Raw genomic sequence first — 72089 nt, 5'->3', positions numbered from 1 at the left:
TTCTCTTTGGGGGGGACATAGTCATTGTGACAATTATACACTTTCTATTTTTTAGATATACCAACCAATTCCTTCTACCAAAACCATCAATACTTTTCGGCAATTCACAATCAATACTAACCAGAAAACATTTTAACCAAGTCTCCATTGAATGACGCGTCGAGCGAACTCCTCACCGATATTTTTTGCGAGTTGGTAAGTTATTAGGACTCGTTATTACTGCTTCTCGTTTTCTACCTTTAAATTTCCGGGAGATGCGGGACACCCCATGACTTTGTCCAGCCTAAGGTCTCCTTCTCCGAATTCGCCCGCTTTCCCTTCGTCACAACGTTGATCATGGATCAGATCACAAACAAAAGCAACACAGCAAAGTCCAGCAAGTTGCTCCCGGAAGCTGCAGCCAGCAATGCCGAGAGAAAGAAGCGGAGATTCGCTGCTTTGGCATATGGATCTCTAAGTTTCTTGGAATCTGATGTTGGCCAGGAATATGTAGAACTTGCTTATCTGTTTGCCATTGCTTACGCTCCATATGTTTTGGCTCCTATTCTGATGATAACTGTGCTTACAATAGTACAACTGGGATTCTTCGACAATCTGGCTCCTCTAGTATGCAAAGACCGCAACGTCATCACCTTCTCGGTAGCCTTCTTAGCAATCTTAGGCACAGCGTTCAAGTTACATACACGCCCATGTTATCTGGTCGATTTTTCTTGCTTCAAGTCACCAGATGAGCGCAAGCTTACAACTGAAGTATGCCACTGGGTGGCAGAAGGCTCGCAAAAATTCTCTAAAAGAAACCTGATGTTTCAGCTCAAGGTTTTGCTGAAATCCGGCCTAAGCGATGAGACTTACGGACCGCCTTTCGTGTTCAAGGAAAATGGCGTGCCTTGTTTGAGTGAAGGTCTAGAAGAGACGCAGCACGTGATGTTCGGTGCCTTGGACGAGCTCTTCTCAAAGACGGCTCTCAAACCCTCCCAGGTAGATGTTCTCATCACTCATAGCAGCGCCTTCTCTCCAGTGCCCTCCTTGTCCTCTCACTTGGTAAATCAATACAAGATGAGAGAGGACGTGAAATCGTACAACCTTTCAGGGATGGGTTGTGCTGCGGGTATGATTGCTGTCGATCTTGCCAAAGATATTCTCCGCGTGTACAAGGATAAGTACGTGGTGATTGTAGGAACCGAAAACATCACCCTCAATTGGTATTTCGGCAACGACCGCTCAATGCTGGTAACCAATTGCTTGTTTCGCTGCGGTTCTTATGCCTTACTGCTGTCCAATGTCAAGGCAGATAAACAGCACTCTAAACTGCAGCTTCTACAATCTTTTCGGACCTGCACAAGTGCACACGACAGGTCCTATAATGTGGTCATGGCTAAAGAAGACGACGAGGGAATACCAGGAATCTTTCTCAACGTCAACCTCCTGGACGTGGCAAGCGAAGCATTGCGGATCAGTATGACGAAGTTGGTTCCCTCAACGATGCCGATAAAGGAGCTACTGAAGACAGCGCTCAGTTTTCTGCGGAGGACGGTCCTGAAGCAGGCGAAGGCCAAACAGTATATGCCTGATTTCAAGAAAGCATTCAACCATTTCTTGATCCATCCAGGAGGAAGGGCGGTGATCGATGGGATCGGCAAACGGTTGGGGTTGACGGATTACGACCTGGAGCCGGCAAGAATGGCGTTACATAGATTTGGCAACACATCCAGCAGCGGGCTGTGGTACGCGCTGGCGTATTCAGAAGCCAAGGAGAGGCTGAAGGAGGGAGACAAAGTGTGGCAAGTGGCGTTGGGGTCGGGGTTCAAGTGCAACAGCGTGGTATGGAAAGTGTTGAAGGAAGTGCCGCCAATGCCAGGCTGCAATCCATGGATGGAATGCATTGATCAATATCCTGTAGAGGTTTCTCAGGCCATTCTTCCGACTCATCCTCAATACAAGCTCTTGAAGCAGCTGGAGAAAGAAGCCAGGGAGGAGGCGGCGGCTGAAGCAGAGGCTATGCTGGAGATGGAGAAGAATCAGAAGAAGGAAGAGTGACACAAGGATCAGCAAGAAGCTGAGAATCATCCCACTGCAGATTTAACTAAAAAAGATCAAACTAAAGAAGACGAGTCCCTTAAAGCTTGCATGGATTACAAATTGGGAGATAGATGGCTAGAAGCATGAAAGTACAATTGACTGACTGTGGACGAGCCCTTACTAACTGGTCGCTTAAAGCTTGCATGGATTTGGGAGAGTAGATAATTGGTAGCTTCTTGAGTGTGGACGAGCTCTTAGTAAGTGGTCGCTTAAAGCTTGCATGGATTTGGGAAAGTAGATTATTGGTGGCTAGAAGCTGTAGTGAAACTTATTGTGTTATAGACATAAAAAATGTACTTCGGCTCGTGGAAGGTGACTCATGTCTCCATTAATACATAGTGTGTATTGACTCATGTCTCCATTAATACATACTTGTACCCTTCTTTTGCTATAAGATTTTGAAGGTAAGAAGAATAATATTATCCATGTTCATTAAAAACCAAAAGATTAGAAATCTAAAAAATTATCAACTTTGTGACATGCCTCAAATGTTTTCTCCATAGGTTTGCATAACTAGACGGTTTTACGTTTAGAGGTTTATCTTGAAAGACCTTAAGAAAAATGCTATTAGGTTTTTATGACTTCCAATAAATTCAGAGGTGCTATGTTCTTGGGGAAAATGTTATCACAACATAATGAAAACCTTATGTAGTATTTAAAATCATAGATGGTATTAAGCAAGGCATGAAATGAGGATTGTTTTCATCATATTCAACTTCAAAACTAGATCATATTTACATCTAACCTAAGGTCCAAATTGCCATAGTTGCTCATGGCATTGAACACCTCATAGAATGTTAGCATACCAAGCATATTCAAAAGGAGAGGCTTTTATATTCAACTAAATTTAATCAGGGATTTGGGAGGGATTTAAAACAGACATTTTAAATCAGTAGTTTAAAACATTTTTTCCCAGCCCGCGAGCATTTTAAATCGATCCAGCATTAGACAATGATTTTTAATGGGGACCAGCTACAGGGCATTACCACGTGGTAAATCCATGTACCATGCGGTAATCTGAAAGAATACCACACAGTAATTCTAATTATCGCATGGCATTTTAATAACTTTGAGTATTTTTAATTACCGCATATGATTAACCCAAATACCTCGCGATATTGTTAATTTGCCATGTGATAAAATTGACATATAAAACTCTATGCCCACATCGTACAGTTTGCATTCATGAGATTCTAGGATTACTTGGAGTCTCAATAAAAATAAAAAAGGATAATAAAAAGGATAAACAAAGCTTCCATACAAATTTGTATGTTTTTTCTATTCTTTTAAAAAGTGTACACTATCGATGGTAGGCTCGCTTAGGCTAGCTGATATCTATACATATTAGATGCAAATTGCATAAATGCAAAGCTCTTAGTTTACAATTTATCATTTAAAATTTGAAAAGGTTCTTATTACAAAAAGAACCAATTTTTAAAAATATACTAGTAGGAGATTTGAAGTTACTTTCATGAAAATATGAAAAAAAACATGTTTTTAGTAGTCATAAACTATATAGAAAAAGTAAATGTTTTTGAAAGAAAATATCTATGTGCTAATGGGGGCTCTGCATATGCTGACCCGTAACTACTCGCACATGGATACAAAATATACATTAGCCTTTGTGGGCCAATTGGGAGGTTCGTTGGTGCCAACCTGTAACAACTTGCACATGAATGTCAAATGCTATATTACATATTATATTTTATAGTTATTACTAATATGAGAGAAATACCTGATGTTAACCGATTATGGCTCACTTTTGTCAGTTGATAACAACCCTTGAAAGTCTAGCCGATTGTAGCCTTACCAGAGGGATGTAGAGTACACCCAGCTTTCCATGTAAGCAGGCTAAAAATAAAACTAGGAGATGATGGCAATCTCATGGGAAATGAAGTCCTAATTGAACTCATTGAACGTGCTACTTTACCACATGAACCCAAGAAAAAATAGATAGACAAGAAAAAAGAACACAACATGTACATATGGCAAAAATGTTTGGTTAAGTGGAATGATAGGCTTGAAGAGAGTTCAACATGGGAAAGGATAAGCAATGTCTAGAGAAAGTTTCCTAATTTCATTTTCGACCATTCTTAACACTAGTTTGGTAGTATAACAAGACATAAAAGTGTCCTTTTGAGGTTTTGGCAAAAAAATCACAACTTGTTGTAGATGTAACTTTTGGTGATTTCCTCTCTTGAACTTAAGGTAGACTCATAGGACTATTTTCTAAAAATATAAGGAGCATAAAAAACTATTACATGTGATTACAAAATGCTCACAAATGTATGGTATCACAGTTGTTCACCCAAACAGTACTTAGATTTGAAACTTTATCTAGTACAAAAATAAAATTGATTTCAAGGAGCTACCATTTTTTACAAAGTGATTATAAGTATGTCAAACACTTAAGAGTGATAAAAATTTGTTTAAAAATCATTTTGGCAAGATTAATTTATCAATTAACAAGAGTGGTCAGCTTAGCAAGTTGCATTATAAGTCGCATTTCATAAATAGAATCTTTTTATACTACACATAATAGCCACAAAGCATCATATCTTAACTATAAAAATATTATATCATAAGGTAAAGTTACCACATCATAATAAAGGCTAAAACTAAAAGATATTAAGTGCTCCTAATATCAACTACCAAAATAGGTTTCGCATTAAATCTCACTTTTATAGTTTTAAATTGCCATGTATATAAGTGTTCTGCATATAACTTTTTAAAATTGGTATCACTCATTTATGATTAGAGGCACTATATAAGTATAATTTTAAGCGTATTAAGGTTCTTATGATATCCTTTAACCCTTCTATCTTGAATTTAGCATGAATTATAGCATAAGGAACAATCAATATACGATTTGAATTTGGTATTCTACATGACATTAGGTCCCCTAAAAACTCACGCTACTCCATAATATCCTATTGAAGACATGTACTAAGTATGGTTGAGTTTGGAACATGTTAGACATGTCAAAGAATTTGTAAAAGATTGATTTTTCCCTTGCCATCAGCATTCACTAAAATTACATTTAAGGCCATAGATCATAATGAATATGATTATCTAGCTCTGAGGAAATATAAACATATGTGAACTATAGTTATCCTTAGACTCTAGGACTTACAAATTCTAAGATAACTCATTCTAAGTAAGAAGTATGGCTGTTTTATCTAGAACTTGAAACGCCACTTGGGCATGGGGGAGGGTTCTGGAGAAACCTCCAACTGCGTAGCACCAAAGAGTTGTGCAATGATTTGTAGACATTAGTATTGGGATTCTTTGAAATCCTTGCAAGGTAGGTAGCCGCTTGTAAATCCAAGATCGACATGAATGGTCTACAATTGCTTATAAATCAAGAAAGATATAGAGTTGTTTATAAACCCACATTCTATGCAGTTTCCTATAAAACCTAAAAAATACAAAAACTAAATATATAAATAAACACATAAAAAACATAAAAGAAGGATTTGGAGCTACCTGTAAATATATGGATGTTTCTTTCCAATGTGTGGTGATGCACATGTGTTTCTTTTTCACTCCTTTTTCAATTGTTCTAGATCCTATTGATGGTATGGAGCTAATTGTAAATTGAGGCATGTGCAACACTACACGAATGGATTGATGTAATGTAGATTGGACCTAGAAAGGGCCTGCAACTCTTTGTGTTACTATGTGTAATTATATTGTTGGTCATCGATACATAGTTTTGGCATGGACTTTTTTATTTCATTCTTCATGGATCAGAGTGTATGTTCCTATGATGGGAGGATGTATGTTTTGAAGGCCCTCCTCATGTTTCTAACACATTGGGAGGATGGAGTAGTGAAGGATCTCCTAGCGCTTCCAATGCATTGGGAGGATGGATCAGTAAAGGCCATCCTTGTGCTTTTGATGCATTGGGAGGATGGAGTAGTGATGGCCCACATTGTACTTACAATGCTTTGGGAGGATGGAGTAGATTTTTCTCTCAGAGCACCCATAGTTCGTGGATGATACCAACCCCTTGGCCATAGTCTTTAGAATGTTGTTCCATTTGTGGTACATTCACATAGAGTTTCATTGACATATACTTGGATGGTGGCCTTTCTCGGCCACCGAGGGTCTCCTTTTTATCACTTCACTTATGGATTCTCAGCCCTAGAGGATAATCCTAAAATGATGTATGCCCCAAGTAGCTCCCTCTAGTTCCCTCTAATTCTTCTCCTTAGACCCTATGATGGTTCTCAGATTTGCATCAAGTCCCTCGGGTGTGCCAAAGTGTTATTGGTCTAACCCACCTAACTTTAATAAGGTATCTCCACATAGGAGTGGTATCTTGGGAGTAGAATCCTAGCATTTATGAGAGTAGCAGACTTTTGCAAGTGATGTTAGAGGAAGGGAAGCAGAATTTGGTGTTGATCATTGGAGGGATTTTGCCTCCTATTTCATTGTATGCATACCCTTTATATGGAGGGCGGAGGAATGAAAGAAAGTTTTGGGGATTGAGTTGAACATGGCTCCTCTCCCCATGTTCACTATGCAAGCTTGTCTCTTTCTCTTCTTCTTGCCTTTTCACTATGTAAGCTTGAATCTGTCTCTTCTTCTTGCCTTCTTCTTCTTCTTGTTCTTCTTGGCTCCTCTCCCCATGTTCACTATGCAAGCTTCTCTCTTTCTCTTCTTCTTGAGCATGGCTCTTCTTCTTGCCCCCACCTTTTCAATATGTTTGGTTAATAGGGAGCGTAACTTAGTTAACAGTTGGGCTTTTCCTTTTCTTAGAGTTGCTAAATTTCTTGATCAACACACCCATTCACACTTGCTCTTAATCCTTTCATTGGATTCATTTGTCTTATCTATTGCTTTTTTTGGAGTCTTCTCCCAGAGTGGGCCCTTTGATTAACTTCTAGAATGCCTACTTTCTCTGGGTTGTCTTTAACATTTTAACTGTAATACATCCAAATCAGTCACAATGCTCATAAAGATTCTTTTGAGTCAGATGCACAAGGCAACTCATGTATTATCACCGCATTAGCTTGTGGAGGCTTTTGTTCTTGCTATATAGCCAGCCTTGTCTTTGTTGGTTGTTGCAACCAAAAAATAGGAATGCACCTCTACAAGTGATGCTTAACCACATAACAGAGAATTTAATCTAGTCTTATGTCCATTTGTACCTAGATAGTAATTACAATATTTAGAACTCGGCTCCCAAGCATTCCTCTACTGATGCCAATTCCCTTGCTAGTTCTAGTTCCTTTGCTAGTTCCAGTTCCTCTATTGTTGTTTGTTGCTACTATTAGCTTCTGCTACATTTACCCCAGTGGCAATATGATTTTCTCCTATTGATGGAGTCCCCTTCACTGATTGGGCTTGATTCATGCATGCATTGGGGGTAACATACCTTAATTGGGTGGTTTTTTTGACAAATTCCACACCACAACCATTAAGGGGAGAATTGGGGTCTCAAAAGGGCCTCATAAGGCATGGATTAGGGAATGCTTAGTGGTCTAATGCAAGGGTCTTGGAGGGTCCCAAGGAGGCCTAACTAGCCAAACCTAGGTGGGTTAAGCCCACAGTTGATCCCACCTCTCCCCTAAAATGTTCTTTACTATCTATTGGGTACCTCTAGATCTCTGAGCCTGCATGCTTCACCTCGAGTGTATGTGTTGTCCTTGTTTCTCCCAAGTGCAAGTTCTGAGGGTGTTGATCACCTGCAGTCGTGTTGTCGCTCATGGTAGCATAGGTGTTCACAAGTGTAGCATAGGTCCTCAAGTCGTATTCCGATGAGAGGTGTAGGCTGAAGCATGTAAAGCAGATCTCATGTGTGCATAAGTGGGAAAGAGGGCTTGAACATAACGATTGATGGAGGCTCTCACCTCCACGGGAGTTCAATGGTTTAGGAGGGGATTTCAGGGTTCGAAAAGGAACAAGGTTGAGAGAGCTATCTAGGAGTTCCAGGGTTCATAGAGGCTTGTAGGGTTTATGAAGAGTACAATTTGAGGAGTGGAGAGCTAGTCTCCTTCGCAGAGTCGAGGGGTAAGGGTTGAGGAGGAGGGACAAGGGAGGAGGGAGGAGGAGGAAGAGGGAGGAGAAGGGAGGGAGGAGGAAGGAGAAGGGAGGAGGAGGAAGGAAGGAGGAGGAGGAGGAAGGAGGAGGAGGGAGGAAGGAGGAGGAAGGAGGAGGAGGAGGAGGGAGTACAAGGGTAGGGAGTGCAAGAGTAAGAGCATGCTAGAACATGATAGTGTAAGAGAGCATGGACACAATGGAGATCAATCACATGAACACTATAGTGAGCTTGAACACTAAACCCCCAAAGTAGGAGCTTCATTTCATTGAGAGATATTTATACATTTTGGTCTCTACACGATCTGTAGGAACCTCCGTGGTGGGACCTCTTTTGTAGGAGACCTTTTGGATAAGAGTCCCTCCACTTTTGGGGGGGATCTTTTGGGTCTCCTGATTTTTCAAGTATGATTGGATCTTTTCTAGAGAGGATTTTTGCTATCCTCATCCTTTAAGATGAATCATACCATCTTTCAAGCTCAAGATATTATAAACGAAGCTTTGTCACTAGTCTACACACACAATGCTCTCATTGTTGTTGTCCTAGACTACACTTCTGGCCCTTGCGGCCATAGGGTTAACAACTCCCCTAGACCAATTTGATTACCCATCCTTGGGTTATGGTTGAGTCTATAGATGATGTTGTGTTGTGCTTGTCTTCACCCAATGAGTATGGTAAAGATGGCGTTGATCATAGATGGAGAGAGCTTGTTGTTGATCTTTTCCTTGTAATCCACGAACACCATAGATTGCTTGCTCAATTTTTGAGAAGCCAACCTCAACCATTTCTTCAAACAACACACAGAGGGCCCTTGAAGAGATATGGCTCTTTGAAAGAGGTGACTTGTTGATTGAGGATCTATCTGTTGATTGGAATTGAAGCTGAGGTTGGGTAAATGGTCATTAATGACCTCCAAGATTACTGCTAAGGCTTCATTATATTTTTCACTTCCCTTGAGTGTTTTGTCATAACCTCCTTGAATTGATGCATGTTTGTCCAAGGCTGTGATGAGTGTTTCTTGGCTTGTCCATTTGATCTTGGAGTTTCTATTGATTAACAGCCAATTGCGAGGAGCATCTACACTATTTGGACCATGATGATTGGCATCCCACCGGTAGTGATGGGATATGGCATCAAATGTGGGATGCATGTGAAAGGAAGATGGAGCTTGTAAGTACTCAAGGAGGTACTTTTCATTGAGTAGCTTTGGTCTATGCCAAGTAGGCTGTGGCTTCAATTTGTTGCTAATGTCTCGAGTGATTTGCATTTGGCAGAGACTCATTGAAATTCTGAAGAGGTTCTATCCTCCTCTTGATTGCATGTCTAGGTATTGCCTCCAAAAATCACCAATGGGATTACCAGGCATGAGAATCCTATCTGTATCCTATTGCAACTCCCTAGAAGGTGTGTGATATGGATTATCCAATTCATGAAGCTCGTTGATGTAATCATTAATGGTGTCTTCCATTGAAAAGTCAAGGGAGATCTGAGGAATATGTGGTCTTGGGGGAGAGGAAGAGGTTATAGGGGAAAAGCTTGAGGTCAAAGCAAGTAGTGCATTTGAGAAGCTAGAAGTAGGGATGTTGGTGGATCGAGGGAGAGCAAGGCAAATAGATTTAGCAACTTGATAGTCCTCAAGGGATGGATTGGCAAGTGTTGGAAAAAATTTAGATGTAACTGGATGATAGGAGTTAGATTCTTGGATTAGGCATACTATTGAGAGGCATGGGCAAAGAGATATGGCAAGGAATATGGGTTAGCATGGATTTCTGGAAAGGTATGGAGGATAGTACTAGAGTTAGGGAGGGATGTGAAAAGATCAGAATAGAGAGTGACAAGATAGGGGAGATTAGATTGAAGGTATACCACATATTTCTTTAGCAAATCTTTGTCACTTCTTGTAGGCATTGATAACTTAAATGTAGGATTTTTCTAGGAGTTATATCCCATGGAAGTTGCTGGTGCTTATTGTAGTAAGGGTAGGAGGCCGCTCGGCTACTACCTAAAGAAGGGGTCTTCCCATCAAGCATTCATATAGTACTATTGCATCAGCCTTTAACCGTATGAGATTTGCATGCACTGAGAGACAGAACACATTCTTCTGTTGAGATATGGTACCATGAGCACATGAACTAGAGGCTAAGGTATGGTATAGGAAAGAATTAAGTAGCCACCCTAGGATTTGGACTACACGATGTGGAGATGTGGATCAAGGATATCCACAAGGAGAGATGTGGATCAGAGGATCCCACAAGTGTTGACTATTCTAAGGGCACTCTTTATATAAGAGGCCTATCATGTATTGTTGAATATAGAGAAATGCACATTCACTCAAGATTCTATTTATGAGTCCAAGTTAATCTATCTTGGAACCTAATTGACTTGAGGTACATGTCATGAGCACTCTCTTCATCATGTTTCCACATAGGTTCCATCCACCTTAGAGCGCTCCATAGATCTTGAGGCACGCATGTTTTCTGATGGTATCAAAGCTTAGGTCTAGTCTCCTAGATTAGTTGTAGGCTTGCCTTAGGAGCACATGTTTTCTCCTAGGTTAGTTTTAGTTTTAGATTGAGAGAATTCCATCCATTGAATGAAAAATTCCATTCATTGCTTTGAGATATTTCTGTCATTCCTGATGAAAGTGAGAAAGAGAGTCTCTTATTGTTTAGTTTGTTGAGAGCCTTGAGAAAAATCTACTACCTTAACCAAGCTACTCCAAAGAGACACAAAGGCTTCCATCTACTGCAAAGCTACTCCAGTCTCAAGTGCCCTTCGAGCAATTTGCCTAGTTGGCCAACCCTCCACACAACTATCAAACTGTGCACCTCTACCCATGATAGCTTCAACTCCATGGCTTCCCAAGAAGTAGAGTAGCAGCACTCAATAGCTTCATCGACCTCGCTAGATCTAAGCCTAGCCCTTCTACACAGCATATGGCACCTAGCTAAAAAACAGCAGCCACTGTTCTCTGCGCCTCTATCAAAGCCACTCTCGTCCCCAAGCAGCTTGTCGCCAAGCTTCAGCAGATGGCAACATTGAAGAACCATACTTCTACAACCCAAGCTTAAAGAGACTACTGCTGTTGGTGAGAAAGAGCAGCCGAAGCCCTGGGTCTCAGCTTCAACGACTTCCGAGGGTGATGAGATGGTCGAACACCACTAATGCTTGCAGCATGGAAAGACGATGCTAGGGCTTATGCGCTCTTCTTTGGACGGGAAGGAGTGAAGCTAGATATTAAAGATGGACGAGGCAACACCACCTTACATCTTGGACGTGACCATAGCATTTTGCAAGAGTTTTTGACAATGAAGAGGCCAGTGATCAGTGAATTGTTGGGAAAATGGAACAACGATGGAAAGACGACTCTTATGCTGGCCATCGATGAGGTGCCGCTGCCAACTACAAATGAGGAGCTCAGCTCTAGCACAACCATCGCCCACAACCTCTCCAACTAGCCTCTCCGCCACGACTCAACAACATACAGCACTCAGACAGCCATCTCCGACTCCTACTACACCATCTATAAGCTCTACCTCCAAAGCAAAAGGCACAACATCACCAACAAACGGACTCCATGGGCAACTAGTCAATATAGCCAAACAAACGCCCACGACAGGCTCCAAAAGTGACGCTCAACAAAAAAACGGCTTGCCATGAGCTTCAATGGCTACAGCAAGCAGAAACTCCATCTCCCATAGATGCAAAGGATCTCAGCATCTCCAATGCCTAGCCTCTACATGGAGCTCCACTGCCATCGATGAATCCATCGACCACAAGCTACAACTGTGATGACGCCGCAACGCCATCGCCATTTCTCTGCTCAGAATCCTTTTTTCACAAAGTCAATCTAAGGTTTCCTTGACAAGACACATGACAAAGATAAGCCCATGGTTAATGTCTTAAACCTTGGTCAAGTCAGTGTAGATAGGGTTAGTCAAGTGAACCCGCAGAGGTAAGGTTAGGTAAGGTCTTGGTCAGTTTTTTGCCATGTGGCAGATCAAAAGATACCGCAGTTAAGTTAACTCACCACACTAAACCATGGCTAAGTTTAGGTTCAAGATTGGTTAACTACCACATCACTAAGTGCCACCTAAGCACAGAGGCCCTTGTTAACCATAGTTTGAATTTCGCATGTGAATCTCTGTGCCACATCACCAAGGCCCCCTCTTCTTCATAGAAACTTCGACAAGCCGTAACTTGCAATCCAGGAGGAATTTGGACACGCTCCAAAAGGGAAAAGTGATTGCTTTTTTGAGCTCTACATGCATGTCAAGTCAAAAACATTGTTAGCAATTAGACACTGCCAATATTGAAAGAAATCAATTGGTAAGACCTTTACAACAAATAGAAAAGTGAAGCATGAATGCACAAAGCAGGCCAAAAGCATAAGTGCATGAGATGACCATAGCGTAGAACATGGCATCCACACATAGAGCATTAAGGCACATGGAAGGACAAAGCATCATGAATCAAGCTACATTAAGCAAAGAAGCGAACGCCATCGACATCAAGCACTGAGAGGCAAAAACCTTGCCAGCTTCAGCCCACACGTTTGTAAATCAAGCGTGACCACCTGAGAGTAGCTATGAAGCACCCAGGGGAGGTATTGACATGTAAAAGCCACACTTGACCATCTTAAGTAGCAATGCATGCACTAAGGGGAGATGATGGAATGTAAACTCACATCTGACTACCTTGCGGTAGCCAATGGATCATGGCACCAAGGGGAGGTGTTGAGATATGGTGCCATGAGCACATGAATTAGCGGCTAAGGTATGGTATAGGAAAGAATTAAAGTAGCCACCCTAGGATGTGGACTACATGATGTGGACATGTGCATCAAGGATATCCACAAGGAGAGATGTGGATCAAAGGATCCCACAAGTGTTGACTATTCCAAGGGCACTCTCTATATAAGAGGCCTATCATGTATTGTTGAACATAGAGAAATGCACATTCACTCAAGATTCCATTTAAGAGTCCAAGCTTATCTATCTTGGAACCTAATTGACTTGAGGTACATGTCATGAGCACTCTCTTCATCATGTTTCCACATAGGTTCCATCCACCTTAGAGCACTCCATAGATCCTAAGGCACGCATGTTTTCTCATCTTCTCATCTTCATCCATCTGTTGGCATAGATCTCGGAGAGTCTTTGTGCTTGTTGGCCTGGTCCAATCAAGACCAAATACTATGTGTAACATCTTGATTTGCAAGTGTTTTCACAGTATGAGTATTCTTCCTTTAAGGTGATCCTCTTGCTAGAGGACTGCAACAAGCTCATCATCATCAGCTTAACCTAGTAGTTGAAGTTCCAATTTGGAAATAATTGGCTTTTGATTTTGCCACTCTATGCAACTTTCTTTATACTTTCCCAGTGTTGCATTGTATGCAAGCTTTAGACTATTGAATTTTTTAGCTGCTTTTGGATGCCCTGGTAATTGATCATTAAGCATGTAGAGTTGGAGTATCTCTTGCTCTTTAGCATCCAATATTGCTTTGGTGTTCACAATTGTCTCCCTTGATGCCATGCATTCCTTCTCTAGTGCTTGAATTTGATGTTTACCTTCTTTGAGGCTATTCTTCAACTCATTGTTTTTGTCTATTGTGGCATGGAGCTGATCCTCTTTAAGTAGCAATCTTTCATTTAAGTGCACCGTTTCCTTATTGAGATCATCACAAGTGACTTGCATTTGGGAGAGGAATAACTCAACCTTTTCCTTTCTGTTCATGGCATCAGATAGCTGTAGGTGTTTTTCTTGGAGAGAAATTGTGGCTTGTAGGGCATCCTTTCTACTTTCTGCTAGAACATTTTGTGCAATGAGCTGTTGCTGCATTTGTTCTACGATGCTTTCCTTGAGCTTATGAATTTCAGTCTCGGCACTTTGCAACTTGGTTTGGAGTGATGGGAACATCTGCCTTTCCATTTCTCTTTCCTACTCATGTGATGCCATGGTAGCAAATAATTGTGACCATTGTTGTAACTGTTGATTGTGATGTTGTATGATCTGGAATGTGCTATGGCCTTGCTTGTATTGGACATAGAATTGACTCCCATGTGCCCATGTGTAATTTTGATCTATTTCTTGAACAACAATCTGTTGTATGGTGCCACTAGAGACATTTGGGGGTTGTGACTCTAGAGTTGTGGAGTCATCAATATTGGTGACTTGTGATTCTTAAAGAGGCATGCTATTTGCCTCACTTGCAAAGTCATTATGTGGCATGGTCTCCTCTTGGATTTTCACACTCGATTCCTTCTATTGGAGTAGCAATACTGAACTGAGTTGCAGGATTCTTTAGCAGAGTTCCGCATTGTCATTCTCCAGAATCTATTTGGATTGCCATCCATCCATGTTATCCGCATTGAGAGTAGGTGGAGGCTCTAATTTGCATTCTGGCAATAATATCAATGTTTCAAAGTCCTCGATATCTTGTGTTGAGAGAGGTGTAGAGTCTTCCTCTTGCTCTATTGCAAACCCAATTATAATGGCCAATAGATGGGCAATGTAGCTTTTGCCATTATGTGTGTATAGTGGATATATAATTGGTTAGCAACAAGGATATGTGTTGAGCTCAGTCTTGTAGTTTTTCTCTATAAGGGAGTGTAAGAGCTTTTATTGACATACAATTTTTCTCACTCCTGTATGATTGAAAATGCCAACCAAAATCTTAGCTACCTCTTTGCATATGGGATCTAGAATCATATAATGGCATATCCCCCCGCACTGTGACTTTGTGTTAGGTGGGAATAAATCCTAAATCTCAGAGAATCTTGCATCCAAATGTTTCTTTGGATATTCTTCTTGTGCCTCTGGGAATGAGAAAGCTTCCTACATAGTGGATCTACTGAGGTAGATCTGTAAGGGCTTTTCATTATATGTTACTGTGCCGTATTTATCTTTCTTTAACTCTCTGCTTTTATATTATGTTATGAATTGAAAAATGTATTCTGTCATAGCAGGTGCTGGTAAGAAGGATTTTAGCTTCTGAAAAAGACTTCCTAGCCCCTTTGACTGCAAGAAGTTGTATGCATCGGGTGACATGGTGAACATTGAGACTCGTGGCCATACAAGCTGTATTATTTCATATGTTGCTAGCTCTTTGTTGGCTTGGCATCAAGAATTGTCTTCACCCTGGCATTTCACACATGAATCAAGTCCCAGTTTGACAATGCCAATATAGTGCCATGGTTAAGAGTGCCTATTTCTTTTGTGTGGCTAATGCATTTTACTCTTTTTGTGATGAGGGTGTCGTGTATGTGGATCAAAAAAGGCAAGTATTCCTCTTATATCCTTAATTTACTAAGGGAATCATAGGGCAGCTAGGACTCATTCATAACCTTTGAGCCTTAGGTTGAAATCGGTTGAAACTAAATATATGTACAAAGTCATACATATGCTAGTGAGTGCTCGTGATACAATCTAGTCCTAAGTATGGAAAACTTAGGGCCCCCAAATCATCATTATTGTTGCGGATGGCTTACATGTTGATGTAGTAGCGCTTCAGTCGACTCCCGTTTATTGTTGTTGTGAACTGGACTCCATCCAGTGTTTCTAGTAGCACAGCTTCGATGGGGTTCATTTTTTTGACTCTATAAGGTCCTTGACTTAGCAATTTGAGTTTGCCCTTGTGGACTTTGGTATTGTACAACAAAACTAAGTCACCTTCCTTGATGTCTTTGTCTTTGAGGTTTCTATCAAACCATGCCTCCTTCGTTTTTTTGATTTCAAGGCATGGTAGGTAGCTAATCTAGTCTCTGTATGCTTCTCTAATTGGTAGTCTTTCTTTCAGGGATGCATGATCTCCCATACATTCTTGTACGGCTATGCATAGGTTGGGTATTAGTGGAACCATAGCTTCAAGGCCATACACCAATTGAAAACGTGTATTTCTTGTACTGACCTTGAGTGTGGTTTGGTATGCCCAATCAGAATGCTTTGGTTCTACTACATTATTGGTGAGGACAATGCATAAGTCATACATATGCTAATGAGTGCTCTTGATACAATCTAGTCCTAACTATGGAAGACTTGGGACCCCCAAATCATCATTATTGTCGTGGCTTGCATGTTGATGTAGTAGCGCTTTGGCTCCTGTTTATTGTTGTTGTGAACTGGACTCCATCCAGTGTTTCTAGCAGCACAGCTCTGATGGGGTATAAGGTCCTTAACTTAGAAATTTGACTTTTCCCTTGTGGACTTTGGCATTGTATAGCAAAACCAAGTCACCTTCCTTGATGTCTTTGTCTTTGAGGTTTCTGTCAAACCATGCCTCCTTCTTCACTTTTCTATTGTCATGGCATGGTAGGCAACTAATCTGATCTCTGTATGCTTCTCTAATTAGTAGAGTCTTTCTTTTTGGGATGCATGATCTCCCATATGTTCTTGTACTGCTATGCATAGGTTGGGTATTACAAATTCTAGTGGAACCATAGCTTCAAGGCCGTACACCACTTGAAAAGGTGTATTTCCTATACTGACCTTGAGTGTGGTTTGGTATGCTCATAAGGCTACATTTAGTCTCTCTACCCAATCAAAACGCTTTGGTCTACTACCTTGATGAGGACAATGCATAATATTTTGTTGGTGGATTCGGCTTGTCCATTCCTTGGGGGTAGTAAGGTGGGCTCTTTCTATGGATTACCATAAACCCATACAAGAGTTCTTGGATGACCTCATTGACAAAATCTGTGCCCCTATCTGACACAATTTCAATGGGACATCCGAATATCACATTCTTGTACAAGAACATTGTTATGCTTCTGGCATCTGCCTTTTTGACTGCTTTAGCTTTAGCCCATTTGGTAAAGTAATCAGTGGCCACAATGATGTAACGTGCGTATGTTCCCTTTGCTGTTGGATGGATGGGACCCACAAAATCAATCCCCCATTTTTCAAATGGTTTTTGTGCAACGACTGTTATTAGGAGCTTGAAGTCCTTGTGTTGTGGTTTAGTAGTCCGTTGGCATACATCATAGCTTTTGACATATTCATAGGCATATAGCCAAAGTGTTGGCCACCTATATCCTACGAGAAGGACTTTTCTTGCTGTTGCTTCCCCTTGGAAATGTCCACTCGCAATGCCTTCATGGGCTTCACTGAGGATTGGAATGATCTCATGTGGCATTACATATCTCCTAAAACCTGGTCCTTGCCCATCTTGTATAGTTGACCTACAATGAGTTGATAGGGTACAACTTTTAGAATTAGTTTTATGGCATCCACTGCTTTCATTTCAGGAGCTAGCCTTCCTACGATTAAGTACCCAATGATGTCTACACACCAGTCAGGCACAACGTCTATTTGAAATAATGTGGCATCTGGTAGGTCTTCTTCTATTCCTTCCGGCTCTTCACCTGTCCTTAATCGTGACATTGGGAAACACCAGATGATTGGGCCTCACACTTCTCTTTTGATACAATAGGTTCTTGTGTTTCTGCTTCCTTTTTAGGAGCAGCTTCTTGTGTGACTGTTGTGGTGTTTGATGCCATCCTTCCTGTCAACATAATAATTCATGGGTATAAGGGGGTCGCCGATGACTTTGCCTTAGTGATATTTCCCCTTGATGGGTGGGCAACATGTTCATGTGGGTCTACCTCCATTGTAGAGACAAGTTTTTGTGGTGCTACTACTGCCTAGCCACTTGAGGGGGCTGAATATTACCTTGTGCTCATGGGGGGGTCCAAGGGAACGTGAAGTAGCTATGTGGTGGGTTGTCGGTACCCAAAGATACCTAGATCAGTTGAATAATATTATAGGGACTAGTATCTTCAATACATCTACTTAGCTGCTCTGCAATAAATTATTGCGTCTTGGTCTCATCGCTCATATCAATCACACTTGTCGAAAAGCCTCTCCTTTTAATGTTACAACCAAGACATTGATCAAGGGCCTCTTACTAAAATTCTTCCATCCATTTGATACGATGGTGCATGATGTTTTCTCAATGCTATCATAAACCAATTGCTGCATCTCCTCTTTCATCCTATTGTAGTATGCATCCAACATGCTGTTGAAATGTTGAGCTCCTTTTCTCACCACGATCTTCAAATTGAATTCTTGTAGCAGTAGAAGCCATCGAGTGATCTGGCCTGTGGTACATGGCCGATTCACAAGATATAATAAGGCTTGATGATCTATGTTAAAGATAAAGTCAATAGCCAATAGATAGTGTCAAAATTTCTTCATGCTATAGATCATTGCCAAGGTTTCTCTTTTAGTTGTGGTGTAATTCACGTCCGCATCATTTAGCTGTCTGCTTGCAAAGTATACTGGGTAGTCTTTGTTGTGTTTCCTAGGTTGACATAACACACTCCCTACTGCATAATTGGAACCGTCAGTATGTACATGAAATTCTATGTCCCAATTGGATGCCATTATAACATGCACTGTGATCAATATCCACTCAAGGGATTTGAATGCTTGCTAGCATTCGTCTATCCAGATGAAGTTGACTAGGAGCTTATATAGGAGTCTTGCAATCATGGCATACCTCAGTATGAACCTTCTATAGTATCCGGCATGGCCCATGAAGACTTGGACTCCCTTGGCATTTAGGGGGGGGGAGTTGCATGATGATCTTTATTTTGTCCATGTCAGTTGCAATTCCATGTCGAGAGACTATGTGTCCCAAGACTACTATGTGTGTGACCAAGAATTGGCATTTTAGAGGATTCAAAGAGATTCCATACTCCCTGCATTTTTTTAGCACTTCTTCAAGGCATTTCAAGTGATCCTTTTTTCCTGAGTATACGCACAAGTCATTGAGGAAGACTTGTATAAACTTTTTGAGAAATTCCTTGAAGGCGGTGTACATGACCCTTTGAAAAGTAGATGGGGCATTGCATAAATCGAATGGCATGACTCTGTATGCAAAAATGCCCCATTCTATGGCAAACACTGTCTTTGCCTGATCTTGAGGTGCAATTTGTAATTGGTTGTACCTATTGAACCCATCCAAGATGCTATACACTTCAGACCCCACTACCCTTTCTAAAATTGTTTCAGTCAATGGTAGGGGATAGTGAACTCTGATTGTTGCTACATTGGCGTTCTTGAGATTCACACATATTTTGAGCTTCGTATTTTTCTTAGGAACAATCACAATTGGTGACACTCAATTGGTATGCTCGATCTCATAAATGAAACCAACATTGAGTAATTTTTATAGTTCTTCATAGACATGGATGCCATACTTGGGATTTGTCCTATAGGGTCTGCATACCTTCAATTTGGATCCTTCCCTTATTGGTATGGTATGTACTACAACTTCAAGGGAAATCCCTTTCATTTCTTTGTAAGACCAATCCATGCAATCTCTATATTCCATCAACAATGCTTTTAATTATTTTCTTCTTCTAGAATGAGTTGTTCACTGATGTATACAGGCTTTTCTTCTTCTCCGTCCAAGGCAAGATTCAATTTCCTTGTCTTGGCTGGTCCTTCATAAACTAGGATATCCTCAATATTCTCTATTTTTGTGAGCTCTGATTCCCTGACTGGCCTAGGCATTGCTATTGTTGCTTCTCCCTTGGTGTAGTTTTTGACATAATCGGGAACTTCCCTTAGGCCTTCATGGCACTTTGAGGTGCTTACTTGGCTGCTAGCTCCACTAAATGTGGTGAAAGATGTTTGATCCAATTCAATTGTGCTTCCTTGGTCTTCTTTTTTGTTCGTATTCACCATTTCACTCTTCATTCTCACATTAGGTTTGAACTTTCTAAGTTTTTTGCTTTGTGAACTAGTGATGGATTTTCAATAGGAGTCTCACTCCCAAGGAGCGGTTCTTTGACCATACATGCACCTTCAAGTCCTTTAGGATCCCATTCAAAATTTGGGGACTTAGGTGCTTTTGTGGGCTTAGTCAAATACAATTCCACCACTCTAGTCTGCATTCTTTCGAATTCATTGAAGTGCTCTATCTTGGCCTTTTGGCATTGCACACCCTCCTTCTTTTTCCTCGACCGATTGCCATTGGCTAGTGTTGGAGGATCTATCTTGGGGTATTCTATGGCCATGAGTGACTGCAGGATTGCCAAGTCATTATTGAATACTTAGCCTTCCAAGGTGGCATTATCAGCTTCTGTTTCTAGATCCCAATCAAAGTCTGCATTGTAACCTTCTATTATGGCCTCTTCAGGGTCATTGTCCCACTTGACGCTTGCCATGAAGACTGGCATTTCCACCATTTCTGATTCATCATCCCTGATTGGTGCTTCTAGTTGGATCATTTGGGCATCCACATCTGGCAACATTGGATGTGTTGTTTTACAATTATCTATTGAGCCAACGGTTGTATCCAATTATTGATGTCACTTTGTGTATCCCCTTCGATGGGTTTTGGTACTAGAGGAAGTGTCTTCAACAAATCTAGGAATAGTGGGTTTGATTTCCCCTGTTTCGAAAATTATACTGACAGTTGTTTCTCTATTTTAGACTGTGATTCTATCAGTGCCCCAATCATGGAGTATCGAAGCTTCCCAAAGCCATGGTCTTCCCAACAATATCTAGTATGCTGTGGCTCCCTTGAGAAGATCCAAGATAGTAAAATGGAGAGTGAACCTGACTCCAACAACTTTTGTTGACGCATTGTCAATGATACCCAATGGCTTCGTTCTAATGTGGTCAACTAGGCGGATATTGAATGTGGCCTTTTGCATCGAAGGTAGGCCCCATTCTTCACATAGATCTCTTGCTAAAATGTTTACTTTGGCTCCGTCGTCCATTATTGCAAGGTATTGGCCAAAGGCTTTATGCTCCAACGGGATGGTTACATTTTTTATGTCATCCCTAGCACCTAATTATACTGAGATAACCTTTTCTTCATCTTCAGGTGGGGGAAAGTATTGTGAAGATTCTATCCATTCCTTGAAACTCTCCCACATTATAGGGCAATTCCTCAGTAAGGTTCCAATTGGCATCGTGACAAGGCAACTTACCAAACTAGCTAGTGCGATACCATCCAATTGGGGATGTTTTGCCTGGTGCTCCATTACCCTTTGGAAGTTGTTGGGATTAATCACTATGTCAATGCTGGGTGCTCTGACCTCTGCTGTTGCCATCATGTGTGTCTCAATTTTCTCATGCTCCTGTTGTACCCATTGCTTCAAAGCTTGATAACGAGCCTTCTCAGTTTCAGTGTTGGGGTATGCTTCCTTGGTTGGTTGAGGCTTTATTCTTAGTGGGCAGTCCATGTAGGCATGCCCAACTCCGTATTCCCTGCACATAGGCTGGAATGTAAGGGGGTTACCCGCATTCTGCTATGTAGTGGTTTTCTCCACGACCGAAACACTTGATGGGTGTTTGATATGTGGTGGGACTTACTTGATTAGCATACGCTAGAATGAGTCCTTCGGCACCATCCATGTAGTACATAGGGTATTCTGTTTCATACTCATAATGAGGTTCCAGCTCTTCAAGTTGGAGTTGTTGCACCGGAACTACTAGAGCAAAATTGGGAGCTTGAGGATATTGCTGAGGATTGGGATTCCTCATTAGTTGAGGCACTTGTGTCCTCACCGGGAGGAGGTTGAGATGTGGCACTTGTGCATTAGCTGCTAGTGCTGGTTGCCTATACACTGGGATTGGAGGTTGGTGGTATTGTTGGGGCCGGGGTTATGCTACCCTCATATTATAAAAACAAGTATTTATATCATGCCCTGCAACATTGCAAATGGGACACCATAACCGTGGGTCTTGAGCCACTTTTGGTGGGTTAGTCTGTTCCTCAGGATTGGGCATTCATTGGCCATATGGTTGGCCATACATTGTGGGCATCAAACATTTTATCTTCGTAGGTACTATGGTGGATGAGAGACGTGCCACTTTTGCTCGATGGCTTGCATCATTTCATCTTTTACTCTAAAGGCCATGGCTTCCACTCTGTCCTCAGTGGTGCGATCCTTGTTGGAAGTGCTTCCCTTCTTCGAAGATTTCTTGTCACGATGACTTGGTTTATAGCCATCACTATCGCTGTCAGAATCGGTCATGCCGTTCTCAATGTCAACTGTAGCTTCACGAGCGTAGCTGAAATGTGCATAACTGCTGACTTTTTTCATGTCCTTGCAAATGGATTTTTTCAACTTAGAGATAAACCATGCTATGAGGTACTTGTCGTTCGGATGGGGAACACACTTTGCTATTAATCTTTTCATTCTTCCTAAGTATGTTCTGACCTTTTCTTTCTTGCGCATTGCTATATTGCCCAGTTGTAATGCGGGGTCATCGTGCAGCCTTTCAGTTTGGAACCTTCTTCTCTACTGCTCAAATAGTAGTGCCCATGTGGCTCTCTCTTCTACGAGGAGGTCGAGGTACCATTCCGAGGCCTCATCGATTAGGTCCATTAGAAGCCAAGCGGCTTTGGTTTCATTTGACTAATCGCATCCAGCACAACATGCTACGTCGAAGAGTTGAAGGAACCTGATGGGATCCCCTCGTCCATTGTACTTTGGCATTTTCCAATTTGCCAAAGTGTCTTCTTCCATTGTTGTTGTTGTTGCTCTATGCCCTCTATAACAACAATTACCTGATCATGCTCCTTTTGTATTGAACCGTCTCCATTATTAGTCAAACACATAGTAGCAAACTAGGGTTTATAAATAGCAAGAAGAGCTAAAAAATAGCAAAGGGAAAGGCGTTTCGAATGGTAGGTTTCAGACAATAGAGAAGCTTTAGAAACCCAGGTTTAGGGATAGCAAAAGAAGCTTGCTGACAAGGGATTTTGGACAGGAAAAGAACAAGTCATAGCAAGAAGAGCTAAAAAATAGCAAAGGGAAAGGCGTTTTAAAACATAGGTTTAAGACAGTACAGAAGCTATAAAAACCCAGGATTAGGGATAGCAAAAGAAGGTTGTTGACAAGGGATTTTGGAAAGGAAAAGAACAAGTCATACAAAGCTTATAAACAAGTCATGTAACAGGAGGTATGTATAAATCATTGAAGCAAGTGACCCAAAACCTACAGGCAACAAAACTCATAGCAAGATTTAGGCGCAGCAAGGCACATACTCATCACAGGAAACCCCCCCAAAACACCCACCCACTCACACTCCCTGTGGGGAGAAGCACAGGAGGCATCAGTAAGTATTGAAGGCTCAAGAGGCTACACAAAATAGTTGGAGACCCAAAGGGGGGGTGCAGGAAGCTAGGAACTTTGGCTATCTATGCTATTTGCAAGGATGGATGCATAGTATGGTTTAGATACGCCACAAAGCTGAATTTCATGGTATAATATGCAAAGCGTCCTCTCTCACATGAGTTTGGGGCCAATTTTCGTAGGATCGTAAAGGCTTTATGTGCTAATGCTCAACTAAACTCAACTAAAGTATGCATTAATTGGCCCTGTTTCTATCTACTAGCTAGATCCATAAGGCAAGGCTTTCCAATTGCTCAAACCTTGGTGATCTTTTGCATTTTTCCACTTTTAAAAAACTTACCTTACCATTTATGGAATCTCTCTCTCTCTCTCTCTCTCTCTCTCTCTCTCTCTCTCTCTCTCTCTCTCTCTCTCTCTCGCACATGTGTGTGTGTGTGCGTGCCTCCTCTCTCTCTCTCTCTCTCTCGCACATGTGTGTGTGTGTGCGTGCCTCTCTCTCTCTCTCGCACGTGTGTGTGTGTGCGCGTGCGTGCGTACATGTTTGCTTGCATGTGTGTGTGCGTGCGCGCATGTGTATGTAGAGTTCCCCTTCTACGAGAATCTACCCACCCCTTTGTCGTCTCTGTGGCTATTTACAAATCCCAATGCGTCATCAAGGACGTTATCCTACTTTTTGATTTTCCAAAACGTAGGCTAGATTTTTACGGAATTGGAATGCCATTGCCAAGCTAAGGGTGTCACACATTGCCCTCATGCTTGCCCATCTACTTGAGGGATGGGTGGGTGTGCTTTAATTCACATAGAGGATGGATTGGGAAAGATTTAAGATAAATATGTCAGGGGTCCCACATCTATCAACAATTTTAACTCTTATTTGTGGACCATGGTTCCAAACTTGGGTGGGGGATGGCGGGGAGTTTGGCTTCCCAAGGTTTTGTCCACCCCCTTTAAAGGATCCAATCATTTTTTGTCCCATGCCCCTACTCGCCCAATGTAGTGTGAACTCCCTAAGGCCAGCTTTAGACGGGGGCAATGACACCTAGTGTGTAAACTCCCTAAGGCTAGCCTTAGATGGGGGCAATGAAATCAAAACAAAATTTGGAGGATGTTTTTTTTTTGGGTGACAAAGTATAAAAATTTGGAGGATCGTTGCCATTGTGTGATGTTCACACACTATAACACTCTAATAAAGCACTTTATTGCCAAGGTTATTTCATAGTCTTGTTGTGGGCCCTCTTGGTCACGTGATAACGTTTAGTGGTTCAAATCTTAGTCGCGGGAATGCGCCAACAGTTTTTATTAAGTGGAGGGAGGATGGGCCCCTCTTGGGCAGAGGTAATGTCGGACAGACCTTATGGGCGGGTTAAGACCACCCACTTGCCATGGAAATTGGAGGATGGAATAGCTAGTTCACTTGCTAAGTTTTTATCACCAGCGAGAACGGGCCAATCATGTAGTGGCTGGAGGAGTTGGCCATGGAGTGGGCGGCCTTCATGGGCTAGGGGACACAAATATTTTGTGTCGGTGTTGGGGCCCGACCTTGCTCCGATTGGGCCAACGAGGATAGCGGCCCTTTGTTGGAGGATGGCGGTCGGGTGGTGCGAATCCAGCCAATGTCATTTCTACCAGCTAGTTATCGTGTCCGTCGTCTCTGATTCTCCGACGCGGCTGCGGCCGCCGGCGTGAGAACCGATTAGGGATGTGTGCCACGTGGGGACAACAAGAGAGGAGAGTAAACTAGGGCAAAGGTATAAGTGGAAAGGCTAGTGTGAAGTACAAGTTCTTTTGAACGCGGGAAGCTTCAGAGCTCCCTCCTCCTCTGTTCTTCTTGCATCAACCCTATCTTCTTCATCCTCCAATTGACTGCTCCCCCATCCTGCAGCTCAGGTATTTGCCCTCTCCCTTCCCCTCCCCTTTCTCATTTCTTGCTCGCTTGCTTCTTTTGGATGATCTTTCGAGCCTCTTTTGCTTCATTGCTTGTCGGCCTTTCCTTTTTGATCTGGAATCGAAAGGGGAACTTCTTGGAGCGAGAGCATTTTCCCAATCGACCTCCTTCCCGCGTAGGTCCTCCATTGAATAAATGTTATAGGTCCTTCTCAGCGTAGGGCCTTCCAAAATTCGGCCTCCTGGATCGTGGCAAGTACTGAGCGTGTTTTTTTCTTGACGCCTCCTGTTCATTCAAAAGTCAAAATTTGCTTGTGCTCACAGGTTCTAATGTTTCCTTCCTTTCGTGTCAACTTTACTATTCAAGGCTTCCTACATTTTTTCAGAGTTCATGCTCTCACACTCTTTTTGGTACCAGGTGTGTCCTCGAAGTAAGATTGAGATCACGTACTCTGCCAGCGTGCGTTATGATGCAGCCGGCAGCTGGAGTTCCCCCCCTTGTCCAGCAGGCCACTGACCAACAACAGTGGACGATGATGCAACAACCAATGCAGCAAGTGACGTCCCAGCAGGAACAACACGGATCAATGCAGTATCAAATGCCACAGACGTATGAAGAAGTAAGAACTTTGTGGGTGGGAGACCTGCAGTTTTGGATGGATGAGAACTATCTTCGAGGATGTTTTAGTATTACCGGAGAGGTATGGTTTACTGTTCTGATCGCTCTTTCGTTGCAAGTATCGTCTTCTTTGTTTTAGTGTGTTTTCCGAAGTGAACGTCAGTTGTTCTTGCCGATATCTTGTTGAGGGAACAAACTCCATCCTTTCATTCATGCTCATCTTTAGTTATGTTAACTTTTCTACCTGCAGTTTTTCATCTTTGTGGGGCACAGCTTGCATTTGTATTTTCTTGTAGTTTTTGCCAGGATATATGCTTAAACGATGCAGATGGGTCTTCAGACAACTGGTTGTAGCAATAAATACACGTTCTTTGGTTAGTTTTGGTGTAGTTTCCAAATTATTGAGGGAATGTTGGTCTGGCACCAATGTGTTGATACTGTGATGGACATATCTGTATGCAGCATGCACATGTATCTACTTTTCAGTGCTGCTGATGTGATTAAGACGGAACAACATGCAGTCCAAACCACACAATAACAGAGTTGATGGCTTGAAGCTTTTTCAGTTGCAACGCCATCACTATCCTGGCATATATCTCGTGTGTGCAAAATGAAGTATCAACAATCATTTACAATGCACCAAGCTATGCAGAAAGAACTACCATCGTTTGATTAAACTGATGACCAGAAGATTACCACACGAAGTGCTTGAAGGGTGGCTGGATGGCTATGATAGTGTACATCTGTATGAGGGGGAGATGGGTCGTTCTGCTTTATTCAGTGTGTTAACCAGATATGGTTGTCTCCCTGGCATAAGAGGATTATGACTGGGTGGTGCTGCCACCTAACCAGTGCCACGTTGCAGTTATGGTCGAGTAATGCATTTCACATGGTGGGACCCATGCATCTGCTAATGGTCATGCTGTTGTTCTGGGTGTAAATCTCAGCTTTGCTTGAACAAATATCCACCTTACTGTCCTCAGATATTTGTGATGTGAAATTCGAGCTGGTCAAATCAATGTGGTTAGTAGTCAGGGTTGGTCACTTGTTCCTCTAGAATTGTCTTAGTGATATGAATGGATGTGGGGAAAATTTTACTTGTGATTAATTTCAGTACTTATAATTGCGTTTGAAAGTGTGTAAATTTTGAAGAGAGTTATATTTCAAGGCAAGGTTGACGTATAGAGTGGCTCGGTTCATATACATTATCAAACTTTATACAGATGGCAATTTTCTAATTCAAAATTTCTTAGTGGTATTATGCCGAGGGAGCAGAAGTGCTTGAGTCCTGAATGGTGAATAATGGTGCTCAACGGTCTGTCAGTATTACATTGTCAAGGCTTCGACGCTTCGTTAATAGCATTATTCTTATATCATCAAGTAGTGGGAGAACTTGTATGTATAAGTGAAACTACTGTTTTCTCTTTAACAAGTGATCGTTAGTTTTCCGGATATGCACTTGATTTCTAGGTGACAGGATCAATATTAATATGTAATGCCCAAAACCTTATTGAATGTCATCACCTTCAGAGTTATATGTGTTGTTTAGGGTCTAGCAATGTTATCGGCTGTTAGTGGTTGTTAATCATCCTAACATTTTGGTTAATACTTGCAGCAAGTTATCTCGGCCAAGGTTATACGGAACAAGCAAACCATGGCATCGGAAGGCTACGGATTTGTGGAGTTCATGTCCCATGCTGTTGCTGAGAGGGTATTGCAGACTTACAATGGTACTCTGATGCCACAAACAGATCAGGCCTTCAGGCTGAACTGGGCTTCCTTCGGCCTTGGGGAAAGGCGGGTCGATGGAGGTGGTTCAGATCACTCTATATTTGTGGGAGATCTTGCCCCTGATGTCACAGACTATGTGCTACAAGAGACATTTCGGTCCCGCTATCCCTCTGTGAAAGGTGCTAAGGTGGTTATGGATCCCAACACAGGGCGTTCAAAGGGTTATGGCTTTGTAAGGTTTGGTGATGAGAATGAAAGGACTCGAGCTATGACAGAAATGAATGGTGTCTATTGCTCAAGCAGGCCAATGCGCATAAGTACTGCAACTCCGAAAAAAGGCCTTACTCAGCAGTACAATAAAGGTAAGTGTCAAGGCAGTGGCTTATGGGAGCCATTTTTGCTGAAACCATAACAGATATGAATGATAACTTGCACCTATTGACTCATGCTAGACTTGGGAATTAATTAAAATGACGTTTCTAACTTCTGAGGGTGAAAGAATGATGAAATTCTCGCATTTGGAAAGTCTTTTTCTGGGATTCTAGTTTTGCCGTGTCCAAATCTGCATCTTTGGAACCTGGAGATCTGCTCGTGTTTGGGTGCTGACTAGAACTTAAGCTTTCCTTCCGTTTTTTATGGAATGCACAATTAATTTGCATACAATGGAATGCATAACTTATCATGTGTGGTGAACTATAGTCTCTTCCTTTTTGGCCCACCAAGCGAGAACAATGTATCATTGGGTATTAGGAAAGCGGACAGTTGTAATTTCTTTGAAGTGTGTGGAGCTGATTTGCTGCTTCCCCTATAATCCAACGCCTTTCCTGCTTATTGTTTGAATTGGCTGCCTAATATTGTTTGAATATGGGCTTATGTGCAGCTGCATCTGGATACCAAACCCCTCAACCCTATGGATCTCAACAAACTCAAAGTTTTGCAAGTGACAATGATCCAAATAACTCTACGGTATGTGTACTTCAACAAGTTTCTGACCTCTCTTTCAAGTTTTACTAGAGACGTTCTTGGTAGGTGAGATGAAACTTGATTTGAATGTGATCCTATAGCAGGCTGCAAGTTGTGACGTTTGAAAATTGGTGGTTGGTTTATTAAAAAACAGAATTGGACACCTTTTGATGTTTCTGAAGCCATCCATACAACATTTTTAGCGCGTTTGAACAGCAAATATATAAGTATGCTGTGTAGGTCTCTTGAATAGTCTTTGGGTGGTTTGACTCGCAGATCTTTGTTGGGGGATTGGATCCAAATGTGACAGATGAAGATTTGAGGCAGGTTTTTGGTCAGTTTGGTGATCTAGTCTACGTTAAGATTCCACTCGGGAAACATTGTGGTTTTGTCCAATTCACACATAGGTAAACATATCATTGAGTTTTATTTGTTTTAATTCACGTAAAAGACCTGCTTTGAAGTTATTTGAAGGTTGTGAAATCTTTGGACTATGTGTGCACACGCTTGCTTGCAACAAGAACTAACTATTCAGCTTGTAAGGTCAGAGTAAGACATTTTATATCATGACTAAAACTGGTTAAGTTGGTGGAAATGACAGCAGAGTATTCTTAGTTCACTTCTCCTTTAGTGCTAGCCTTTGTCATGGCTGAGTCTGCCCTTCACCTCCGCAGTGCTGACAGAAACTCAGTACGAAGACTTTGTATAAATGGATGCTCAAGTATGTGTGGGTGTGTGGATCTGTATGTGTGAGAGCATATTTTTATACTATGGTCTACACCCACTGTTGGGTGCTGATGACATCAGTGGGGATGTCATAGTAGCTAGTCCCTGCTATGCATGATGGAGTTTATGGTTTTCAACCTTGTGAGTGACTATCATGAGATTGAAACTGCACCATGTTGTGTTTTTAGAGGATGAGTTTGGGAATGTTCCTGGATTCATCTAGGTATATTAGTTCACTTCTCAATTAGTTATTTATGCATCTTAGCAAATATTGTTTTTATACTGCTGACAGCAGGAGAGTTACTACCATAGCAGCATCGATATAACTCACTCGACATCCTTTTCTTAGTAAATGGAATATCAAATGAACATGTAGAACAGTATAGCTGCTTATGCTTGGGCACTGTCTGCAGCTATTTTTCAAACTCAAGCATGGACTGATCTGAGTTTTCAGCAAAACCACATTTCTACTGACAAACATCCTTTGTGTCAGGATTGTAGAGGCCAGCGTTGGCCATGTGGGATTGAGTCAAGGATTTAATCTTACAGTTAACAATTACTTAAAATCCTTAATTAAGGATTTGGGTGCGGAACGAATCAGAGGCTTACACCGGTTGAGGGGCCAAGGTGAGGGCCCCTGCCTAGAAGGGCTATATTATTGCAGCCAAACCTACTGTGGTGCAATGCACAAACAAGACCGTGGGAATCAAGACACATATTGGCCTCGACATGGGTGAGCCATGCCCGTTATAGTAGGTTTCACCTCAGAAACATATGTGAAGGAGTTTGAAGACTCGAAAGACAATAACATGTTGGTCAATGTTCTCTAAGAATATGCCCAAGAATTCTCTGATTTTTGCTGATACAGTTACAGCAATGTGAACTGAGAACTTTCGGAGGACTCCTGTGGTCAAACCAGATCACTGGTTGCAGCACCAGTAGGGACTCCAAAACAGCCAAGAGGTGATGAGAGCATTTATAACTCGGAGCAGCAAATCTCTGGTTTGATTGGCCTTCAATCGGACAATTATGCGGCCAGAAAGGTACCTCGAACTTCAGAATAGTGTCCACAGATGTGCTCAATTCCTTGGATCCATGGGTACATGTTCTCGAGTAGAGCAGCAATGAGAATTCTAAGTCCAGCACATGCTCAGAAATATTCTCACAAAGCGAAGTTGCTTTCTTCTCTGCTCAGTCCAGCAACAATTTTACATGCTGTGGAGTTTGATTAACAAGGAAACCACCCTTGTATATTGATAAACCAAAGGACAACACATGCAAAGGTACTCATGAACTGTTGTAATTGAAAAATCTGCTTCAGGAATGCACCAAATGAGTCACCATGTCGAAGGATTAGGTTGAGGCAGGTGTCTTCAGCAAAGTACAGTGATGGTAGATGATAGAATGAGTAGAGCTGGGACTGGAAAGTGTCCTATGGGTGCATCTTCAAATGTGTGGGAACGAAAACGGCAGGAAACAGAGGAATTTGGAGAGATAAAGGGGATAAAGGGGCTTGAGAAGTGGTAGAAAGCATGTGTGATAGAGGGGGAAGTAGGAGCTAAGCAAGGCAGGTGATGGTGAAAGGCAGAAATGGCTGCTGGTATCTGGATGAGCAGACAGGGGTCACGGAGATGCAGAACAGAGCTGATGGAAGGCTGGAAGAGCAGGCGATCTCAGAGGAAAGCTGCTGGGAGATCAGTCAGGGGCTAGTGTGGAGCATGAGGGAGCTGCTGGGAAGAGAAGTTAAACGTGAGCAAGAATGGAGGAGGAAGGAGGCAGCCCATGGAGCTTGTAGTAGGAGCAGAGGGGGGTTGAGGCCAACCACTTGTGCCCCATGTACATGAATGCAGGACATGCGTCTCACATCCATGTACATGAATGTCCTTGAACGACATGTACTCCATGTACATGAATGCAGGACATGTGTCTCGCACACTAAGTACCCCATGTACATGAATGTCCTTGAACCACATGTACTCCATGTACATGAATGCAGGACATGTGTCTCACACACTAAGTGCCCCATGTACATGAATGTAGGACATGTGTCTTCCAAAATTTACCAAACTCTCAGAGGTGACCCACCTTTCCATAGGAGCTCTTTGTGCTTTTTAGGGGGGCTTGAGTGTCCCACCTTTAATTACATGAAAACACATGAAATGTTCAACTCATTGAGCATTACGCTATGGCTCCCTTAGATTTAGAAAGCTCCAACTTCATTCCATTACTCCTCTTACTAAAAATAGTAATAGGGGTTTTAGTACTAGAAAGATCCTATTACTTTTTCAGGCACGTGTGTGACATTACCTTTTCATGTGTGACTCTTCATTCTCTATATAAGAGAGGCCCAATTGTATGGATGACACACTACAGATACTACAGACACTCAAGCAATACAAATATTCATTGTTCTCTGCTATTTTAGTCTCCTTTTTGTTGCTTAGCATATTTTCTAAATATAGTAAATCTAGGATTTCTTACAGTGGTATCAGAGCAAATTTCGCTCCTGCTTGTAGGAAATGCCCCCCACCTTCTAGCGCCTATTTGATACATCTCTTTCCGCTAGAAGGATATCCATGCACATTGTGCATGGAAGAGATGGAGAGAATGAGCGTAAAAATTTTTAGCACCAACCCTGCCTAAAGTCATCAATGGTCTCTCCATCTCCCACACATCACGAGTTGATGTGAATGGACACGACAAAAATTGTGTCTTTTCATGTGCTTGGGCTGTCCCAAAACCTAGGGACGCACCTTTTCCACCATCGGACACACCTTTTGATGAAGAGTTTTGACTCCTCACCCAAGGGACACACCCCATCGTGGAAAAAAGGACACCTTTTCGTGTGGGGACACCCCTTAACAGGGTCACACCCCTTCATGAAAAGGTACTCCTATTCCAAGGGTCACACCCCTTAGAATAGGCACACCTTTTGGCACCAAGCACCTTATAAAAGGGTACCTAGAGGGGCTAAAAAGGAAAAACCAGCCCCAGGCCTAACCCTAGACTACCCAAGGGTTAATTAAACCGACGTTTTAATTTTTGGCAACCACTAAACCTAGGCAGCCAAACAAAAAATGACGATTCCCGTTTGACGCTCGTACTTAATTTCGTCACGCAGGTTCACCTCTCTTCCACGCCATACGCAGCTCTCCATCAGCCGATTTGCTGCCCTGGTTTCCAGCCAGTCTTTCCAGCGCCATATCATCAGCCCATGCTGCCGCAAATCAGCCTTGGAAGCAAGCAGCAAGCAGCGCCAGATGCAAGCAGGCTGCACCCTTTGTCGCAATCGCCACCATACCTACCTGTGCCCAGCAGCCTTTCTGCCCCTCTATCGCGATTCAGACCAGCCTGAATCCTGCTGGCTCATCTCGCCACCTTAGCCTGTGAACAGCGGCTTTTTGCTGCCTTCCAATTCTGACCAGCCAGTTTCAGATCTGCTCCTCGCACCCCACAGGCACTTTGCCTCTGAATTCAACGCAGGAAAAGCGTGTTTGGTTCCACGCAATCTGCCCTTTTTCTGCACGCCTCTGCCAATGCCCCTATCTGCCTCGAAAGTCTCGCCAGGCACCTTTTTCTTGCTCACACTTCAACGTGAACCTGCAAAGATAGTAAATGGACCTCCGGACAGAGATTTTCAGGCCATTCTATGCAACTAATTGGCAGATCTAATCTATGCCAGGTGGATTCTTTCCATTCTATTTCTAAGGATTCTCTTTCATATTGTTATTTGACGCTTATTATCAAATTACAGCAAATGAAAGCCGCCTCCTTAGAGCATGGAAACCCCTGGTAATTCCCCAGTTCCTTCAAGGACACCTTAGGCATCATCTACCACACAATATCGTGTTCAGATTGCACAACCAGCCCATTTCGGAGCTTTTGCATCGTGGGTCTTTTGTGTCACGTGCCCTTCCTGTGATTTGGACCACAGCCTATACCTTCTGCGTGAGACACCTCAATTACATTACTTCCTCAGCACAGTCGAGGTTGTGTTCCACGAGACACGTAGATACCTATAACCCGATATTCCTCACGAGTTTGTCCATCTTTGGAGAGACTTTTACCCCTCAACTTCAGCATCTCTAGGGTACTCTCCACCTCCTTCAGCTCCCAGATATCCTCCCATACAGGTTGTACCTTCCCCAAGACAGTATTTACACTCTGAAGGCACTCCTTCTCCTGGATATCCTCCACTCCCGACAGCAGCTCCTTATCCTTTCTCAGATCCGTGGACTCTGCAACCTACTCCTGTACTCTCACGAGCGGTAACACCCATTTCGGCATCACCAGTGTTACCTCAGACAGGACCTCCTTTACCGGTTCCATCTTGCCTCGCCTGCCTCCTCCAACATGAGCAACCTCAGGGAGCATCTCGAATCTTCTTCCAGGAATGGTACAAACTAGAGCGCAGGTTCGTGCTTTTCTCACGGAGATCTCAGATATGTGGCAACGCTCGCGTGCAGCCTCTCAAGAGATCAAAGACTCAAGTCCAAAAAAGACCCCTGAAGTCAATATACAAGGCGAAACATTACTGCAACTTTAAATTTCCCAGCTTCAGGACATCATCTCCGACTTGGTCCAGAAAGTCCAACAACTTCAAGATTCTCGCAGTACCACACATACAAAGGATGACGTGACGCAACCAGACGACTATGTGGACTCATTCCCACCAGAGGTAAAAAACACTGAACTCCGTGCAATCTACCGTTTACTCCAAGCTTCTAAAACTAAAAGACTTGACATCATACTTCCGGAAGCCTACATTGGTCAACGCAATCGCCGAACAGTTGACCAATGGCTCGCGAAATTGCGCATGTACTTTGATACTGTTGACCTCACTGAAGGCAAAAAGATTGCCTTGGCAGCCTCCCTCCTCAAGGATACAGCTTTTCTATGGTGGCAAAGACGCTTAAAGGATGGTAAAAGTGTGTTAACATGGGAACGTTTTGAACACGTGCTCCGTAAGCAGTTCATACCTGCCAATACGGACTTCCAAGCACGTTCAAAACTCCGACAGTTGGAGCAAACCAGCTCCCTGTCTTCCTACATCTCGCAGTTCATCACATTGGCGTTGGAGATTGATGGTTTAACTGAGGATGATCGCCTTCATGCTTTCATCTCAGGCCTAAATGCCTCGTTACGCATTGATGTCCTTAAAGCAAACATCACGACCACAGCTGGCGCTATTGCTTACGCAGGGCGCATAACAGATTTTCAAAACACAGGGAAGCAGAGTGCTAATCGAACACAGAACTCTACTATGGTCAAAGGTGCTCGCCCACAAGATAACCCCAGGTTTAGAAAAAACTCGGGTAATCAAGGTCAGCGATAGTCTCAAGATCCCCCAAAGTCTCAGAAATCGTATGCTGGATTCCAACAGAAGCACTCCTCCAAGAATCGCGTCTCTTCTTCTTCACAAAGTCATTACCGTCATCCCCAACATAAAGGTGCGGCCACTGACAAGAAGAACAACTCCAGCACAAAAGGACTTTGTATCATCTGTATAGGCGACCATAGATGGTTCGATTGTCCCAAGCGCCCAAAGCAAAATTCCAATATGGAACGTAGCACTTCCCAAATAGAAGATGCTACCCCAGCACAAGACAAGAGAGGCAAAGCTGTTCGAATTGCAAATACCATCCACCTGAGCCTTGCTAGCAGCCCCGAACCTTCCCTGGCCACTCAAGTACTCTGTGTTCAAGGATCGATTTGTGGAACAATGGTCACTATCCTCATCGACAACAATGGCTGCTCTCATAACTTCCTAGCTAGTTCTATGGTCGACAAGCTTCGGTTGACCCACCAGTCCTAGTCTCATGGACTATTAGATTGAACTCGCAAATGGAACTACCTTCTTGTGCAACACCAGGATCAAAAACTTATCTTTTCGCATCCAATATTATACGGACAAGTTGAACTTCGACATCATGTCTCTTTCTCGATACGATGTCATACTTGGACAACAGTGGCTCTACGACTATGATCCATCAATCAGTTTTTGCAGCCATACTATCCAGTTTGTCCACCAGGGAAAACTTATTGTGCTAACTGGTTCTAGAGACTCTCCTTCAACCCCAGTTGTCTCTGTCCTACAAGTAAAGAAGTGGGTTCGTAAATGCCTCTTTCTCGGTACGATGTCATACTTGGATAACAGTGGCTCTACGACTATGATCCATCAATCAATTTTCGCAGCCATACTATCCAGTTTGTCCACCAGGTAAAACTTATTAAGCTAACTAGTTCTAGGGACTCTCCTTCAACCCCAGTTGCCTCTGTTCTACAAGTAAAGAAGTGGGTTCGTAAACACCAAGTAAAGACTTCACTTTTGTTGGTTACGGTAGTAGAGGAGACACCAACGAAGGATCCTCCTGAATACCTCAACCAACCTTTTTTTAGCCCTATTTGGATATTTTTTCACAGGAATTGCCAAAGCAGTTACCACCTCGACGACCAGTGAATCACCCAATTGAACTTATTCATGGCAGTAATCAACCGTCGAAACCTCCTTATCGGGTTTCTTACACTCAAAATGATGAAATCCAAAGACAGGTGACTGAACTACTCAACAAAGGTCACATTCGGCCCAGTTGCAGTCCTTTCGGATGTCCTGTACTACTTGTGGAAAAAAAGAATAAGTCAATGCGCCTCTGCATCGACTACCGAGCCCTCAACAAGCTCACTATAAAAAACAAGTATCCATTGCCTCGCATCGATGATCTCTTCGATCAACTTCTACACGCAACACAATTCTCAAAGATTGATCTTCGTTCGGGTTATCATCAAATTCGCATACGAGAAGGCGATGAGTACAAGATAGCTTTTCGAACAAAGTATGGACACTATGAATGTTTGGTCATGCCTTTTGGGTTAAACAATGTCCCGGTCACATTCATGACACTAATGAACGACATCCTCAGGCCTTTCCTTGATAAGTTCGTCATCGTTTACCTCGATGACATCCTCGTTTTCAGCAGATTCCCTACATGAGCACAAATAACATCTTCACCAAGTTTTTGAAGTTCTCCGCGCAAATTCTCTCTACATCAACATTGAGAAGAGTGAGTTCTTCAAGACCCAACTCGAATATTTGGGACATGTTATTTCGGCTCAAGGCATCTCTGTGGATCCCAAGAAGGTCGAGGTAATCCAAAACTGGCCAATTCCTAAGAATGTTCATGATGTCCGCTCTTTTCTCGGATTGGCAAACTTCTACCATACAAAGACCTATCGGTTTTTCGAAATCGCAGCTCCTATGTCCGAATTATTGAAAAGCACAGCAATTTTTCAATGGCTTCCCGAAACAGAGTATAGTTTCGAACAACTCAAGCAAGCACTCACTACAACACCAGTTATGGCTATTGTTGACCCAAACCTTGCATTTGAGGTCATGATCGACGCTTCCGACATCGCTACAGGAGCAGTCTTGATGCAAGAAGGCAGAGTTATTGCTTTTGACAGCCATAAACATTTTGATATATCCAAACCCGATACCCGGTTTATGATGGCTCTTGGAAACATTATCTCATGGAAGCCGACTCGGTGGTCAAGACAGACCATCACTCTTTAAAGTATATCTTTACTCAGCCAGTCATGAACGCTCGACAAGCACGTTGGGTTGAGTTTCTGCTAACTTTCACATGACCATTGAGTACATTCTAGGACTACGCAATGTAGATGCAGATGCTCTCAGCAGGTTAACTCTAGCATCAGCTATGGTAATCTCTACATTATATGTGGATGTTCCGAATTTATTCAAAGGGAAGTATTTCAATGATAAAGACTTCGGCTCAACGGTACAAGTTCTTTTCAAAGATCAACCTTCGACTTTCGAACAAAAGATTTTCTCATCCTATTCTTATACGGACGACCTTCTGTATTATCAAGATCGCGTCCGTGTACCATATGACAAGGATGTTCGATGTCTTTTGTTAAAAGAGCATCATGTGGTTCCTTATGTTGCCCATCCAGGCATCAACAAGACTTATAGGCTACTCAGTGCAACATACTACAAGCCTCAGATGAAAAGTGACGTCATCAAAATGGTTACATCTTGCTTATCTTGTCAACAAATGAAAGCAAGCCGACGACTTCCAACAGGACTTCTTCAGCCTCTTCCAGTTCCAACTGAAAGGTGGGAAAGTATTTCCATGGATTTTATTACAATACTACCACAATCCTCCAGAGGTAACACTTAGATTATGGTAATTGTTGATCGACTGTCCAAAATGACACACTTTCTTGCTTGCAAAAGCAATGCACAGGCTCCGGACATAGCCAAACTCTTCATACAACACATCTTCTGACACCATGGATTACCCAAGAATATCGGATCCGACAGAGATCCTAAGTTTACCAGTCACTTTTGGATTTCACTGTTCGAATCTTTGGGTACAACTCTAACGTTTAGTTTGTGAGGGAAAGAGGGGAGTGGAAGGATAGGGGACAGAGACACAAGGAGTGTGGGTGTGTGAGAATGTCTTGAGCCACACCACAAACTCAAAGGTTTTATTAGGATTAGGTATTCACCCTATGACTGTTTTAAGACAGTCATAGTGGTCGTAACATTTTAAAGGGTGGTAATGTACCTTTACCCCAACCTCCTCCCACCTAAAGGCCAATGTGCCTCAAGGGGAGAAAAGAATAAAAATACAGCAATATACAGTCACTGTATACAAGACCATAAAATAAGAATGGTCTCAACCTAATCCCATGATGCGGCGACAATGTGCAAACCGCTCCGTAGGCAAGCTCTTAGTGAGCAAATTTGCAGGATTATCATCAGTGTGCACCTTCACAAGCTCAAGCTGCTTGTCCTCGAGTACCACTTGATAAAATGATATTTCTCTATGTGCTTGGTCTTCTGATGAAAGACCGGATTCTTTGCCAACATGATAGCACTCTGACTATCACAATGCAAAACTGGTATATCTCCTGTAATGCCCAAATCTCCCACCAGCCGAGTAAGCCATATTGCTTCCTTGCAAGCCTCAGTGGCTGCAATATATTCAGCTTCAGTGGTTGACAGTGCAATGCATTTCTGCAAACGAGACACCCATGATATAGGACCTCCTACAAATGTGAAAATATAATCGGTAGTAGACTTCCGGTTATCTGCATTCCCTGCATAGTCTGAATCTATAAGACCATGCACCAATGCATCCTGCCTACCATAGCATATTCACGAGTCTTTGGTACCCTTGAGATACCTCAAGACGCCTTTCATTGCTTCCTAGTGCCGCTTGCCTGGATTTGCCATATACCTGTTGATGACTCCCACCGCTAAAGCAATATCCGGACGAGTGGCAACCATGGCATACATCAAAGAACCAACTGCAGATGCATACGGAACCTTGGCCATCTCAGCCTTATCATCATCTGATCTGGGGCTGTCCTTACTGCTGAGTTTTAAATGAGGAGGCAACGGGGTACTAATAGACTTCCCCCCCTCCATGTTAAACCTCTGCAGTACCTTGACTTATGTAGTTGCTTCTTCAAAGTAATAATCTCCTGCTGAGATTCGCTGGCAATCAGCATGTCATCCACATATAGAATGAGTAGCATCAAATTGCCATCCTTTGCCCGTTTGGTGTATAAGCAGTGATCGGTCTCACACCTATGATACCCTTGGGACTGCATGAAGGCATCAAACTTCTTGTACCATTCTCTTGGCGCCTGCTTGAGTCCATACAAGCTCCTCTTGAGCTTACACACAAGCTGCTCTTTGCCTTTAACAGCATATCCCTCTGGCTGACTCATGTAGATCTCATCATGGAGATCTCCGTGAAGAAAAGCAGTCTTCACATCCATCTGACATAAATCCATGTCCTCATGAGCAACAAGAGCTAACACTGCTCTCAAAGTAGTCATCTTGACTACAGGGGAAAAGATCTCATCAAAGTCAATGCCCTTCTCTTGCTTAAATCCCTTGGCAACCAATCTGGCCTTATACCTCGGTAAAGCATTTGAATCCATTTTGACTTTGTAAACCCACTTGCATGGCAAAACCTTTCTGCCTGCAGGTAGCTGCACCAAGTCCCATGTATCATTATGAAGTAAGGAGTCCATTTCTGACTGCATGGCTTTCTCCCACTTCCTTTTCTCTGTTCTTCCCATAGCTTCCCTGAAGCTGGAAGGCTCACCACAATCTGTCAGCATGATAAAATCAGCCACATTATTGGCTCCTGGAACAAACCTGTCAGGAGGCCGTTGTACACGGGTGCTCCTCCTAACAAAATGTTCCGTATTAGGCTGCTGTCTAGCCTGTTTGTCATGCATGACGGGTGGATGTACCACCATATTTGGCTGTCCTACAGTGCCATTTGCTGGCATATCCAGTGGTGCATCATTGGCAAAATTGTCTGGTTGATTTTCAGCCTGTATACCCTCTTGAACAGGGTTATTTACAGCAGCCTGCTGCTGCATATTAATGGGCATTCTTTGCTGTCCGACATCATCATAAACAACCCTCCTGTATTCCACAGGTTGCATGGGTTCTTTGTGTACACTATCCTCTTTAAAGATGACGTCATTGCTGCGTATAATCTTCCGTTTGACAGGATCCCATAACTTGTACCCCATTTCACCTTCGTCACCGTAACCCATGAAGATGCATCTGAAAGACTTTGGCTCCAGTTTGGTGCGCAGTTCTTTGCGTACATGAGCAAAGCACTCGCAGCCAAACACACGTAAGTGCTTGTATGAAGGTGGCTTGCCAGACCACACCTCCTCTGGCACTTTCAGCTCCAAAGCCTTGTTCGGCGACCTGTTAATTAGGTGAACTGCTGTTTGCACGGCTTCTGCCCAAAAGCCATGGGGCAATGCAGCATAAGACAACATACATCGAACTTTCTCCTGAATAGTTTGATTCATCCGCTCACTCACACCATTTTGAGATGCATTATGAGGGGCTGTGAGTTCCTGTTTAATGCCCTTAGCTTCGCATAACTGTACAAAAGCATGTGACACATACTCACCCCCATTATTGGATTTGAGGCATTTCAGCTTGCATCCTGTCCGATTCTCAACCTGAGCGACAAACTTCTTGAAAGCATCTAAGGCATCGCTCTTATGCTTCAAGAAATAGACCCACACTTTGCGTGTGGCATCATCAATAAAAGTAATGAAATACTTTGCACCCCCTAGTGATAGCTGTGGCATCTCACACAAATCAGTGTGCACTAGATCAAGCGGTGCTCTATTCTGGGGAGTTCTCCTCTTATGAGGAGTCATAGAATGTTTTCTAAAAATGCAATGATCACAAGTAGGCAAATCTGAAAATGAAAGAGACGGCATATAACCCAAACGTGACAGTTCTTGCATTCCTTTAACGGACATGTGTCCCAACCGGCTATGCCACAATGAAACCTTCGGCAGCTCGGTTATGGCAACAACATGATTACCTACACTGGAAACATAAAGAGGGTACAAGGTATCACTCTTATAACCCTCAGTCACTACAACCTGGCCATCAATAATCACCCATTTGGAATCCCCAAATGTGGTGTGGTAACCACTGTCGTCCAACAAGCCAGTGCTAATCAGATTTTTCTTGATTTTCGGCACATGGCGAACACCATCAAGCATAAATATGCGTCCGTCAGGGAATACTATCTGTATACTGCCAATCCCTGCAATCTGACATGCATAGTTGTTCCCAAGGTGAACAACTCCATGAGTACCTGTGTAGGAAGTAAACCACTCCCTATGAGGCGTAATATGAAAAGAAGCACGTGAATCCAAGAGCCAGGTGTGCATGTCATGGCCATCAACAACCAATGTATGTGCAATTACAGCAGAAGAACATAATACATCATGTCTGTCACTGTCACTGTCCTCTGTTGCAACATTCACTGCATCAGTGTCATCTCCCTTGGCCTTGCCTTTGCCTTTGCTTCCACTGGCTGCATCCTTTGCCTCAGCCTTCTTGGCTTTTTGATCCCGTATAAACTTGAAGCACTTAGACTTCACGTGTCCCTTCTTGCCACAGTAAAAGCATTCAATATCCTTTTTGCCACGGGAATGACTGCGGGATTTGGACTTGCCAGCAGATCTCCCCTTCTGCTGAGTCCTACCTCTTTCCTGTACCTGCAAAGCATTGGAAGACTTGCTGCCCGCATTATTCTTCTTGCTCATCTCCTCCGTGAGAAGAGAGCTCTCCACATCAGCATACATAAGAGTGACATTTGAATTAGACAGGGTTGTCTTAAAAGTGTCCCAACTCTCAGGGAGGGTACACAGCAAAAATGCAGCCTTGCTCCTCGTCCAAGTTCAAACCTTGTGCAATAAGCTGAGTAAAGATGGCATTAGCTTCTTCAACCAATAAACCTTACTGGCTGAACTCTTTTGGGCATACAACTCTTCTAGCCTCTGCCATAGGCCATAAGAGGTCTTTTTTGCCTGAACATTGAACACAAGAGAATCAGTGAGAGTAAGCATGATAGCCGCCCTTGCGGACAAATCAAGCTCCTCCCACTCATCATCTGCCATCCCAGATGGCTTGACACCCTTCACCCTTATGGGCTTAGAAATCTTCTTTAGCAGAAGTACATTCAAACACTGTTCTGCCCATAATGCATAATTGTGTGCCCCTTCCAATTTCTTTATGTTCAGTATTGAGGATTCACTTCCCCCTGATTCCATATCAGACAAGGAAAGTGCCTGACTCCCTGTAAGTCAAAAAATGACTAAATAAAATTCTGATTTCTCAGAAAACCTGCTCTATCAAGAGCCAGGAGCACTCACAATAGTGCTGTTTTTTACTGTCAAAAAACCTGCAGCAAAACAGAAAAATTTCCCTCCAGTTACTATACCTTCTGAGACACTGTACCGTGCTCAAATAGGCATAAAACAGTAACTTCAGAATGCTGCAGCTGTTCCACAAGTGTTTTATCAGTGCATCATCATTTGACGAAGCAGAAAACACTGCTGTCCTGGACACTTCTCCCACCTCAGATGAGGTATTGCACTGATTTTATATGCATAAACCACTTGTCATACACTGTTTTGTCCACTGAAAAAAGCTCCAAACACCTCAGCCTGTCACAAACCTGCAACAAAGTTCGGGACAAATCCCAACCAATCACCCTTCTACCAAGGGGATAAAAGGCATCTGAAGTTCTCAAACAGTAACTCAAGTGCTCACAAGCAAGATCTGGGCAAAAGCTCCTTGATTTGACACCTGTACCAAGTGAAAAACACCCTCAACAATGAGGTAGCATACAAAATTTAGCGCTCTCCTGGCACTTTCACCTGACAATGTAATGCATAAACTGCCTGTGTGCACAGTAGCAACACAGATCCCAACTTACAAACACCGAAAAGAAAATCTTTTGAGCACTGTCAACGATGGACAGTTAGGGACCGAGTAAACTCGATGCGCCCTGGCCAAGCGTGGCTCAACTGAGATTTTCTAAGTGCCGTACACAAAATGTGACCTGCAAAGAAATGTCACTGATACACTGCGGAAAACGAGACCAATGTGGGCACCCTGGCTCCACACTGCCTCAAGGCATACACTGCATACACTTCCAGGCAAAAGCCCTATGAAATTGTCACCCGAAAAACTGAGATTTGCACTCAGCAAAAGCATAAAAGCCCTCTGCAAAATCAAGGCATATGATCTCCCGTCAAAAACTGTGCAAACAACCACACACTGTGGCCCCGGTCACCTCCTAGCAAGAGGGACAATGAGAGTACTTGTTGTACCTTAAAAAAAAAAGTTTTCCTCGGAAAATGTATAGACAGCCTTGTTGTACTTTGTACCTGCGCGTACTTGCATGTACCACGCAAAAGAGTAGAGTGCTCTTCACTCTTTTCCTTCTTCCCCAAAAAAAAATTTCTGTGCATGCTGTACCTGCAAGTACCTGCTGTACCTGCACTGAGTACCTGCTGTACCTTGTACTTGCGAGGGCATGGATCCCCAAAAAAAACTGTCGAAATTCTCAAAAAAAAATTTGCACTCGAACCTTGGCTGAGGGTACAGCCGGTACGGCTGTACCTGTACGTGCACGAGCCCGCTGATGGAGGTCGGCTGCCTGTGTGCAGCCAGCTGCTGCTGGTCACACGACCCGGCAGCTAACAGCTGCACGGCCGGCTTGGTCGCTGCCTGTGCAGCCTGGCTGCGCGCGGCCGGTGCTGCACGCTGCACGCGCTGGCTGCGCCCGCCTTGGAGCTGCGGCCGCCGGTTGCTGGTAGCAGCTAGCAGCAGCTAGCTGCTGCTGCAGCTATGGCTGCTCGCGCACCTGCTGCGCGCGGCGGGTCGTGCACCTGCTGCGCGCGGCTGCGCCCTGGCTTGCTGCTGCCCTGCTGCGCCTTGCTCGCGCATCTGCTGACAGAGGGCATGAGGCCCGAGGGGAGAGGGAGGGGTAGACCGGAGTGAGAGGGAGAGGAAGGCTCTGATACCACTTGTGAGGGAGTGGAACGATAGGGGACAGAGACACAAGGAGTGTGGGTTTGTGAGAATGTCTTGAGCCACACCACAAACTCAAAGGTTTTATTAGGATTAGGTATTCACCCTATGACTGTCTTAAGACAGTCATAGTGGTCGTAACATTGTAAAGGGTGGCAATGTGCCTTTACCCCAACATAGTTCAGCCTACCACCTAGAATCAGATGGCGAGACTGAAAGAGTCAACCAAGTTCTGGAAGAAATGCTTCGACATTATATTCAGTCACGGCTAGAAGCTTGGGAAGAGTATCTACCACTCCTTGAGTTTGCTTATAATAACTCTTTCCATAGTGCCATCAGCATGACTCCATTTCAAGCAGCTTATGGACACACTCCGATTGTACGAACGAATTTTGTACTTCAACATTGAGTGGCCCTAGCTGATCAACTGGTTCAAGAAATGCAAGACATTCTACTCCAAGTTAGGGATCATATGCGAAAAGCGCAAGAGCGGTATCAACGGTCTGCCAATAAACATAGACGTCACATGGAATTTGACATTGGTGACATGGTGCTATTATTTGTAGCCCCACATCGCTATAAGATGGTTAAGTCTGTGTTTCCTAAGTTGCGATCAAGATACTATGGACCTTTCCGGATTATCAAAAAAAATTCACCTTTAATTTACAAATTGAAATTACCACCATCATGGGGTAAAATCCATCCGATATTTCATATTTCTTGGCTAAAGATGTACATTCTAGGCGATGAAGCAGTTCCTCCTGCAGGTGATTATGTCCCAGAAATCGAAGACGATTATGTTCTCCTTATTCCTGAGCATATTTAGGACCATCGACAAAAAGAGACTCGACATCGACTTATCACGGAATTCCTTGTTCTTTGGCGAGATCTGGACGACTCCGACGCTACTTGGCAATCTGATGAAGACTTACAGCAGTACTCTGATATTTTACAGCAGTATTTTCAGAATTTACCGCGATATTTTTTGCATTAGTTCATTATCTCCACAAGGATCTTATTTTGAGTGGGAGGGGATGTCACGATCTGTGACGTATTCCTTTCTCTATACCTTAGATTTATTGATGGTTTGATGAATGGACACTTGTGGAAGGGTATGCCCTTTCGATGGGACACTTCCTATAAGGCACAACCCTTCACAAGAGACATTCTATTGAAGAGACACTCTTATTGTAATGTACCCTCTCATCAAGGGTCACACCCCGCACAAGGGGTACACACCTCTTCATGCACATACACTTTGGAGTACATACCTTTTCATGTGTGACTCTTCACTCTCTATATAAGAGAGGCCCAATTGTATGGATGACACACTACAGATACTACAGACACTCAAGCAATACAAATATTCATTGTTCTCTGCTATTTCAGTCTCCTTTTTGTTCCTTAGCACATTTTCTAAATATAGTAAATCTAGGATTTCTTACAGTATTAGCGGACATGCAAATTTCACCTTGTGAAGTTTTCGTCCAAGTTGTGGCTTGCTGGTATTACGATAATCCTTTCTATCTTAAATGGTGCGTTGTCCTATCAGTTAGATTTAGATTTAAATGCTCGTTTGGGAGAGACTAAAATGAAATCGTTTAGACTTCACAAGCAGTTGTAGCTTGAATGAAGAGATTTGGACTACTTTTTGATTAGCCTTCTCCCTTAGTGCTAGCTTTCGTCATGGCTGAGTTTGCCCTTCACTTTTGGAGTGCCGACAGAAACTCAACACGAAGACTTTGTATAAATGGTCGCTCAAGTATGTGTGGGTGTGTGGATTTGTATGTTTGAGAGCATACTTTTATACTATGGTCTACACCCACTGTTGGGCACTGATGACGTCAGTGGGGATGTCATAGTAGCTAGTCCTTGCTATGCGTGATGGAGTTTATGGTTTTTAATCTTATGAGTGACTATCGTGAGATTGAATTTGCACGATGTTGTGTTTTTAGAGGATGAGTTTGGGAACGTTCCTGGATTCATCTAGGTATACACCTTGGTCATGTTGAGGTGCCCAACTCAATCAATACTTGGGAAAAAATGAACGGCATGAAGGAATTTTAGAGTCCTCTTTCCAAAATTTGATCTCCCTTGGAAAGCATTGTCCAAAAATAGTCAGGTTGAGAAGCTTTACTGTTTTGGATGATATTTACCACAAAGTTAATAACAGTAAGTCAACACTATAGTTGACTTAGTTTGCTGTCCGTGGCACAAATGTGGTAGTTGAATCCCATCAAGATCACAGAAAAATAGTAAGTGGATTTTTTGTACATCGCATGCTTGCATTGGATATCACCACGTAGCTCAGGCAATAACTCAACCCATTTTTGAGACTATCTATGGATTTAATATGGCCTAAGTAGATCAAGGGCTTCACAATACGCATCAAGTTGACTTTAAATAACTTCAATTATATGATTGGATATATTCTAGTCTTACAAAAGTGAGCGTGTGTGTTTGCGTGCGTGTGTATCTGTTTGTGTGTGTGTGTGTGTGCATTTCTGCGTGTCTCTGTGTGTCTATGTGTTTAAATACACATATCTTCAATTATACATTGGTAAGGAATTATACATGGGTAAGGAGAGCTAATGTAGGAGACATATCAAAATGGATAATCTTTTGGTATCCATCTTCCTATAAATGCTTGACCTAGCATTAACATGAATGCTCAAGACACATCGTATGCTCAAAGGGGTGCATAGAACGGAGGAGGTTTTTGGTGAGGTTGTTTCCCTAGACGCACAATCCGATAACCTCTTAGTCTTAGATTGTATTGCTTTGATCTGTCAATTCCAAGGTACTGGCACACTCCCCAAAACTCTAGCATGGCATAAGTTCGCCTCTTTCATCGCAATCATGGTACAAAGTGCTAGTAGTGACCATTTGATTAATCCTTTTCAGGGTCCCGAACTACACACTTCTCATCCTCAAAGGTGACATTATAACCTCTTTTCTCAAATGAGGTATATAAAGTACATCGGGAATCAGTTCCATCAACTACGGACAGCATTACATTCCCAACTTCAGGATAATAAATTGTTGGCACATGACACATTCTTGCCAACTGGAGCAGGCTTCAACTGAAAATAATTCCCTTTGAGAGGTAATGTATTTGGATGCACCACTATGAAAGTACCAAACTTCATCTAAAGTTCTAGTTACATTGAGTGATGCAACTTCTTATTTGGCATCATAAGTATGCATAAGAAAAGCCCATTCTTTAGCCATAAAGTTGGTTGAAGCGTCATCGTTATTTGCATTAGAATGGTTGGGATTTGTAACTAGAATGATTGAAGCATCATCGTTATTTGCATTAGAATGGCCAAACTCTCTTGGCTCTCCAATGCAATTTGTTTCATGCATTCATTGATGAAGTGCCTCGAATTTTTACAGTAATGGCATTTGCCCTTCTTCTAGGGCTTGCTTGCATCAGCCTTTGCTTTATTTGACTGCTGTCTTGAATTAGCCATTGATTGAAAAGCACTTGAAATTTTGTCTTTGCCCTTGTCATGTCTAGCGAATGCTTGATCATTGTTATGCATTGAGGAAGATTTATTATTACTTGTTTGCGTTATCCCTTCTTTATTCCTCTTGCAATAACAAGCTCACTACCTTATTTAACTTAAGGGCTGAGCACTACCCCTCACTGACAAAGTAAGAGAAGTGTGTCACGGGGACGTAAATTTCATGTGCATCTAAACCCGTGGCTACTCCCTTGGATATTTTGGCCGCGAGGGATTGGCCTAGAGGAAGTGTCCACTTCCTAGAATTCCCTACTAGCCGTGGGGATTGGCCTAGAGGAATCGTCAACTGTCTACTTCCTAGAAGTCCCTAAAGAGCACCAACTAGGCCCAAGTCCTGGGTCAAGGCAAGGCTAAGAGGGGTCTAAAGTTAGGCCCAAGGAAAATTAATGTTTCATTGGTTGGAGAGGGTTAGAGCTTTAATGTGGGGGCAAACCAATGTTGTCATTGGTTTTGGGGGTTAGACTTTAATGAGGAGCCACGTGGCAATCTCTCATGCAAGCCTACCTACCCTTCCTTTCATCCCAACCTAAGGTACGGATTTTGACGTCTCTTTTGGGCTGCTCTCAATTTCATGAATTTCGAGGTGATTGTACAGCTGATTTTTGCTGCATCTTTTTGTTCTGGCACGTTATACAAGGCTGCTAAGATTGCTCCATCGGTTTCGTACTGGCTGTACAGAGACTTTAACGCGGTTGTATGGGAGCAGTATGGGCAGGTTCCCCTTCTTCCCCAAGCTGTACGGTTGTTTCTACCATTGGCATGCATGCTGAGGAGCTATTGCTGTTGTACGGTCCCCTCTTGCTGTACGGACTGGATCTGCTGCTGTTCGGGCTGTTTTGGAGCTGGCGTGCACTTCAAGGTAGGCATATGGAGCTGCTCGGGACTTCCTGCTTCCATTTTGGGCTTCCCTCCTTTGCAGAACAGCTTCTCTCTACTGTTTTCTGGTTTCTACACCCGTGAGCCTTGCTCTTCCTTCTCTTTTCAGCTCTCAGAATCTTTTTCCTCACTTTCTCTCATTTTCCCCTTGATTGGGGGCCATTTCTACACCCTTGAGAGCTTTGACAGAGGAACATAAAAGAACAGCAGATAATCACCGATGTGAATGGTCTTTAAAGATGATGATTGGGTGTTGATGCGTCCTTAGAAAGCAAGACTTAGGTGAATGAAAGGCAAGGATAAGGTGTACACCAAACTTAAATGCGATACTATAGACCTTTTCAAGTCTTGCCAAAGATAAATGATGTAGTTTATAGGCTGAAGCTACCTCACCCTTGAACAATTTACAAAGCCTTTCAAATGAGTTTGTTGAAGCCTTTACAGGGACTTGTGCCAGAAGACATGCTTGATGAGAAACAGCGTGAAGTGGAGGAATTGGATGAGATTTTGGTTTCGAAACAGATTCTAGCACACCGTGAAAGGAAAATCAGAGACAAGAGTTTCTAGAAGATATCTGGTTAAGTTTTAGAACTACTCAGCACTAGCTGTCAAGTGGATGGAGGAGGTTGAATTGACGGATTCACCTAGGGTCATGCCCCTGGTTCCACTCTTGTTACACCCTCTATAACTGGTGTGTTCATTCACAGCTTGAATGGCCAAGAGGGGGCTTCCAACAACAAAAGAGCAATAATAAACTTCAAAAAGGACAAATGAACTCCAAAAAGAAGTTAGAATGTATACCCGTTGTCCATGGCAGAGGGGCAAGATCAGCCTTGCATCTATCCTTTGTCAAGGCTCTTAGGGGTGTAGAAATGGCTTCCAATCAAGGGGAAAATGAGAGAGTGAGAGTGAGGATAAAGATTTTGAGAGCTGAAAAGAGAAGGAAGAGCAAGGCTCACAGGTGTAGAAGCCAGAAAACAGTAGAGAGAAGCTATTGTGCAAAGGAGGGAACCCCAAAATGGAAGTAGGAAGTCTCGAGCAGCTTTGAATGTCTTCCTTGAAGTGCATGCCAGCTCCAAAAAGCCTTGAGGCTGTTCGAGCATTTGTTTTGGACTTGTGGAATGCATTGCCACTCTTGGTTGGACACAATTGTGAGAAATGCCTTAGCCTTGCTTGGCAGTTGGATGCTAGTGGGTGCATTGGAATTGGATGCATTTTGAAGCCAAGTGCTGGCTGGTGCAGTGGACTGCTAGTGTAGCAGAGTGCAAGGGTGACTCCTTGGTGTAAGAGCACTAATTTTCCATTGCCAAAGAAATTAAATAAATATTGAAAGGGACGCCAATGTATTTGGGGCCAGTGTGGTGGCTTGTGTTTGGTTTCATTGAGCAAGGGCACGCTAGTCTCCATCAAATTTGTTTCTAAGTGGTTTTGTGCTTAATGAAGTGGTTGAAAGATATGCAATGTGGCTTTGAGATTGTGGATGCCCCTCCCACGAGCAAAAAGGCAACCAAGAAGAAGTGCAGAAAGCAAAGGCTTATGCATAATGATGCACCTTGAGTGGATTGCTAGTGTAGTAGAGTGCAAGGGTGAGTCCTTGGTGTAAGAGCACTATTTTTCCATTGCCAAAGAAATTAAATAAATACCGAAAGGGACGCCAATGTATTTGGGGCCAGTGTGGTGGCTCGTGTTTGGTTTCATTGAGCAAGGGCACTCTAGTCTCCATCCATTTTCTTTTTCAATTTTGTTTCTAAGTGGTCGAAAGATATGCAATGTGGCTCTGAGATAGTGGATGCCCCTCCCACGAGCAAAAAGGCAACCAAGAAGAAGTGCAGAGAGCAAAGGCTTATGTATAATGATGCACCTCCAAGTGGACAGCCACCGGTGACTCCAACTGTAATGCCCTCAGTTGCTCCTAGTACGGGGAATGCCCTATAGGGCAACAATTTTCATTCAATGAATTATGGACAGAAACCCTTTCCCCCCAATGATGCACCCATAATATTTCGGAGGAGGGTCGGTCCTCCAAGCAATGGTGGGTCAGCCCACAGAAGGGCTTAGAATTCTTGGCACATGGGAAGTCTTCAGCCAAGAATGCAAAATTTTCAGCAACAAATGAGGGGGGGGATGCCGGCTGCAAATGCCAACATGATGTATGCAAACATAGGGTATTCAAGTTTCAGCTGTCAGCATTGAAGGAAGAGAGAGAGAGAGAGCAAGAGAGAGTGAGAGAGTCGAAAGCTTGGAAGCTGTAGTTGCACAATAGAGTGTGTAAAAGAGTACAACACAAAGTAGTGTAGATAAGGTTTTGTCATAGTGACAAAACCTTAGTAGTCACTAACCATAGTTAGTGAACTAACTGCAGTTAGGGGGAAAAACCTCTAAAAGAGGGAAAAGTGCCCCTAACTAACTTATTATATTACATTGGTCACTGCTGAATTATAGATATAATTCCAACACCCCCCTGCAGTGCCAATGTCATGTACAAGGCTGATCAATCACCAAACGGATATAAGTTCAGGGCACTGCGAAATGCCTCGAACTTCTCACGTGGTAGTGCTTTGGTGAAGATATCTGCAACGTTGTCATGTGTGGACACAAAGATCATACTGATCTCTCCTGCATGTAACTTCTCTCTGACGTAGTGATAGTGAACCTCAATGTGCTTCGTGCGAGCATGAAACACTGGATTCTTTGCCACTGCAATGGCACTCTGACTATCAGTGAGAATTGGAGAAGGACCCTCCAAAGACAGATGAAGATCAGCAAATAAACGTCTCAGCCAGACACATTCCACTGTTGCTGTGAAAGCTGCCCTGTACTCAGCTTCACATGATGAGGTAGCCACTGTAGATTGTTTCTTGCTTAGCCATGAAATGCAAGATTTTCCCAAAAAGAAACAATTGCCACTAGTGGACTGCCTAGTGTCATAATCACCAGCCCAATCTGAATCACTGTAGGCATGCATCTGCAAGTCACCCCCCCTGGGAAATAGTAAGCCAAAAGACTTGGTGCCTTGCAAATAACGGAAGATGCGCTTAACTGCCTGCCAATGCATAGTTTTAGGGCTGTGCATATACCTGCTCACCTGAGATACTGCAAACTGAATATCAGGCCTAGTATTGCAGAGATATATGAGGCATCCAACAGCTTGACTGTAAAGTGTGGCATCAATTGATTCTCCTGCATCATGCATTGTGAGTTTCAGCCCCGGTTCCATAGGAGTAGATATGGGCTTACACTCTTGCATGTTAAATCTGTCCAAAAGTTTCTGAACATACTTGGACTGAGACATAACAGTGCCACGTTTCTCATGAGAGAACTGGATCCCCAAATAAAAATGAAGCAGCCCCAAATCTGACATATCAAAGTGGGTCTGCAAATCAGTTTTGAAATCTGCAATTTTGTCGTCATTGGACCCTGTGAGCAGTAAGTCATCAACATAAAGAAGGATGACTAATATTTCCCCCCCATCCATCTTGATGTAGAGGGTGCTCTCAGTAGGACTATTGTGCAGCCCCTTGCTGGTCAAAAAGGCATGTATTTTGGCATACCATGCACGAGGGGCCTGTTTCAGCCCATATAAAGCTTTATTAAGCTTGCAGACTTGAAGTGCATTTGCTGTAATTCCAAAACCCGGAGGTGGTTTGACATACACCTCTTCCAGCAAGTCCCCATTTAAGAAGGCTGTTTTGATGTCCAACTGATGAACATTCCACTCAAAATGTGCAGCCATTGCAATTACTGATCGGATGGTGGTCATTCGGGATGTAGGAGCAAAAGTCTCCTCATAATCTATGCCCTTTTTCTGAGCATAGCCTTTAGCAACCAGCCTGGCTTTATATCTGTCAATGGAGCCATCTGGCTTCCGTTTGACTTTAAATACCCATCGTGTGCCAATAGCATGTTTACCCTGTGGCAAGTCCACAACATCCCAAGTCTGATTTTTGGCAATGGACTGCAACTCATCGTGCATGGCATTCATCCAATGCACATTACCTTGTGCCTCTTCAAATGTGGCAGGCTCCTCTTCATCAAGGAGAGTACCTGCATATGCTGATTCCACTGAATTAGCACCTTCCATGTGCCTTGCTGCACTGCGAGTCCTGCCAGGTAACGGGGCATCAAGTTTACTCTCCCGGAGAGTCTGTAACAGCTAGTTTGGGACTGTTTTTGCTGCATGTATGTCTGCAATTTCTTGCTGTACCACTTGTTCCACTTCCTGTGGAGGAGGCATGACATCCCGTGGCGGAACTGAAGCATTTGAAGGTTGCTGTAAATTCTGATTTGGATCAGAAAAATCAGCAGGGGAACCCAAAGCAATGGGTAGCAACCCTTGAAATACATCTTCTGAAGGTGAAGGCATTTGAAAATCAGCCTGAGTGTAAGCTGAATTTTCAGAAAATATCACATCTCTACTTACAATGATTTTGCGTGTAGCAGGATTGTAGAGACGATACCCCTTGCTTTCTGCACTGTATCCAACAAATATGCATTTGATGGCTTTATCTGACAATTTGTGCCTAAATTCAACTGGCACATGTGCATAGGCAAGGCATCCAAAGACTCGGAAGTGATCCACTGAAGGCTTCCTGTCATTCCAGACCTCAAAAGGAGTTTTTGTTTTTAAAGCCTTAGTGGGAGCCCTGTTCAAAATGTAATTGGCACACATCAAACCCTCTAACCAGAATTTATGAGGCATGTGTTTGCTTTTCAGCATACATCTGTCCATCTCCATGAGGGTTCTATTTTTCCTCTCAGCTTTGCCATTTTGCTGAGGGGTCAGCTTGACTGTGAGCTGATGCACAATACCTTTTTGTTTGAGGAAAGCATCAAATTCTGCAGATAGGTATTCCCCACCTCTATCCGTGCATAATGTCTGTATCTTGAGCCCGGTTTCATTTTCAACCATGGCTGAAAAGTGTTTAAACACTGTGAACACTTCAGATTTCTTTTTCAGCCCATAAACCCAAGTAAAATTGGAGTAGTCATCAATAAATGTGACAAAGTAGAGATGACCACCCAATGAAGGAGTCCTCATGGGACCACAGACATCACTGTGTATAAGCTGCAATTTGCGAACAGCTTTAACTGAACCATCCTTCTTGAAGGGAAATCTATGCATTTTACCTAAAATGCACCCTTCACAGGCATGTGGAGGAGGTATCTCAAGAGGTGGCAATGCATCAACCATTGAAAATTTCTGAAGTGTCATCAAGCTGTTGTAATGCATGTGGCCATATCTGGCATGCCATAATTCTGCATTTTGCATGGCAACTGTAGGGGAAGAAATTGCCAAAGCATGAGCTGCTCTTTTCTGAAAAATATCAAGCTGAAAAAGCCCACGCAGCAGAGTACCAGATAACATTAAGGCATAGTTAGCTTCCCTGTCCCGGACAGCACATTTGTCATCCTCAAAGATGACCTGAAATCCATCTTTGTTAAGAGTGGACACTGAAAGGAGATTTTTGGTTATGCCAGGCACATATAAAACATCAGAAAGTCTGAAAATTGAGCCATCAATTGCAGTGAGCTCAACTTCTCCTGTGCCACGTACTGAATATGAGGAGTTGTTGGCACAAGTGACTTTCTTACCAACAGGGGGTGGATTCAAAGAAGTAAAGAGACACTTCCTCGAAGTGATGTGCTTGGATGCACCGCTGTCAAAATACCATGTGTTCAGTGTTTCATCAACACTGAAAGCAGATGCATCTGAAGGAGAGTCAAAACTGCAAGTCAAAAATGCATATGTATCATCACTGCAAGAAGTTGTACTATCCCGATCATCTGGAACAGCCAACCTAGAATCAGAAATGCAAGATAAAAAGGCATAATCTTGACCAACAAAGTTGGCTGCAGCATCCCCACTGTCAGATGCACAAGGGGCTGAATCTGAAACAGCCATTCCTGAGCTGTTTTTCTTTTCCTTGGCAATCCTTTTCCTGCATTCTGCTATGTGATGACCTGGCTTTTTGCAGTAGTGACAGAAACCCTTCTTTTTGGGCTTGCTTGCATCACTTTTAGCCTTTTGTGAAGGCTGTCCTGACCCACTGGAAGGCTGATTTGCTGCTGTTTTTGCCTGTCCCTTTGTTTTTGATTTGAATTTTGAGAGCATGGCTTGTTCACCTGCACGTGAAGCTAAATTTTTCCTGGTCTGCTCTTCCTGAAGCAGAAGTCCTATCAGCTCATGAAAAGAAAGAGGATTTGCACCCCCCCTCAATGATAAATTCAGCGAAGTATGAAAGCTGAGATAAGACTCAGGAAGAGAATTCAGAGTGGTTGTAATCATCTCTGAATCAGGAATAATTTCATCTATATTTAACAACTGCTCTCTGAGATCCTGTAGCTTAGTGAGGTGGGCTGACATGGAGTCACCCTCCTCCATATGTGTATTGCTCAACTCTCTTTTTAAAAAAGATACCCTGGCATCATTCCGTGCTGCATACATGCTTTCCAAAATATCCCACGCTGCCCTGGAGGTCTTACACGACCGGATATGCGGAATGATTGATCTTTTCACTGAAAGAGAGATGCAAGACAAGGCTAAGGCATCCCGTGAATCCCATCTCTTTTGCTCAGGAGTATTAACTGTAGCTGCACCAACAACTTGTCCTGCAGCTGCACCTTGTGCACGACCTCTTCCACCTCCTTGGTGAGGAGGGGTAGCAGGTGCAATATCTGCTGGTCGGATTTCATCCCCATTGACATAATCCCATAAATTGCGAGAAATCAGAATATTACGTACCATGAAACTCCAGAGGGAGTAGTTGGTACCATCCAATTTGTCTTCCTGAGAAAGACCACCGAACTGAAAATCATTCTGATTTTGATGGGCCATATCTGAAAAAGGAATTGAAGCAGATACAAAGCTGAATTCCCTTACTGGGAATAAAATGCACAACTCCCAAAAACCACACCCAAGCACGGGCTGTATATGCAACTTAGATTTCTGCACTTGAGCTGTCAAAAATCTGTCCAAGCATAAAACTCTCTCCAAAATCTGCCAAAAGTGTTCCAAACACTCCAAGAAAGGCAGTATGTGCAGAATACTCCAAAAAATGCTCTCCAAACACAAAAGCCCCAATTTGTGGCTAGAAATTGCAGCCAGAAAGAGGTAAAAATGCCAAAAGCCCCAAATCTGCAATTTTAATACAAAAGCCCCAAATTTCAGACAAATCTGCAATTTTGCTCTTGTGATAGCTTCAAACTTGCCCAATGATTGCAATGGCTTCAATCTGTAAAATGCCCCAAATGTTCTTGCAGAATACTTAGCCAAACAATGGCTGTCTGCAAACTTAGCCTGCCTTGCCAAATCAAAGATGACCTGCCAAAAATCACCTGCCAAATCTCTTGTTTAAAACCGAGAAGATACCTGCTGCTGTACTGAAGCAGATTCAGTACAGATTTACTGTACTGAATACTGTACGGAGATGCCGTACAGTTTGTACGGCACCGTACGGGATGTACAGTGTCGACAGGTACGGTGACCACGACGGCGTACGGTATCTGTCCACGGTGTACGGCGCTGTACGGTGTACGGCGCTGTACGATGTACGGCGCGCAGATGACGAGACTTTTCGTAGGTACGGCGAAGTACGGCGCTGTACGATGTACGGTGTACGGCGAAGTACAGTGCTGCAAATGGCGAAACCTGTGTAAGGCTTCCGTACAGTCGTACGGACTGTACAGACGGATTTGCGTAGGTTGAAGGTCGAGGCAATGGTTGAAACTTGAGGGAGCAAGGAGCACCAGACTCTTGGACCTGCTCTGATACCAAATGAAGGAAGAGAGAGAGAGAGAGCAAGAGAGAGTGAGAGTCGAAAGCTTGGAAGCTGTAGTTGCACAATAGAGTGTGTAAAAGAGTACAACACAAAGTAGTGTAGATAAGGTTTTGTCATAGTGACAAAACCTTAGTAGTCACTAACCATAGTTAGTGAACTAACTGCAGTTAGGGGGAAAAACCTCTAAAAGAGGGAAAAGTGCCCCTAACTAACTTATTATATTACATTGGTCACTGCTGAATTATAGATATAATTCCAACAAGCATTGCATACCACAATGAACTTGATACCATGAAGGATCAGTATGCTAATGATGATGATTTTTGCAAGGATTTATGATTAGCTGATTGAGGGCAATTGGCATGAGCACTATATGCTTAAGGATGGATTCCTGATGATGCATGGCAGACTTTGTGTCACAAAGCAGTTGAGGCCAAAGGTTTTGATGGAAAGTCATGCCCACCATATGCAGGATATCGAGTCATTGAAGCCACAGTCAAAGGTGTGGAGCCCTTCTTCTACTAGCCAACTTTGAGGAGGGATGTCGAGGCTTATGTCCAGACATGCATCACTTGTTAGAAGGTAAAGTATGACATGCAAAAGACGGCTGGGTTGCTACAGCCATTGCCTATTCTGGATAGACCTTGGTAAAGCATTGCCATGGACTTCATCTTTGATCTGCCTCATAAGGAGATGATGGAATTTGGACCATAATTTGCAAAATCAGCAAGCAGGCCCACTTTATTCCAATGCGGAAGAAAATTACAGCAGATCAGATGGTGAGATTATTTATGTCTCAGATTTTCAAGCACCAGGGGATGCCTCAATCCATTGTCAGTGATCGAGATCCCCGTGTGACCAGCCTTTTTTGGAGAGATTTGTTTGAGAACATGGGCACTATGCTGAATTTCTCATCTTCTTTCCACCCCCAGTCAGATGGACAGTCAGAAGAGGCAAATTCTACTGCCCTCGATCTTCTTAAATGCTATGTTTCAAACCAGCAAACAAAATTCAAAATTTCGAGAGACGGAAGAAAAGCTACTTCCTATTTTGTACACCAAAGAGAAGATCTTTGAAGTAGACATATTTGTGGAAAGCTTAGATGCAGCCTATAAGAGGGTAAAAACAGCCCTCCAGAAAAGCATGAGAAGCATAAAAGAGCAGCAGATAAGCATTGACATGAATTGGTCTTTAAAGACGATGATTGGGTGTTGCTGCGTTTCAGAAGCAAGACTTAGACGAATGAGAGGCAAGGTTAAGATGTACACCAAACTGAAAATACGGTACTATGGACCTTTTCAAGTCTTGCCAAAGATTAATGATGTAGCTTATAGGCTGAAGCTACCACGCCCTTGTACAATTCACAATGCCTCTCATGTGAGTTTGTTGAAGCCTTTCCAGGGAGATGTGCCAGAAGACATGCTTGATGAGAAACAGCCTGACTCGTTGTTGATAGTATTTCTGCCACAAGGTCTCTATGCTGAGTGTACTAGTCACTTCACACAAGTGATGCATTGATGTATGGATGGAATTGCGCGCTTACTGGACCATATCATCATTGCTGGTTGTATCATACAGATCATGTATTTTCTGGTATGGGCTATTCATGCCTTTTCCACTGTTTATTCATTGTAATTTGCATGAGCAAGTGAGATTGTTTGCTGTCTCAATAGGGGGGTATGTCACGGGAACGTGAATTTCATGTGCATCTAGACCTGTGGCTACTCACGTGGATATTTTTGGTCGCTAGGGATTGGCATAGAGGAAGTGTCTACATCCTAGAATTCCCTACTGGCTGCAGCGACTGGCCTAGAGGAAGTGTCTACTATCTACTTCCTAGAAGTCCCTAGTTCGATTTTTAGAGCACCCACTAGGCCCAAGTGCTGGGTCAAGGCAAGGCTAAGAGGGGTCTAAAAGTTGGGCCCAAGGAAAACCAATGTTTCATTGGTTGGAGAGGGCTAGAGATTTAATGTGGGGGCAAACCAATGTTGTCATTGGTTTTGGGGGTTAGACTTTAATGAGGAGCCACGTGGCAGTCCCTCATGCAAGCCTACCTACCCTTCCTCTCATCCCAACCTAAGGTACGGGTTTGACGTCTCTTTTGGGCTGCTCTCAATTTCGTGCATTCCGAGGTGGTTGTACAGCTGATTTTTGCTGCATTTTGACCTGAATTTGTTGCTGGCACATTATCCAAGGCGCACATTATCCAAGGCTGCTAAGGTTGCTCCCTAGGTTTTGTACGGGCTGTACGGAGACTTTAAGGCGGCTGTGCGGGAGCAGTACAAGCAGGTTCCCATGTCTTCTCCAAGCTGTACGGTTGTTTCTACCATTGGTGTGCACCCCGAGGAGTTATTGCTGTTGTACGAACCTTTCTTGCTGTACGGACTGGATCTGCTGCTGTTTGGGCTGTTTTGCATCGGGCACGCACTACAAGGACGGCATTCGGAGCTGCTTGGGAGAGCCTTGCTCTACCTTCTCTCTTCGGCTCTCAGAATCTTTATCCTCACTTTTTCTCTCATTTTACCCTTGATGGGAAGCCATTACAACATCTTTGAGGGCCTTGAAAGAGGATAGGTGCAAGGTCTTGAAACCCAGTATAGCTGCTTATGCTTGGGCACTGATGACGACATAAGTGTTGCTTTGCTTGCGAAGTATGTCTTCCTTTTGTTTTTCATAAAAGTTTTTGTTTACCTCTTTTTTCTTCTCTTTCATTTTCTCTTTTATATTCTTTGTAGATTTTTGATCTTTAGAACAACAAAAATTCTAAATTTGTATGATTGGACTTATTCTAGTCTTACAAAGGTATATATAGGTGCAAGGCTGAACTTGCCCCTCTGCCATGGACACGGGTATGGATATTCTGACTTCCTTTTGGAGTTCATTTGTCCTTTTTGAACTTGCAGAACTTCGAAATTTTGCACGCACTTGTATATCTCAACTTGTTTGGCTGCAAAAAATCAGATTTGAGGCAAAAGTCTCAAATTTACAGACAAATATTTTTGAAATTGACAAAGTTCCAATTTAGACTCAATTTGCAAATCTATTTGAAATATGTAGAAGCCCTGAAATCTACAATGCCAGTAAAGCTCAATATTGCGAATGTCCTGTATTGTCAAATTTGTTTGCAAATACAAAAGCAGAGGCCCAGCACGTACAATGAAAAGGTTGTGGGTTGTAGTGTACGCAAGATTCGTATGACAGTGAATATATATATAAGCTATAAGGCGCTTGTACAGAGGAGCTGCGTGGCGACTGAGGTATGGCATCGAAGCAAGTTGCACTTAAAGTTGGGCAACAACAGGTCCTGAGAATGAACGGAGCAACAAAAAATAAGGTCATAAATATTACTGAGACGGCAGTTGTATGGAGCACTTGGCAGGAGGTAGCGTATTGAGATGGCAGGGTTGCACAGAGCAGACGGTGCAGGGGTCGTGAGGACAAACAGAGTGGCTCTTAGACGTCCAACGGAGGTCATGCAGCTCACAAACTGAGGCACATGGTGGGTTTGAGAGTCAGACGATGATTCTATCAACAACCAGAAGCCAGTCCCACCTTACTGCATCACGCATTGGCTCGGTGTCTGTCTTCACCCTTGAAGAACTTTTTCATTAAAGGGAAGATGCACCGTCTCTTGGAGTAGCTAATAGAGAGTAGGGCTCTGCTACCAAATGTTGGGAATGGGGTTGAGAGGAGGACACCAAAACGTGGAGATGTATTGAGAATGCAAGAGTTGTGTTACAGAGAATGACCAAAATGCGAAATGCATTCTCTACAAGGGAAGCTAATCCTAAATACTGGCTCATTGAGGAGGACATAGCCATTCGAAGTGCCAGGCAAAATTTTGGAGCAGACATATGTCTTTCCACCAAGCATCCAAGGTAGCAGCAGTCTGCAGGTTTTTCGAACTTTGTTGGAGCTCGTGTGCAGGAGATTTCGACTTTCTTTGACAAATATGCTTTCAATATTTGTGACTGTTGATTACTGTCTATTACTCCAGAGATGAGTGCTCTATTGAAAGAGTCTTGTGCTTATGTTTCACATCCAGCTAGTTCTACTTGTACTATCCATTGGCTCAAGTCTTTTCTTTCATTTGCAATTCTTCAATCGTGAAGGATGAAGCGAGACTGTCTATTAGCAATCCTCTCAGGGTTCTATTATTCCAACATTTAGAGATCCGTTCTGCTGTTTGGAAGTCTGTGTTACATCCTTTGTCAACAGTGGAGTTACTTTTCGAGTTGGCCCTTATTTTTCTGTTGTGTTTTCTTTCTTTTTGCTTGTTTTTTGGAGGGGTCTTGAAAAATAAAGCTAGGAGGCATGCAGTATTGGTGTAAAATAGGATGGTGAGGGTCAGGGTCAAGAGAGCATAATTGCCTTCCATATCAAGCTAACCTGGTGCTCACGATGGAGTGCCAGGGTTGAATGCCTGGTCTCAATATGTCTCGTACTTTGCAGGTCTTGTGCAGAGGAAGCACTTCAAAAGCTACACGGGACAGTAATTGGTCAGCAAGCTGTTAGATTGTCATGGGGCAGAAGTCCTGCAAATAAACAGGTATGTGCAGTTTCTGGGTAAATGTAAATTATGCAATTTTGATATAAGGTTTGACGTTTGCGCCTCTAATGTAATTTTAAAACCTTGTAAAACAAATAAGGTTTGTCCATTAGATAAAATCTGTGCATCTGAGACTTTTTAACGAGAACTTTTATGCTGTCCTTGATTTGGCATTTCAGTTTGTTCTGTGTTCCCTTTAAATGTCTTGTACTTTTGTTTTCTTGAAAGTTTGACCTTTTATGAACTGCACTTTATTGCCAGTGGCAGCCTGCTGGCTGGGGGCATGGTCAGGTTGATCCCAACCAGTGGAATGGGGGTTATTATGGTTATGCCCAAGGTTATGAAGGTTATGGTTATGCTCCACAGCAGCAGGATGCTCAAGCTTATGCCTACAGCTATCCTGGATATGGAAACTATCCCCAACAACCGGTAAGCTAGATTGTTAATCCAAGCATTAGCTTGGTATGTAAAACGCCTGAACAGATTTCAGAGTTAATGTGATAATAATTGTGTGGTGATGGGGATGGAGATCCTCTTTTCACAATTCTGTATATTCTGTTTTGGGGGTGACCCAACCTTACCGATTTGTGAGGCTTCTTTGGCAAAGCATATGATTGTTGGATTGAATGTGGATAAAGTAGACTTCGGTTTGGTCCTCGGAAAATACACTCTTGTTTTTTTGTACTGTTTTCAACTTCGAGGTAGTTTTGTAGGACATGGTTAACTTGTACGAGGGCATGTGTGTTTGAGAAGCTGGTGCATCCATTCTGTTGTTTTCCTAAATGCTGTCATGGTTCGTGTATGTATCCTCTTGTATGATTTTGTTTCACAGCACTCCCTTTTGTTTCACAGCACTCCCTTTTCCTTGCTAGTGCTAGAGCTCTCATGCTTCCATGCTGTATTCAATTTCTTTTGGTGCTGTAAACATTCTTCAATTACAAGAATACAGGGAGGAATGATTTTTGTGGGTGCTGAGGTCGAGTCACTAGGACATGTGTTTTAAGTTTTGTGTCATTGTTGAGCTTTGGTCTTGGCGGGCTGAATGCTGAATGCTTGAAAATAATAGCCTTTAGGAAGAGTTATTACGAAAGGTGAATCATATTATCTACATTGTAGAAGAATGGAGATTCTAGCTTTGAAAAAATATTGGGGATGGTTAGTGGAGAGGAAGGATGATGGTGTGCTACGCAAGTGCCCACTGAGTTTGAATTGTGGGTAGCATAAGGCTAAAATGACTGGTATATAAAATTTTAAAAACTGAAGCAATGTTGTGGTCAAGTTATCCTACTCCTTTTTCGAAGGGGGCTTGTGTTGAAGGAGCTGGTCAAGAGAAGGGAACATTGCAGACAAGTAGCTAAATGTACTGAGGAAATTATAAATGTGTATAGGCGTAGCATTGCTTACTGAGTTATTTTGTTTTTAAATTTTCTCATTTACTCATAATTTTGTTTGAAATCCCTCACCTATTCCTTTGTTTCCTTGGTTCTCTACCCTTTTTAAAAATTTTAATTTGTGAGATTCGATTTATTCTAGTCTTATGATGGTTTATCTTTAAGGTGAGGATCAAGTTTTTGGGCATTACCCTGCTCAATTGCTGCTACCCTTATGGTGTTAATATCCCATACAAGTTTTTTTAAAGGTGCTTTTTGAAGTAAAGCAAATTCGTGGAGAGTAAGCGGTTTAGTGAAGACAATGGAAACTTGTCTTGCGCTGGACAATGAAGTAGGGTCTGTTTTCTTACTTTGAAATGATGCAATAATGCATCTCAACATGTTGCATCTTTGCATGGGCAATGAATTTTGAGAGTTAAATATTACTTACGTTGTTTAGAGTAGAGCAAACTACATTCTCATGAAGGTATTCTGATTTGTTGTAGAACTCTTCTTCTTAACCATATTTCTTTGCACGAGGCATTTGTACCTTTGTGTTTGTCTTTAGTCTACATGAAGTTGAATTTGTTGTTTAGTTGTTCCATGTAAGGCTTTGAGTACGAATCTTCACATCTTTGTAGCGATTGTGCCAAGTAATCTTGTGTATTTTTTGTCATATCCGAGTCCTATCACCCTTTCTAGTTGCGTGAAGATGTGGCTTTTGAAAGGTTGATTGAGAGCATTGAATTATATTATAAATTAGCCCTTGTAACAATTAAGTAACTGGTACATTTATGAAACTCTCATTAGATAGTTATATTGATAAGGATTTCAGTTCAATGTTTTGTCATGTTTTTCATCATTTAGGATTCAATCCCAATATTAGCCTTTGTAACAATTATATAACTGAAACATTTATGAAACTCTCATTAGATAGTTATATTGATAAGGATTTCAGTTCAATGTTTTGTCATATTTTTCATCATTTAGGATTCAATCCCAATATTAGCCTTTGTAAAAATTAAATAAGTGAAACATTTATGAAACTCTCATTAGATAGTTATATTGTTAAGGATTTCAGTTCAATGTTGTCATATTTTTCGTCATTTAAGATTCAATCCCACATATTTAGAGTGGTTTTCTATCATGCGGAATAAAATTGGTTTAACACTTTCTTGGTGTGCTTTTCTTGTGTAAGCCTATATGTGTTTTCGTTTCTATATTGTTGTGCAAAGAAATCAATGGAGTTCTCCAATGTGTTTCTTGTTAAATCTAATGTAGAGAGAGGCGTTTGGATTTGATAGTTAAAAATGAAATTGATATTTCATGCTCTTGATGCTTGTGCAGAACATTCATTTTAAAAAGAATTTTTTATTATCTATTTTTGGAGGTGAATGTTTTATTATTACAACAATTTGATGAATGTTACTTTTGCAATTGGCTTAAAACTTTCTTTGGAGTTTGTTACAAATTCTTCGGTTGGCTAGCCAGTTGCACCCACCCAATAGTTGAAGTTGGCTCTTACTTCGACGAGGAGGAATAACTCTCGTCTCTATTCTCATTCTTGGGAATCTGGGAGCGTGGGCTCACTCCCCTTCATGAAACTCTCATATCTGTTAAATCGTGTTGGGGGAGTGTTGGCTTTCACTCCCTCTGGTCTCTGGTATGTCAATGCTATACGTTGGGTGATCTCTCCTCCGGTTGAAATGGAAGGTTCCATTGAAGTAGCAAATCCCATGCAAATAGTGAGGGCTTATTTGATTGTGATTTCATCTCACACAATGGATGTCTGGGGAGTGAATCAAGAGATATGTTCTTTGTTGGGAAAGTGCGTAGCGCTTTTATGGCCAAGTTTTGAAATAATAGGGGAGCCTTGACGAGGCTACTGAGGAAGTCTCTCTCTCTCTCTCTCTCTCTCTCTCTCTCTCTCTCTCTCTCATCTAAAACATTAAAAACTTAATGGACACCCCTTACACTTATGTGCCGCTTCTTATAAAGATGCAAAACTACATTCCTAACTTAGAAAGCACAAGCAAACTCAATCAAACCCTTTTTTGAAATTGAAAGATAAACGGGCTATTTACCTTCTTCCTTTTTGTTTTCAGCTTATGTTCATTCTAAACATGCCCAAGGTTGATACCTTATAGATAAAAGACTTCATATTTAAGATTGTGTACACTTGTTTCATTATTTTTCTTGGATTATACCTCGAGTATTAGTAAAGTGATCAAATTACTACATTGAGTGAAGAAAGATTTCTTAGTTGTACAAAGTCGGGAAAATCTATGTGATTGGGAAGAAATGACTTCATATTTTGTCAAATTAGAAATGTTGAGTCAATGTGAGACATTTTTTAATGTGTAAACCATTGTATTTAGGTTGTTCGTGTTCATGTATATAAACCTCTAATCCTACGGAAGATTGAGAAAGTCTAAGATCTAAGAAAGCACAAGAATTCGCTCTTATAGTGTAGTTCAGTTCACAAGGGTCGTGAGGATAGATTCCTTGTCCAAAAGGACAAGGGTCTTTGTACATAAAGTCTTGAAATTGAGGAACATATGGTACAAATAAATCATGTTTGAAACGCTTAGCTTGGCTAAGCTTATGTGAAGGATAGGGCAGGTATTGATAGAAATAAGATGACGTATAAACTCATTTATAAGTGAAAAGATAAAAGTTTGCTAAAAGGACATTACAATTCGTGTCCATGGGAATTCTTATAATTTGTTGAATCAACGAATCAACTATTGTGATGTAAAGATTATCTCAAAGAAAATCAATCCAAGAGCAAACATCTTTAACACTTACTACCTTTGTGTATCTTTTCTTTTTAGAATCGATGTCATGATCTTTATTATTTAGCCACAAAAAGTCAAAACATAAAGCTATGTTCTCAACTTCTAGTGCTTTGCATCTATCTTTGTCAAATCTCAGCTTGAGAACTTCAGCCACTAGCTTTTTGATTCTAAACTTCAGATCTTCCAGCTTGATCTTTGTGTAAAGCGTAGTAAAATCATAGGTTTGAAGAAGAATGGGACTCTTTTTCTTGAATGCTTTGAGAGTAATTAAAAATTTTACAATAAGAATCACTTCTATAGAGTCATTTAAAACCCATCTTGAGTGCGAGGGGACATTTGCCTCCTTTAATAAGTCTCTCCAAAGTTCATGGGTGCTAGGCAATATGGCGTTGAAGTAGTAGCTCAGCCATTTAGAGACATCCGTCCAAGTAGCCTCACAAGCAACTGGCTATTTTGGAGTTTGGTAAAACTTCCAAGTACCACAGAGAAAAGGGATACTTGGATTGCAAACAAACCCAGAAGACTTGTAAAAATTATGGTGTTTTGAGATCAAATCCTTTTGAGAAACTAAGGTAGGGGCATAAATTTTGGCAGACGAGTTCACTTGTCTCAAAAGACATTGTAAGTAAAACTTTTTGCTTAGTCACCTTCTTTCTTTTTTCTTTATTTCTTGTTTTCTTTCTCTTTTGTTTATCTGGCGTATTTTAGTAAAGCACTGGGTTTGCCCAAGAGACTCTACGGGTTTTTAGAAACCCAGTATACCTACTTATGCTTGGGCACTTATGACGACATTAAGTGTTGCTTTGCTTGCTAAGTATGTCTTCCTTTTGCTTTTTAAAAAGTTTTTGTTACCTCTTCTTTCTTCTCTTTCGTTTTCATTGTATGATTGGAAATATTCTAGTCTTACAAAGGTATATTATTAAAAACCTAAGCATACGTGTAGTTTTGGTTTTCCAGTCACTTGTAAGTGTGTTTATTTTTTAATCTTTTTTTCAAAAGCAAACATGATTGGGCTTGGCAACCTTGTAAAACTCATATGTTCTTCTCTTTAAGAAAATAGTTTTCTTATCTTGAGTGAGCTCTTAAATCGTGCTTACTTATCCCACTGATTTTTTGAGCTCAATCTTTTACTTGGATTTGACATTGATTCAGGGTTGTGCACATTGAGGCATGTGAAGGATCCCACCTCATTTGATTCAACTCTTTCCTTTCTTAGCAATAAGCTGTGTTAATTTTGCTCAATTGGGTAGCAAGAGGACCTATAGTTGCAATAATTTAACAAGCAATGGGTCTTTTGAATGTAAATTTGGTTATTGCAACTTTTGAGGTCACAAAAGTAGGGCTTGCAATTTTTTTGTTTCTGGCTTTGATTAATGCATATTTGAGAGCTAGGTTGATACATGCTTGAGTGCCAAGCCTTGGTTTTCTAAGTTCATAGCATTAGAAGGTTTTTGTTGCTTAGAAAATTGTATCTTAGGTTGGCATTTTAGATTGAAGTTGCATTCAAGATCTAAGTTTTGTGCATGGGTGAGTGTGCAGGTGTGCACACGCGCGTGCGTGCACACACACACACACACACCCCTACCACATGTACACAAACATGCACATTGTTCTCTAAACCTTTTTTAACTCATAGTATTTAAACAACCTTCTCTATTTTGTATTTAATTTTTTTACTTCTATTTCTTAATTTACATTTTTTTTAAAATCTTTTACTTTCTCTCTTCTAATTTTCTTTTTTTTCTATCCTCTAAACGTACTATCTTCTTTATTGTTTATGTTCATTCGCTTATTCTTTCCTATTTTAATTTTCCATATTTACTCTTTCGCTCTTATTTTTCCCAAATTATATTTGTTTTCCTAAACCTTTCCTTATTTTTCTAAAATTTCCTTACTAAATAGTATTATTTTCGTATGCAATTGATTAACTATTGGTTTCCCTAACCTAACTCTACTAAACACACCTAACCACTCTCTTGGCAATCGCCTAATGTATTTATCCTATCTTAAAAAAAAGACCCACCTTTCTATACACGCCCGCCATTACACGCCCATCCTACACTTCCCGTCGACATGCATCTACATGCTTTAATCCACCTAGACGACCCGACTTCCCAAACCTTCATCTATAGTATCCCGACTCTCCTGACTAACCAAGATCCCCCCTATTTAAAGGACCTGTGCTGATCGCCCCCCGCATTAAAAGCTCCTATAGTCTAGCCCCTACTCCAGAATACGTTTCCTTCCATAGCCGACTGCTTCTTCCAGAGACCGGACCGGATCTCGCATAGCACAGTGCAGACAGCAGGACTGCTACCACACTGTGTCTTTGCGTCCTTGCACAGTACAAGTCTCTGTGGTCGGCGGCTCACACCTGTGGTGTTTGACTCTGCAGTTCTAGGTGACCCGGCCATTGCCATCATATACCTCGACCCAAGGAAAAGCTTTGCTAGTACCTTTCAACCGGTGACTCTCTTTTAGGATCATGGACTCATAGGTCCTTCATTATTTCACTATCCCCACTTACATCATTTCTAGTAAAAAAACCCCTCCCCCCCTTCCCCTTTTCCTTTTTGATTTTCATTTATTTTCTTTTTTATTTTTGTTTATTTCCTTTTCCTCTTTAAAATACCCCTCTGTCTCCTTTTTACTTCATTAAAAATCCCCTTTACATATACATTCTTTCACTTTAATCTCCCCTACCCCCTCCCCCTCATTTTTTATTTAAGCTTTCCTTATAATTTTTTTTTCACTTGATTTTCCCTGTCCTCTCCCCCTCTTTTTTGCTTCAAATTCTCCCTCTATTTTTTATCCATCTAATTCAAGCTCCCCCTCTAGTTCCAAATTTTGTTAAAATTTCTTTACCTCCTCAATCCTATTTTTTTTGCAAATTCCCCCTCTATTCACTTTATATAACACTTTCTACCTAATTATTCCTAAGCTTTCTGTTTCCCTTACTCCCCCCAAAAAAAACCCCTGCCCACTATTTTTTTACTCTACAAACTATATCCTTGCAAATCCTCCCCCCTCTTTTTTCTTTCTAACTACTTCAAATCCCCCCTATTACTTATTACCTTTCTCACCTATCACATTAACTTGTCACCCCCCCACCATTCACTATCCTTCCCACCTCTTCAAAGTTCTCTTAAACCCGCCTTCCAATTTCCACCTCTCCCTCTTGTTTATTAAATTTTTCCCCTTACTCTTTATACAAAATTTCCCTCCCCCTTCTCATAATTTTTTATTTTTCTTGCTTGCTTTTTTCCTCCCTCTTCCCTCTATTATATAATTCCCCCTTTCCCCTTTTTTTCCTTCCTCTCATCTAATCTAATCTCCCTTTATAATTCCCCCTGAATAATCCCTTTTCATATCCCCATTTAATTTTTTCCCTTTGATAAATCCCCCAAGTAATTTTTCCGACCTTTCGTATTCTTGTTTGTCTATAACCAATTTTTTTAAAACCATTTCCACACCTAACCACTCTACCTAATCCACACTTGAATAACCCATGTTTTTTGCTTAGTATTTTTACATCTTGCTGGTTAAGTCTATGACTAAGCTTCTAATTTATTGTGACCTCGATAACAAGGGAGGAGTGTTTATGACACCTGTCTTCCCAAACTAAAGTTAAGCTGGTTCTTACCATGTTTTTTTGTTGGATGGTGGCAGGTATGCAGATTCTCCTCTTCAGTAAATGAGATGCTTGTTAGGACTTCATCCGCTTTACTTTTTGAAAATATTTTTTTTGCTTAAACATTATTGGCATTCCTTGCCAAATAAACTCTTACATACTTTTTTCATACATTCTCGTAAGTGGACCCTGACCTCGGAGCTTTTACTATCTGACGGATTTGACACTTTTGTACCAAATTTTGTTTTATAAACACCCATGTAATAAATAAATTTTTATCCACCCTTATTTGAGCTTCATGTGTTGTGTTGTTAAAAGGTTTTTTATTTTGAACACACACACACACACACACATACACACACACACACACACACACACACACACACAATATAGAACACTCATTCTCTAGACACACACACATATCCCACCTACCACATGTACACAAACATGCATATTGTTCTCTATGCATTAACCCCCTAGCTCTCGAACCCCCCCAAAGTTGATTTATTATTTGGTGCATTCTTTAATTAGTTGTTTACTTTCCTACCTTGTGCTCTTACACACACACACACACAAAAAAAAAAAAACATGTACCATTTCTCATTTCTCTTACTTACATGCACTCATGATGTGTGTAGACAACTCCTCACCTTTACCGCCTCGGTGGCCCCCCTCATATATGTATATCTTAGGCCTTTTACTTCTTTAATTTATTGAGTAATTGTGCACCTTTTTCTCTAATTTAATTGATATATCTATACAACCATATTTAAAGCTTATTTTTAATTTTATTCTATGCTCCTACCCCCTTCTCCCCTTAGGGTTTAACTCCCTTCATTTTTTCCTTGATTGGTTGAAGCACCTCTTGGTGTGTACTATAATTTGTGACTAAACCCACGTTGTCACCTTCACTTTTTAGCCTCTATAGCTATATTTAGGTCTTAAAAAGAAATTGTAACCCTTTTTTTTCTTAAATTTTAAAAAGCTCCTTTTAATTTAAAATTCTAAAAGGGTTGTTCAAGTTCTTTGGTAAAGTGATAACAAGCCAGGGGATACAGGCATTACCTGTCTACCCAAATTCAACTTCATTGTCCTAACAATTGGTTGGTTTGGATGGTAGCAGGTAAGTGGACCCTGACCTCAGAACCTGGACTACCTGACAGATTCGACACTTTTGTACTAATTCGTTGCTTAAGTTTGCAAAACTCAATTAAAGAAAAAGTCTATTGCCAATCCTCTTGCTCAAATTCGTATCAAATTTTTGGATTGGAATATTGTCAAAAGTTACTTCAATTTAGTTTTTAGATTCCAAATGAGTGAATTAATTGTATGGTTCATTTATTGATGAGATTATTAAATCTAACACACACACACACACACACACACACACACACACACACACACACACACACACACACACACACACACACACACACACACACACACACACACACACACACATACACACATGCATGGATGCACATGCACATGCATATGCATATGCACACGAAATTTTTGAAAAAAATGGCAAATGAAGATCTTGAGATATTATCAATTTTGTTCAGAGTGTCATGGAATGGAGTTATATAAAGTTAAGGCATGGGTAGTATAGGCATATAATGTTTTGAGCTCATGCAACAATGTGTGAAGCTAGAAACTTGCAATATAGTCTTTTAAACGTTGATTATTGGAGGCATAACTACTTAGTATATAGCTGACTATCTAATAGCCTACATTGACACTTCAACCATGGTAGGAATTGAAAATAACATAATAAGTATACTTATGGCTTACTATCTAACAACCTATAATATACTGAGTATACATCAGCCATTGAAAATGATATGTATTAACATTGAGGTAGGTTTGAGAAATGATTACAATGGGGTGCGGGGGAGGGGAAGTAAGATCAGAATTTCAATTTGTTGGAGGTTGAATTTTTGAGATAGTGTCTTATTGTATTGATGATCAATACCTCTTGCACATGAGATTGAATGTATATCTTCACAAATAGGAGCTTTTGATTACACATTTAGAAATAAGAATCTCATTTTGAAAGACAATATATTAATGAATTGACAATTTGGAGATTGTAATGAACATGAGCTAGGTGCTTTTCATTTCATGTAGGTTGATAAATCTTATTTCTTTGGCTTATAAGAAACTATTTTTTGGATTCAAGTTGCTCAAGCATATTTCCATTCTTAACCTTGCATGTACGGTTTGACTCCTTGTAGTACTTCTTCTTAGAAATTATTATTCATTTTGCAAAGCACATGGTGTCCATCATTCAATAATATGCAACGAAGAGGATTTCGTATGAGATGAAAAGCACAAGATGTCGAAGTCATTTCTTTTAAGAGGTTTTGAACATATTGGAATGCCCTAAAGTCAAAGCAAGAAATCTTAAATAAGGATTTGTGACAACCCAATCTTCCATCAAATCCAAAGGTTATTGGCATCAAGTTTGCAAAATCCAAGGTTCCAAAGGTCGTTTCATTTTACTTAGTCAAGATGGTCGGCTTCTTTTTTCTTTCAGCTTTAGTTGGGTTCACTTTACTTTACTCTCAGTTAAATTCAATTCATAAACTCAAGGTTGGGTTGATCCCCAACCTGGAGGTTAGGACCAGCATTGGCATAGTTAGATCTATGCAGGCCAACACGGAGCCTACCAAGCTGAAATCCTCGAATTTGGCTAGCAAGATTTCAAGTATTGCAACCTTTGTCTTGATTCCTAACACAAAGACATATGAAAGGGTGAAGACCATTTTAGATCCATGCAGTGTATTTATATTTAAAGCTTGAAGTTCGAGAGCTCAAGCTTTTCTTGTAGCTCTAGGAAAGAGTGTTCATGATATGGAGGGAAAAGGAAAGCAAGAAGTCATCCATGAGGTACTACACAAATGTAAAGCATCTCCATCGATTCCATAATTGGTCTTTATAGTGTAGTAAATGGTCACCACTCAAGTGAAATCAATGAAGTAAGAGATGATTGCCGATGTAAATAGCAAAGTGAACAAAGTTGATCTTTACATGGAAGTAGAAGAGCAAGAATCTAGAATGAGAAATAGAACAATCTTATGCATTGAGGGTTGAAACATGAATACCTTCATGAGTAGTAAGGGTTAAGATTCTCAAACAAACATATAAGCTAAGGGGTACAAGCATTTGGAAATCTGAGAATCTCACTTCGATCCAGCTCAATGAGCTCACCAAAGTACAGGAAAGGATGCAAAGCAAGAAAATGGGCAGTTTATCGAGATGGACAAGCACTGATTAGGGACGACGAATCCAAACCCAAAGGCTCTAAGTATTAAACGATGTTATAAAAGCCACTTTATGATAGTATTAGAATATAGTTATGCCCTACAATAAACCAAGAGGAGATGAGCTTTGTGTGCTCCTCGAATCTCTAGTTACTCAGATGTAGTATGCCACATTTTGGTATTGTACTTTTGTCTCATAGACCCACGAGGTCTTTTGTAGATGTTAATAGATCTTTCTCTCTTTTCTCTCTCTCCCAACATGTATGAGGGGACATTGAGGGTCTTAGTCCAAGACGTATGCTCGACTAATGAGGAGATTAGAAAGAATATTTGATTAGAACTTGCCATAGAGTCAAGGAGTGTAATACCTCAATTGAGCTGTAGATTTGATGGAAATAGTTATCTCATAAACTTTCTACTAGTGTGTGGTTGAATTTGCTCAATGGGTTCCTAATGTCTATGCTTTGGCTTTTCTGCCTGAAGGTAATAACTTTCTCAATGTTTTCATAGCTATTGGGTAGTTTGGACCACAATCTTGCAATCATAATGATAGACCTAATTTTGCGAATCGAGTATGAGTTTTTGGTTCATGCCAAAATGGTTTATATGAATTTGAGTACGTATATCAAAGTCAATAAGAGCATTGTTTTAGTGCAAGGGACATCGGATATAACATTGAATTGTGGGAATGTGAGGGCACAAGGGCATTGTGACTCCCTATAATCGCAACTTTCTCGT

At 41.9% G+C, this 72089-nt stretch overlaps 1 protein-coding gene and 1 pseudogene across 3 annotated transcripts; both read left to right on the top strand.

Moving 5' to 3' along the window:
- The first annotated feature begins 336 nt into the window (after window positions 1–336).
- Window positions 337–2037, top strand: LOC147899364 (3-ketoacyl-CoA synthase 13 pseudogene; annotated as a pseudogene).
- Window positions 2038–24967: 22930 nt separating this feature from the next.
- On the top strand, window positions 24968–60830 carry LOC147899363 (polyadenylate-binding protein RBP47-like). 3 transcript variants are annotated; one of them, XM_087378419.1, is made up of 7 exons: window positions 24968–25110; window positions 25526–25808; window positions 27342–27819; window positions 28338–28423; window positions 28697–28827; window positions 60190–60286; window positions 60554–60830. In XM_087378419.1, exons 2-7 carry the CDS (start codon window positions 25575–25577, stop codon window positions 60722–60724), a joined length of 1197 nt encoding a protein of 398 aa, XP_087234545.1. In that variant the 5' UTR covers window positions 24968–25110; window positions 25526–25574; the 3' UTR covers window positions 60725–60830. The 3 variants fall into 3 exon arrangements, with proteins under 3 accessions (XP_087234545.1, XP_087234543.1, XP_087234544.1); XM_087378417.1 differs by having other exon boundaries at window positions 60548–60830; XM_087378418.1 differs by having other exon boundaries at window positions 24992–25110; window positions 25494–25808; window positions 60548–60830.
- Window positions 60831–72089: the final 11259 nt, after the last annotated feature.

This window comes from Dipteris shenzhenensis, chromosome 8 (genome assembly GCF_047967505.1).
Source record: "Dipteris shenzhenensis isolate YYH24624 ecotype China chromosome 8, Dip_SZ_1.0, whole genome shotgun sequence".
Lineage (NCBI taxonomy): Eukaryota > Viridiplantae > Streptophyta > Polypodiopsida > Gleicheniales > Dipteridaceae > Dipteris > Dipteris shenzhenensis.
Note: the sequence above shows the minus strand (reverse complement) of the source record. Positions and strands in the feature narration are given on the sequence as shown.

Excerpts from the sequence above, each read along its gene's own strand:
- LOC147899363 (XM_087378417.1), top strand. The coding sequence starts at position 25,575 with ATGATGCAGCCGGCAGCTGGAGTTCCCCCCCTTGTCCAGCAGGCCACT. Across the intron at positions 28,828-60,189 it reads TTTGTCCAATTCACACATAG|GTCTTGTGCAGAGGAAGCAC; the intron begins GTAAACATATCA and ends CGTACTTTGCAG. Across the intron at positions 60,287-60,547 it reads GAAGTCCTGCAAATAAACAG|TGGCAGCCTGCTGGCTGGGG; the intron begins GTATGTGCAGTT and ends CTTTATTGCCAG.